Source organism: Electrona antarctica (genome assembly GCF_951216825.1).
Source record: "Electrona antarctica genome assembly, chromosome: 6".
NCBI lineage: Eukaryota > Metazoa > Chordata > Actinopteri > Myctophiformes > Myctophidae > Electrona > Electrona antarctica.
In genome coordinates, this window is record NC_136811.1 from 3242849 (window position 1) to 3314937 (window position 72089).

The 72089-nt window shown below is 43.2% G+C and overlaps 2 protein-coding genes across 6 annotated transcripts; both read right to left on the reverse strand.

The window, feature by feature from the left end:
* Positions 1-6949: 6949 nt before the first annotated feature.
* LOC306925520 (uncharacterized protein) lies at positions 6950-14698 on the reverse strand. 2 transcript variants are annotated; one of them, XM_079504390.1, is made up of 4 exons: positions 14289-14698; positions 12525-12620; positions 11327-11425; positions 6950-9275 (listed from the first exon to the last, which is right to left on the reverse strand). In XM_079504390.1, exons 1-4 carry the CDS (start codon positions 14587-14589, stop codon positions 8251-8253), a joined length of 1521 nt encoding a protein of 506 aa, XP_079360516.1. In that variant the 5' UTR covers positions 14590-14698; the 3' UTR covers positions 6950-8250. The 2 variants fall into 2 exon arrangements, with proteins under 2 accessions (XP_079360516.1, XP_079360517.1); XM_079504391.1 differs by lacking the exon at positions 11327-11425.
* Positions 14699-17491: 2793 nt separating this feature from the next.
* On the reverse strand, positions 17492-43407 carry cmtm6 (CKLF-like MARVEL transmembrane domain containing 6). 4 transcript variants are annotated; one of them, XM_079504377.1, is made up of 7 exons: positions 43274-43315; positions 41741-41787; positions 39576-39644; positions 37802-37980; positions 22785-22967; positions 21392-21490; positions 17492-20497 (listed from the first exon to the last, which is right to left on the reverse strand). In XM_079504377.1, the coding sequence occupies exons 4-7, from the start codon at positions 37847-37849 to the stop codon at positions 20309-20311; spliced, it is 519 nt and encodes a 172-aa protein (XP_079360503.1). In that variant the 5' UTR covers positions 37850-37980; positions 39576-39644; positions 41741-41787; positions 43274-43315; the 3' UTR covers positions 17492-20308. The 4 variants fall into 4 exon arrangements, with proteins under 4 accessions (XP_079360503.1, XP_079360502.1, XP_079360504.1 ...); XM_079504376.1 differs by lacking the exon at positions 41741-41787 and having other exon boundaries at positions 43230-43407; XM_079504378.1 differs by lacking the exon at positions 39576-39644 and having other exon boundaries at positions 43274-43349.
* Positions 43408-72089: the final 28682 nt, after the last annotated feature.

Genomic DNA, 72089 nt, shown 5'->3' on the forward strand with positions numbered 1-72089 from the left:
GTGGCCGAATTTCAAAGATCGATTTGTCACACACACGTTACCGAACACACACACACACACACACACACACACACGGCGGGACACACATGGACATATGTCATCATCAACTATCCCGTAACCCCGGAGGGTCGTTGGGGCACCACAGACGATCTGCTGACCAGCTCTCTCCATCCCTCTCTGTCCTCGGCAGCTCTCTCTCCATCTCTCTCTGTCCTCGGCAGCTCTCTCTCCATCCCTCTCTGTCCTCGGCAGCTCTCATTGCCTCGCTGAGTTTCAAGTGTGTCCATTCTCCGATGTTATCTTCCCATCTTTTCTTTTGTCTCCCTCTTCTCCTGCCACCTCGTACAGTGCCTTGCAGGATGGCCTTTGCAAGGCCTGATGATCTGGTGATGTGTCCATAGTAACCACCTCAGTTTACGCTTTATGACAGTGGTCAGAAGGTCATCATGTGGGCCGATGGCTTGGCTGATCTTTTGCCGTACTTCCTCGTTTGTGACATGTTGGGTGTAGGAGATACCCATGAGTCTTCTGTAGCATCTCATTTCCATACTCTGTATTCTCTTCTGTAGCTCAGCTGTAAGAGTCCAAGTTTCACAAGCATAGAGAAGGATTGACATGACAAGTGAACGCAGTAGTCTCACCTTTGATGCCAGACTGATGTTTTTGTCTTTCCATATGGGCTTGAGTTTTGCCAGGGCAGCAGTTGTTTGTGCAATTCTGGCAAGGACTTCCCGTTTGGATCCTTCATCGGACACGATTGCTCCAAGGTATTTGAAGCTGGACACCGTGTCCAGTGCCTGTCCGTTGACTTGGATGTCTGAGCGGATGCCACATCAACTTGCAACAAGAGTGAAAAATGCTCTATTTATTTAAGGTGTTTTTATTTTAGTTGTAGAGGGCAAGTATAATGTTTTAAGGCAGGTTTCCTTTTGAGACCCTTTTAATACCAATTTAAAATCAAATGTATTATAAAAATGTTGCCCTTTAATACCTTTTTATACACACTGAAGTCTAAACACTGAAATGGTGTGTAAGAAAGGCCAGCAGCGCCTTTTCTGTCTAAGAAAGTTGGCCAAATTTCAGGTCGATAAATCACTGATGATTTTATTTTATAGATCTTTCATTGAGTCTGTCCTCACCTTTGCTGCCATTTGCTGGTATGGTAACATCGGTGTCAGACAGAAAAATGCCCTTAATGGGGTTGTTAAGGGGGCCAGCAAAATTGTGGAGGCAAAATGCAGCTGCCTGAGTTATTTATATGATGTGCAGGTGCTAAAAAAAAGCATCATGTATTAGAGCAGACAGCTCTCACCCCCTATACCGGGAATATGAATTCCTGCCATCCAGCCAATGGTTAAAGACCCCTGTTATAAAAACAAACAGGTACAAATTTTCATTCATACCTACCTCCATCCGAGCCATCAACAAGGGAAGCAGGAGGAGGTAGATGTAGTTACACTGGGTGCACTTTAGCCCTAGTTGCACTTTATATTTAATGTAACATCTGTATCTTGTGATAATGTATACGTATGTCTGTTGTTATGTATGTTGTACTGTTTGTAATGTCTTTGAGAGCTTTTATTATCTGCTGTAAAACGAAGTGCCCAGTTTGGGACATATGAATAAACTTGACCTAAACGACCACTCAGATATTCATCTTTATGTTCTGTCAGTGTCGCGTGATTTGAGATTGCGCACGCAACATAATGAATTTATAATTTATAAACTTGCATAAAAAATATGATTACTATTACTATTTATGAACTCTTATATAAAGCAGTTATAACATATGCACGTGACATTAATATTATACATTCTAACATAATTCCTGCTACTAGGCTATATATCATCCGTGAGCATTAACACATTGGCTGCTATAGAATCCACTCAGGCCTGTTCTTCTGGTGCTATGGGCTTAACATTGAAGGAAGGAAATATTTCGGGGCCCACAGCAAAATGTTCTCTTATAGCGAGAATCACACGCATACATCAAAAGAAAACTGAACTTGTCCACTACAATTTGGTTTTACCATCTTCCATTTGGAGATATTGACCTTTTTGCAGAGTTATGAAGGTTTAAAGTGACAGACATTGACAGGCAGATATAAAAATGAACACAATAAATATGCTATACATCCTATACACCGAATGAAAGCCCTGAATGTGTACTTTTACGAGAAAAACAGTACACATTGATCCCATGTACAGTTTGTCAGAAATTGGTTATTGATTGCAGCTTGCGCCCACCAGAGATAACTTCAGAGAAGACATGGACCTGAACTCCTCAAGATTCGCAAAATAAGGCCTATAGCGACCTATAAATACTATATACCGTATGAAACAGAAGACTCTCTGGTCTGTGGTGCCCACATTATCAGTGGCTTTTGTAAAAGCCACTGATAATGTGGGCACAGACCAAACTGTAATAAAAAGGTTTACATGACTTTCTGCCTCAGTCCGTATATAGCGAGCTGTATTGAATAAAGAGAACAGAATATGGGACAGAGTTGCACCACTCACTTCACAGGGGTGTGATTTTTATTATTATTACAGTAGAAGTTTTTTTCTTATGAAAGCAGAGAGTCTTCTGTTTCATACGGTATAGTATTTATATGTCGCTATAGGCCTTATTTTGCGAATCTTGAGGAGTTCAGGTCCATGTCTTCTCTGAAGTTATCTCTGGTGGGCGCAAGCTGCAATCAATAACCAATTTCTGACAAACTGTACATGGGATCAATGTGTACTGTTTTCCTCGTAAAACTACACATTCAGGGCTTTCATTCGGTGTATACTATACTATAGGATGTATAGCATATTTATTGTGTTCATTTTTATATCTGCCTGTCAATGTCTGACTTTAAACCTTCATAACTCTGCTTTCTTAGATGAGGATGATGATGATGATGAGCGCCTCGCCTAATCTATCTCACAGATCTGCTTTCATTTTCTTGATCTCAGTAACAGGGGGGGTCATGGGCAGCAAAAGTCTTGATCCGTAGGCTATAAAAAGTCCCATTCCACCGTTCGGTTCAGAACTATAGTATAACGGTGAGACGCGTTGTCATTAGCTGATGTTGGTTTGCAAGCTATAGGGAAACATGTCTGGGCATGCAGCTAGCCCCTCCCTGGACACCCCCGGTGAACTTTTCATCGCTCCCCTGTAGGAGCGATGGAAAAAAGCTTCACCGGGGTGTCCAGAGAGGGGCTAAGCCCGGCTGTGATGTCGACATGTCGACAAGATGACAACTCGACAAGAAAAAAAAGGGCTTCCATAGAACACAACACCACGGTTTAGGATGCGGAAAAGTTCGTTATACATTACAACCGGGTCGATGACGTCCCCGACGCGTTCATTGCGGTCTTATCACTGCAATTATAATGAATAAAAAAGCGTTACAATCACACGTCCGAGCGATCGCCGATTATGACGGCTCTGCATGGTGATCCGTGATCCCCCAACGGAAGACCTGTAACCCGGCCACTGTCTGTTGTCATGGCGGTCCCTCGATACTGTGGTTCGTTTGTTAGTTCGTACGTGTTGCAGACGTTATGCAATGCCGATCCGGTGCAGATTATTCTTATTCTTCGTGGGGTTTATGGCGGTTGGCATCCATATGGTGCAGATTGGTGTTTAGGCAGCGTTCATCATGTTTTTTCCGAGAGACAGACCCCCCCATCTCGCAAGGTCCTCCTCCTCGGGAGAAACAGGAGGGGAGGGGGGAATCGAGTGTTATGGTGTTGGGTGAAATGTGATTCTTCTATTCACAGTACTGACTAGATCATGGGCGCGTCCATTTTAGATACCCTGGCTTCTACACGTAAAGCGGCTCGCCGTCCTGTTTTCAGGAGGGGGGAGGCTTTTTTAAAAAAAAATGTATCACGTGAGCGGGACTAAGTAGCAATGACAGGGGGATGGTTCTTCATTTTCCGGGTGGGTAAAAAGATGAATGAAAGTATTCAATAAAAAAGCACTAGAAACGTATGGATACATGGTCCACACCGGACGCATGGCTAATTAAAGACGTATTGATACGTGGTTCGCAAATGATGTGTTAAAATGAGCTCATATGTCTCTGCAAAGGGCTTGTATGTTACTTGGTGGATCTTGGTGAAAAGACATGCAGCTCAATCGGGACATGGCAATTTATTTATTGTTATTATCTTCACCTTACATCTGCTGTGCAGTGTATACTGTATAGCCTACATATCTCTGGTCGACTAGTCGACTAGTTGTTTAACTAGGCCTCCTACCTATTATGTGTAAAAACAAAGGGTGCAGGGGTTAAATAGTTGTACATTTAAAAACGGTGTACATTGGTAGTAGGCTACCAACAAGGTCGACTAGTGGATTTACTAGTCGACTAGTTGCTTGAAGCCCTAGTACAGGTAAATACAAAAATTGCTACGAGGATAAAACTAGAAAAAGCACTAATAGCTGGGAGGAAATTCGGCGAAAATCATCAAGATTGTGCACTTGGTGACAAGTTTTAAATTTTTAGCATGATGTTAGGTTTTTCACCCCCCCGTCCCCGGGCCCGGACAGTGAGGACAGAAGGTGTTAAGGTGTGTTCAGACTTGGATAGTTAGAGCAGCGCGATTACATACAATTAATTCTTGTATGAATTAATTGATAACCAATTTTATTATTGAAGCACCAAGGACTCATACCAGTGAAACCTTTTTTTAAACATGTATCAGAAGTCTTTGCCTAGAAAAAGTAAGTATACACACAAAACACTTCGTACTGAGACCTACCATATAAGTGCTGATAATCAACAATCCAAATAACACATAACACACAGCGGACAAGTACAAAAAGTGTGCACCTTGTCAGCACTTTATTGCATGCAAAATGAATATAAAAGTGGACAAAACTATATAAATCCTAACAACTGTGGACCTACACTGATTCCCATAATGTTTTAACTGTAACCTATCAGCTGCAAGTACCGAAAAAAACTGAAAAGCAATAAAAGTGAAACATAGCCTAAAACAACAGTCCACTAAAACTTTCCCTCCCATTGACAAGTTACACGAGTTAATTGATAAAGAACAGCTTCCCTCCCATTCACAAGTTATGTTTTCATTGTTTAATTTGCCGTTTGTAATATGTTTTAAGACTTAGAGTTTTCCTCCATGCATTTTAATACAGCCTTTGCCACAAACCATACAAGTAAAGGGCCTTTCCCGTGTATGAGTCATTGTATGTTCATTTAGGTAACGCTTGCGACTAAAGCCTTTGCCACAAACTGCACATGTAAAGGGCTTTTCTCCTGTATGAATCATCATGTGATTTTTTTAGTTCAGCCCTTTGAATAAAGCCTTTGCCACAACTTTCACAATTAAAGGGTTTTTCTCCTGTATGAGTCGTGTTTTTTTTAGATCACACAAGTGAACACAGCCTTTGCCAAAAACTCGGATGGGCACTCCACGTCGCTATTTTGAAAGAATACAAGGGCAGACAATGTTAAGATAGAAATGTAGAAAAAGTAGGCTACTGTTGTAGTCGTGACAACCATGAGAAGCAGATTGTATTATCTGTCAGCCCAAGCTGGAACTTGTGTCACAAATAAAAGTTCTGACCTGCCCTAGTCAACACTACAAAGCCGACAGCTATGTGAGGTGAGCTCTTCTGCAAATTACATTGACCAAATTATTATTTTGTACAATTTAAATTTAGGAGAATAGATTATTTTGACATTTGAATTTTCAATTCAAACAGAACCTTGACCCGCACATGCACGGCACACACATCTGTCCTCTTTTTTGGGAGGCCCTATAGGCCTATAAAGAAAGCAAAAAAGGGGGAAAACATGTACTGTTTACTGTATGAGGGAAAAACATGACAGTTCAATTGTATTGTAGCTACCGTATATGCCTCAAAAACGTGTGTAGAATGGTGTACAAACGTGTTTGAAATGCTTTAAACAACAAACCTGCTCTGTGTAGTTTGATGCGTGGCTGTAAAATCACGTCCAGCAGTTTGCCTCGTCTCTCCAGCAGAGTTTCTAGTGTCTCCATCTCTCTCTGGAAGAGGCTGAACATGAACTTTGCCGCTCTACTGAGAGGCACCAACACAAACATTATGACATTAAGCTTCACATCGTCTTGCTGCTGTTCCTCCAAAACGCACAATATCTCCTCTCCCACCGACGTCAGGTGTTCATTTATCGACAGCTGTAGATAGTCTATTTGAAACATTTCACCAAATTCACCTCCTTTATGACTATGAGACATCTTTCCAGCGCTCTTTGTTGCTCACCGCCATGAAAAAACAATCCTTTCCGGGTGAACGAACGTGGTTCCAAGCATGCACAATATAAGGATCCAGACGCCGTTGTACCTTAATGCCTTAGGCTCCCTAGTGGAGGAGACGTGTAACTGTCACTAGATAGATATAGAAATATAACATTCAGACATCTAAAACAAATCTGGGTTCCTTAACTCATTCATTGCCAGCTAAATATATAAATAATTCTGCCCCTGCAATTTTACATTTATCCTTACCTTTCAGGTAGTCACAGAATATTTATGTCCAGTACGATCCAGGCTTTCTCTGTGCCATCATTTGACAGTCCAAACAACACAAGTCAACACACAGTGAACACACAGTGGACAGCTACAAAGATTGTGCTGCTTGTCAGAACTTTATTGCATACAATATAAATAACAATGTTGGACACACCTTCTTGTACCAAAACTGGTCCTGGTTCTGACATTAAGGGGAATATAGCCTGCTATTGCCGGATTTGTACTGTGGCTTTAACATTTTAGATGAAAATAAAATCTGCTGAGTTATATATTAATTTGGATATTTCCCGATACTTTCCCGACGTCCGATATTTTACATACCAAAAAAATAAAATGTTTAAATTGTAGATAGGCTTAAAATAATAGAGCAGTTTGATGTGTGTATTACAGCCGTGTGTAATGTTACACACGGCTGTAATACACACATCAAATCTTAATAAATAGCAAATGCCTTACATTTAAATTCAAAGAAGGGATGTTTGTGGTTAAGTGTTTAACCTGTAAACCTTAAGGAAATGGTAACATGTTAATTGATACTATGGTTAATTAGTTAAATTCAATTAAAATGATAAGTTATTGCGACCACAGGTCGCATTTACAATTAAATTGTACATTTTTGTCCGTCAGACAGTAACTCAAAATCCCCATACATGGTAAAGCCCCCATATATGGTGCCAAGGTCTCGTAACCTCAGAGATAGAGATCCCTGATGCCATAGTAAATGCGATCTGCTGTCGCAATTAAGCCCATATGGAGATCCCCGATGTCATCAATATTGGTCAGCAACTCTACATCTGACCACAAACTCTTAGATCTCCATATATGGATATACATTCCATATGTTGATCCTTCCCCATCCATCCTTCCTCTTCGATGTCTTCCTTTTGACTGATACCTGTCCATTCAAACTCTAGACGGGCCTGCACCAAACGTATTAGTGCAGCCGCAGCCGGCAAAGTTTCCAACAGGCCCGGAAATTAAGGCCCGGCCCTCATCAAACCCTGCACACTCAAGAGAATATCCCCGCTACCACCCTTAGATCTCCATATATGGAGTTGACCTGTTCTGAAATTCCATATGTTGATCTAACCTCATCAAACCCTGTACACTCAAGACATGCTCCTTAATGCTCCATGCGCCAGCGCTTTGGCATGGCAGATGCACGCAACCTCAGCCTTTAGGGCGAGGTTGCTTCTCGCCATTAGGCGTCTTACTGGTCATAAATTGTTATTATATTATTATTAGTAGTAGTAGTAGTATGTACAAAAGGTACTTTTTTACCACTAAAGTGATGCCTGGAATCAGCCGCGCCATGTGACAAAGTTACAGCCTTACCAACAGAAACTCAGGGGGAAATAAATACCTTAGGATGTCTGTTATGATACTTTCCAAACACTGTCATTTTAAGAATTACACTGGGTTTTGAACTACACTTGACTTAACTGAGCAAATTATATAAAAGACGGATTTACAGCGACCGTGACGACGCGCCTTTTCATTCTTCATCAACATCGTCATCAGCAGCATTTTTTTAAACAGTAATAAAGTTCCAAAGATTTAAACACATAGCGCTAAACAGCACATAGCTACATGCAGTTATCGGTAATAAAGGGCAGAAGAGTGGATTACAAGGCAATCTCATCAATAATGTCAGAACGCACAGCGTCTAGATCACAATCTGTGCATGTGTTCTTGCATGACTCCTGTGAGGCACTTTGACTAGTTGACACAATCTGTATAGGGCCTTTCCCCTGTATGAGTCCTCATGTGTGGTTTTAGGTGACCTCTGTGAACAAAGCCTTTGCCGCAAACTGTACAAGTAAAGGGCTTTTCCCCCGTATGAGTCATCATGTGTTCTTTTATTTCACCCTGTCGCCTACAGCCTTTACCACAAACTGGACATGTAAAGGGCTTTTCCCCTGTATGAGTCATCATGTGTTCTTTTAGGTGAACCTTTTGACTGAAGCCCTTGCCACAAACTGCACAAGTAAAGGGCTTTTCCCCTGTATGAGTCATCATGTGGGTTTTTAGGTGACCTCTGTGAACAAAGCCTTTGCCACAAATTGTACAAGTAAATGGCTTTTCCCCCGTATGGGTCATCATGTGTTCATTTATATGACCCTGTCGCCAATAGCCTTTACCACACACTGTACATGTAAAGGGTTTTTCCCCTCTATGAGTCATTGTGTGCGCCTCTATTGTGTGCGCCTTCAGATTTCCCTTTGTAGTGAACATTTTGCCACACTCCGTACAAATTAAGCTTTTCTTCCCTGTGTGCGTCCTCATGGAGTGACTTTGTTTAAATGATATCACATCTTGGGACAGCTCGTCTCCTTTCACACGCTGTGTTACGTGTGATTTCAATGTTTTTAAAGCTGACTGATTGACCACCCTGGTATCCTCCTCCCACTCATCACTGTCTTCAGTGATGTCAGATTCAGAACGGTGAGAAGAGAGGAGCTGGTCATCACTAGTGGGCTGTGATGTTCCACGGTCCTCTACATCAGCCTGTGTCTTCATGTGTTGAGTTGAGGTGCCGGCTACAGGTTCTGTGTCTCGGCTTACATCATCACCTTCACTTTTCACTGCTAGTAATGAACCATCAGCCTCCTCTGGTCTTTGAAGTAGCTGTTCCTGTTCTTCTTTAATGTGTGAAGGTTCTGGTTCCTCCTGGACCAGACTGGGGCTTCTCTCCTGCTGTTCAGGTGAAACCTCCTCTATATACACAGGGAGGTGCAGGAAGTCTAGGCAAAAGATACAATGAGATAAAACATTTACAATGTTTAAACTTAAAATTCCCATTGACCAGACAGCTGTACACACATACAAGCACACATGCACACACACACAAACAATTGTGTGCCAACAGCAGATCTGCAAGCTCACAACAATGCATTGTGAGCTGGTCAATGGGCTATTTTCACTATGTATGATTTGTTTGGAAGCCTTTTACCATTAATGACATGCACAAAATAGGGATTGTTAATTAATATATGATTTCAAGAAAGTATTACTTATTATTCTGGGGTGGCAGTGGCTCAGGAGGTAGGCGTCTGTCTGTCTGTGAGTGAGTGAGTGAGTGAGTGAGAGATCGTGCATGGGCAATGATATAGGAAAGCACTTTTGATTAAGGCACATACCTTAATCCAATAAGCCTATCTCACAGAATTTCCCCGCCCCCTTTTTACGCCCCCTTTCGGGACTAGTGGTGATAGCGTGACGTCACTCCATAGACACTACATGTTAACAGACGTTATTTAAGAAGTCTACAACTTTTGTTTTCTCAAGCTAAGGTTTGTTCTATCTGTTCGAGCTGATTTTCCATCTTGTTTGCTTCATAATAATATTGGTCTGTCACATTTTTACATTAGGAAATGTATTTAGATTCTCCAGAGAAAAAAACGTGTAAATGCTAATGTTAAATGACACCACTATCTACCGGAAGTGGGCGTGGAAAGCGGGCTGTGAGATAGGCCTATTCCAGTATAGCCTGCCTTTCATAATTTTCAATAAAGAACTAACAAACTTATTTTCATTATTGTTACAGTACCTTGTTCTAGGGGGAACACAGTATGCCACTTTCCTAATAACGGCCCGAGAGCGTAAGCCACGACAATTACCTGGCCGGCTGAGAAAAGCCCTTAAATGTGCACGGACCCTTCCTTGTTTTCTTTTGGTTTAAACAAAATCCAGAGGTGGAGTTTTCATTTACAACAGTGGTTATTGTGAAAACCAGAAGTGGAGTTTAAATGTGGGGTGGACATAAATGTGAATTAACTGAACTGCATTTCATTTTCAATACAAAACCTTAAACTGACTTTCTGTGTGTGGAGTATTGACTTCATTGACATTGAGTGACTTTGTGTTGGGTTGAAATCATTTACAGTGTTTTGAAGTATTTATATATTTTGTACAGGTAGGTTGCTGTTATTTACACAGTGAGCTTTGTAGGGGTTTTTATGATTCAAACCTTTAATGGTGGAAACCGCTACATCAATAAATGGCGCCCGATGTGGGGGCATGATAAGGTCATGTATTAATACCACGCTATACAAAGACAAATATGGTGCTACCTAATTTGTGGTGGCGCTACCAACTGAAAAGCTTGGTGGCACTAGTGATACCTGTGAAAAGGTTAGTCTGGAGCCCTGTTAGCATTATTGCCATCACCTAGGTGGTCAGTCGTACAACTGTCCTGACGTTAAGCTGCCTATGTGTTCAACAACACAGCCATGCAAAATGACACTGACAGCTATGAGGTGACGAAAGCTTGCCCTGCATAGCAACAGTTGCTAAACTACCGTATATGGATTGGCATTGGACAATCGCTTTTTGGGATGGGGTTTAGCGAAGGGCTAATTCTTCTCTTTCAGTCTTTCTGGCCCAATTCCAATGTCCCCCTTACAGACTCACTGACTTAGGATGTTCACTTGAAGTCTGTGAGTGATGAGAAATGATAAATAGTGATGAGAAAGCATAAAAAGTCAGTACAAAAGTAGCCAAACATAGATGTTGTAATTGGCAGCCAGAGCTTGACGCTACTGGTATGGTGACACTGTTTACACTCTTGTGCCATGATAACAATGCAGGCATTTGACTAGGTATAGAGGGATGTGATATTGATGGTGCAAAATATACCAGCATTCAAAATCTGCACTTTCCCACAGGATGCCCAAATTAAATGCAAAATCAAGCGAGTGGAAACAGGGTTTTTATATTATTGAAACATTGATGAGGAGATAGTCCTACAACAGAAGAGAATTAAAGAAAGAAACTGACAGAGCACGAAACTTACTGGTGTAAAGAAGGACTTCAGGTTGCAGTTTAACAGAAACGGTCCTGGATGGTTGTGGAGAACTCCTCTTCACCTGTATGCTGGTCTCCACACACTGGCCTGGAATGAAGGAATAGAATAAGGACGTTGATGTAACATGGCTTGTAGATGAAGGTTGAGAGTTGGACTATATGTACATTGTGCATGATGTAGCATTTAAATATGATACTGTATAATTAATAATTATACAACGTTCATCTACAAGCCATGTTACATCAACGTCCTTATTCTATTCCTTCATTCCAGGCCAGTGTGTGGAGACCAGCCTGCAGGTGAAGAGGAGTTCTCCACAACCATCCAGGAATTATTAGTCCCTACAGGAACCCACGATTGCGCGATCACGGAAATTACTGGGGATTTCTCGACCATCCGCGGAATACTAGAACGGCCGTGGAATGGCCGGACGCGTCCCCGTTTTTTCCTCCCGGAATTTTCAATGGGGAAATGTCCGAGAGGAAAAACGGGGTCACGTCGCGGATTGTCCGAAAAACATGACAAAGTTACTTATTACTACCAGTAGGTACCAGTAGGCTAGGTGGTAATAAGTAGGTACTATTATAAGCATTTATGGTGAGGAGTGAGGACACTTTCTTCACAGGGCTGGAAGACTATAATTAGTGTGGCACATAAGGTCCGTCCTAATAATATCTGGTCCGACTTGAAACTGTGTAAATGGTTCCTACTGAAACTGAATCTGTGACAATGCTAAAGCAGAAGAATAAATATCACACCCACATTAGGGTTTGAATGACAATAACCTTTGCAACCAAAACAAATAAATAAAACATGAATAATAATAATTATAATTATATATTAATAATAATAATAGCCTAGATTTTTATCCCCAAAACATATTGGAATATTTTATCATGACCCATCCATAATTACAATTAATTGTATCTATTTAATTAAAGATTTGACTTGATTATTAAAACAAAATAAAAAAATAGCTTGATAACTGGTCATTTTAGGTTAAATAAATTAATCTCTGCAGAATATTAACTAAGCCATGGAATCAAGGATTGTTCTCCTCGGAATTAGTAATGTTCTCCGCGGAATCAAGAATTTTTCTCAGCAGATTCTTGTGGGGACTATTTTAAATGGTCAATATATGGAACAGAACAGAGAGAGAGAGAGAGAGAGAGAGCATTAAACTCACTTTCCGGTTGGTCTTCAGGTTCCTGTTTAACAGAAACGGACCTGGATGGTTGTGGAGAGTTCATCTTCACCTGCAGGCGGGACACCCCCCACTGGTCTGGAATGAAGGTGCAGAATGAGAGGCCAACCCCCCAAAAAAAGAAAAACAAATCTGAATATTTTTCTTTCGTTTGATATCAATGGAAATGTGCTAGGACATGTGTACACGTCCTCGCAATCCATCGGTTGGATTAGCTAGGACGGCTCCACACGTCCTATGGGTTAAAGGGGACATGACACGGCCCGACATGTTGTGATGATGTCATGCAGCAGTCTGTACTCTAATCTACTGTATTGACATACGGCTCCTTCCACTTCTCCCTGTCCGTGTCTCCCCTCGCTCACAGCCTCGCACCACGAAACCTAGGCTCTAGTCTAAACCAAGCCGGTAGAAGTGCGGGGGCTGCATCAGCGACAAACATAATTTATCCCCCACCAAATCTTTTAGTTGCACTTTCATATGAAGTACTTTGTTTTGTTTTTTCATCGAAATGATCAAAATTGACGTAGTTGCATGGGTCTCCGACCGCCTGCCTCCGAGGGGGCTGTGAGAGCAGCCTGACTACCCACTCACTGCAGGGACAGAGGCTCACTGTATCCCTGTTGAGAGAGGCATTCTGATTGCTAGACTTCATGCTTCAACCCCGGGGGACGGGATTCGGGTGTGAAATTGCAATTATGCAACATAAGTTACCCTAAAAAAACAAAAAAAACACCTCAACTCAATTTCATTGTAACTAAGATATTCCATAGAAATGCATATTTGTGAGGGGCACTAGCCCCTCCTATGTCCAGCTTTTAGTGTGCGTGGTCATGTAAACACAAACTTTGTCCTAACACAAACATGCCATTGATAATGAATGGCCAGTTTTGAGTGTTTGTCTAAACACAAACATTAAAAGCTGGACATAGGATGTGATTGGCCAGAATGGGATTGGCCTGGATGATGTATGATGATATGCCTGGATATGGATATTCAAATAAAATGTTATCTATTTTATACCCAATGTATTTGTATTTAGTTCACGAAGTTAACATAACTAGAATTAAAGGCATTTGAAATTAAATCAAAATGTGAATTTTCAGGTCCAATAAAAAAATAACAAAAACATTATTCAGGATTTCAATTCAAATAGGTTATAGCAAAAAAAGAAGGCTGATCTACAAGCTCAAAATGTGCCGCAATGCATTTTGAGCTTGTGGATCAGTTATTTTTGCTACAACAGTAATATGCAAAATGTGGCCCTCTGGAGTGAACTCGTGTGGAAATATAGTGGCGCTCTACAGTAACATTGTCAGTTGCCCACCCCTGATATAGGCCTAATATTTCATATGATTTTGTTATTAAACCCCTCTGGCATCTCACATTTTGTTTTAAAATGCTGATTTAGGTGGCCTTGGTACTGTAGCCTATAGGGGATATTTATCATGTTATTTTAACAGGCTTAAAAACACATATGGCAGGAAAAGACAGCAGAAAGTCAACTATCATTAGGGCCTTTGGACACTGATGTCACAATGTGGGACAGCCATGGTCTCAATTTGTGGGACGCCTGAAGTCTTGGAAGAGTCGACGCACTGTTCCCCACAAAGAGGGACTTCTGGTCACCCTATGTTCTGGCAAAGGTCCATGAAACTGTCATTAAGCTTATTGTAGTTAGTATCTATACCTTAGCCATCAAACGTGTGTAGCCTACATGTTTGAAATGCAACTTAAACAACAAACCTGCTCTGTGTAGTTTGACGCGTGGCTGTAAAATCACGTCCAGCAGTTTGCCTCGTCTCTCCAGCAGAGTTTCTAGTGTCTCCATCTCTCTCTGGAAGAGGCTGAACATGAACTTTGCCGCTGTACTGAGACGCTCCAACACAAACACTCTGACATTAAGCTTCACGTTGCAAACATCATCGTCTCGCTGCTGTTCCTCCAAAACGCACAGTATCTCCTCTCCCACCGACGTCATGTGTTCATTTATCGACAGCCGTACAGACTCTATTTGAAACATTTCACCTCCTTTATTATGAGACATTTGTCCACAGAGCTCTTTGTTGTTGCTCACCGAGATGAAAAAACAAGTTAAGCCCCCAAAGGCACTGTTTTTTTGGCAACCAAAAACAACCCGCTCTTACTTCCGGGTGAACGTCAAGGAAGATTGGTGAACGTTGAAGTGATTCAAGCCAGAGTAATCTAGTAAGAGAGTGGCGACACTATAGCGTTGACTCCCATTGTAACAGTGGAATGCGGAAGTGCTCATTCTATCTCAATGGGATAGTTCCCGTGGTGGCGCCCCGCTTTGCGGTGAGATCAAAGCGTGTCGCCACTCTCTTACTAGATTACTCTGGTTCAAGCATGCGCAATAAAGGATCCAGACGCCCCCTAGTGGGGCGTAAAATAAACGCAACACTCGAAGATTGATCCACAAAGCAAGGTTTTAGAAACAGGATTATTTTTTTTACATATTATAACCAAGGTTATGAATTTTGTGAATAAACGTTAAAATATGTCTGGATCAAACGTGTGGGGGGGGGGGGGGGGGGGGGGGCGACTATTCCAAAATACTTATCTTATACTTTTAAAGCTTTTCTACCATAGAACAAAATATATTTGTACCTCAGAGTAAAATCAATATAAAAGAATCCATTTGATTTTCAGTAGAGGTATGCTAAAATGCCATGTCCCCCGCCATGTTTATTCAGCTTCAGTTACAAATTATTATATAATCAAACTATTATATTATATATAATTATATAGTATAGTTATAATGCTTCAGTTCTCACCAAATGTGTGATAAACGTATTTTAATGCTTAGGCTAAAATCTTTAAATCCATTTTGTCCCCGACTTTACTGTACATGTGCCCCGTTACGCTGATGCAAATCCTCCCAGAAGGGACATTCTTCTCAAGTCACATGACTTCAGAATCTTACACTGCACTTACACTGCACTGCTGGTCTCGGACAAACTGCAGGTTGAAAATGCCCTCAGCTCTGAACTCGGTAGAATCTGCACCTGGGTCGCTGATAACAAACTATCTTTACACCTGGGAAAAACTGAATCCATTCTCTTTGGATCTAATAGTAATCTCAGCAAGGCAAATGGCTTCTTGGTTAGAGTGGGTGACAATGTTATCACACGTAAAGATGAAATTACCTACCTAGGTTCCATCCTGGAGGCTAATCTTTCCGGTGATGAAATGGCAACCAACGTAATCAAAAAAGTCAACCAAAGAACAAGATTCCTTTACAGGATCTCCTCACTGGTCAACAAAAACACCTTGAAGACCTTAACAGGAGCCCTCGTACAAGGCTTCTTTGACTATGCATGCACCTCCTGGTACCACAGCACCTCAAAGGCCCTTAAAACTAGGCTCCAGACTTCCCAAAACAAACTGGTCAGGCTCCTACTTGGCCTCACCCCCCGAACCCACCTCACCCCTGCCCACTTTGACAGACTGGAATGGCTTAGGGTCGACGACAGAGTACAGCATCTTGCAATGGGTCTGGTCCACAATATTCGATACTCCACCAAGATACCCATGTACCTGTCTAGATACTTCCTTAATGTTAACGAAGTCCACACCCACAACACCAGAGGGAGTGCAACAAACCATGTACAACCCAGATTCGGCACAAACAAGGGACTAAATTATTTTCGCTCCTATGCCACCAAAATGTGGAACGCCCTACCAACAGTCATTAAGACATGCAAAGACCTTGACTCCTTCAAAACCGCTCTCAAAGGGCACATGCGGACGGCTGCAATTCGAAACTGGCCCCTGTAAAAATCTGAATCGCCCCCCCCCCCCTTTTTTTCCCCTCACTGTATATGTCTCTTTTCCCTTTTTACCTCTATGATGAATTCCTGTTCTGTTCTTTGACTATATAGAAGTGTCAATTTGTACGTCTCTAAATGTTTTGATGAATTGAACATGGTGGACCCTCTTGTAAACAAGAGTAATGCTTAATTGGGTCGTCCACTCACAGTTAAGTCTTTGTATTGACTTTGTGCTTGAAATGTACTGTAATTCTGCAAACTGTTAATAAATATTTAAATCAATCAATTACAATGTGCTACCGCATATGCTTCATTACATGAGGAATGGCCATCTTTAGTATAAATGTTATATCCATTTCATTGACAGGCCTACCCATCTGTCAGTGAATGCTCCCGAGCCAGGCTGTTGATTACTATTGATAAATAAGGTTGGAACGATTAAACATATTGAATGGCTAAGTTTAGAACAGTATTCTCGAATTTATCGTGTTTATTTAGTTAGAATGTGTCCATCTGGCAGTGGGAGAGGCGGTAACATGATAAGACCACCAGATGTCACTAGCAGAACACTGATTGACTTGTCTACATGTATTTCAAGGTTCTTCAGTGAGTTAAAGAATATCTCTTAAAATGCAAACTGACTAATTTGTGCTAGCCTGAGGGTTTAAACATAGACCGTTAAGAGTACTGCTCTTCAAATACAAGGAACATTTTAAATTAAAAAATATTTTAATAAACAGTGTCTCATGAAAACCTCCCTGACATAGGCTACTATTATAACAACTATTATATCTCAAATTGATTTTTCTTTCTACAATAAAAAAAATCTGTGCTTTTGATCAATTCATTGCACAGACATCAAATGCAAACTCGCCAGGTTAACATAAGTAATGTTTCTAGAACATACGAGATAATGTACTTTTATAGATGTACGTGTAACATGATACAATGTTATAAAATTGTTACAAAATAGGGAAGATCTACAAGCTGTGAACTTGTAGATCGGCTATTTCCCACTAGCCATGTATGGGGCTTCAAGTGGTTAACTTAAATAGTCTGGAATAAGATCAATCAATGTTCACAGACAGCCAAAATGACACGACATCACACAAAGTAAATGTTTTCTTCATTAAAAAAAAAATGAAATGAGACTCGCGATTCAACACGGCCTGGTTTTTTACTGAATGTTTCATTCATACAACATGGCAGACATTTCGCAAAAAATAAAAACAAGCAAGCTAAAAAACAAAACAAAACATAAAACACGTACAGAACAAAACAATGCGGAAAACAGAGGACGTTTGTTATTCACCTGTTGTCCCCGTATACGCAATGCAATCATTTGTTTTATGTTATATGTATGCTTTGGCAATGTAAGACATATTTTATCATGCCAATAAAGCATTTCTTAAATTGAGAGAGAGAGAGAGAGACAGCGTTTCCAGACCTGAGCAGACAGCCGCGGACGTTTTCTGCTGTCGGCCAGCGTCTTTTCCGGGTTTTTAGACAGCTGGTGGATGGAAAAGAAGCTCCACCCACGCGGCTGAATGCCACGACGGCCAGATTCCCAGAAACGCCTGCCACCGCGGCAGACAGCCGCGTGGTGGGTGGAGCTTAATTTCCATCCACCAGCTGTCTAAAGACCCGGAAAAGACGCCGGCCGACAGCAGGAAATGTCAGCGCCTGTCTGGTAGATTTAGCAACAGCTAGAGAGGGAGACAAAGTGGGAGGGAGGGAGGGAGGGAGGGAGAGGTCGACGTTGAGCCTATTTCTCTCACGCGACCACCCGGCCAATGATGGGTACCGAAATCTGAAGAAAAAAAACGCGACAAAATTCAGCGCAATAACACAGAAATGCCGGACAAGCTGATAGATAAAGCAGAGCTTGTACGAAAAAATTTCATTACATGGACAGCAGGACGTTATAAAAGGCAAACTTCATGTTCCGTTCCGAGCAATTTATGATGTCAACACTATATGACGTCACTCATCTCCCTATTTGGGCATAGAACCGGGACAGACAGACAGACAGGATGCACAGCCAGATTCCTAGAATGTATGCATCTATAGAGGCATGGAATTGTTTAGGTTTAAAGGAGAAGTCCGGACTAGCCCTCTTTTTTTACCTTAAGTATTAACCAGTGGCAAAATAAAAATAAAAAAATCCATCCCGAGCGACGAGCGTACCTCAGCTCCGAGTGCGCACGGCGGGCTTATCGCTAAATTCTCCAACAATTATTTTTTTTATATACACACACACACACATCTGTCTTTTATAATGTCAGATATGTCACCACATAGTTGTCGTAAAAGGCAAACTGCCGAAAAACGCCACCTTCATGCTCAGAGCTACGGAGCACTAGAAATGGTTTTTTTATATAGTTTTGTTTTTCCCCGCCTTACCACTGGTTAATGGATATAATAAAGATTACGGTGAGACAAGTGCCAGTCCAGAATTCTCCTTAAGCCTTTACAAAGCATCATTGATTAGCCGATATACAGTATTGGCTGTTGATTAAAAAAAAAAAAAAAAAACAGGATTACACATGTGACAATATGAAAGTACATGTCATTACACGTGGCTGGAGTATCAAAGCAAACTATAGGTTCCACGACAGAAATATGCTTTGATGTGACAGGACAGGACAGGACAGGACAGGACAGGACAGGACAGGACAGGACAGGACAGGACAAAACCGTTTCAAATGAACAGGGTGTTCTGATAGAAGACAGTGAATAGAACGGTTATCTCGTCATAGCAGCACGCGCGCAGGCACACACGCAAAGGCACTGACACACAGGCACAAATAATAAAAAGCTGATTAACACAAAAAGAAGAGATCCGAGAAGGCTCTTTGTTTACGTGTGAGAGGAGGGAGTGGCTTGAACAACAACAACAACAACACAGAACGAACCCGTCATTCACATCATAACAGTCTCCCAGTTCACTACATTTGACTATGAACTGGGATATGTACTGGAGACTGTTATGGTATTATAATTATGAACTGAGATATGTACTGGAGACTGTTGTGGTATTATAATTATGAACTGAGATATGTACTGGCGACTGTTGTGGTATTATAATTGAGTACCACAGACGAAAAACAGTCTAAGTCCAAATTTCAGACTGACCCCTCCACGAAAAGGCCTCGTTGTCCTGACCCCTTATCTATCATTTATACATTAGGGATCAATAGTGTGGACTTAAGAATGTTATTCGTCTGTGGTACTCAATTATGAACTGAGATATGTACTGGAGACTGTTGTGGTATTATAATTATGAACTGGGATATGTACTGGAGACTGTTATGATGTGAATACACTACACTACTAGAGGGCATTAGAGTTCCAAAACCTCAGCATAGTAAAAAATATTGATTGTTTAAAAAGTAGAATATGCAGTGGGTCTACACATTTCGTTTAAAAACGTGTTAAAAAAGTGATTGTCATGACCACTATAATAGTTAGTGGACTTAAAAACCACTCGAACCCCATTGTGCTCAGTCGACACGGGGTCCCCCAGAGCTCTGTACATGGCCTGTTAGCATTCCTCTCTACACCAAAATGTCTTTGACAGAAATAGCCGATCTACAAGTCCCCAACGCGACGCAAAAAAACGTGACCCTTTGCAATTAAGTTTGTAGATCGGCTATTTAAGGCGAATGTTTGTTTGCCCCCCCCCCCCGGTATTCAAACATGGCCAAGAAATGTTTCTTATAGGTTCTGTAACAGGGTTGAACCTTCTATCGGGATTCTGTTCTTCTACTGTATGTGTGTGTGTGTGTGGGTGTGCGTGTGTCTGTGCGTGTGCGTGCGTGCTTGCGTGTGTACGTGTATGTTTAGCGTGAACGTTTGTGTGTGTACGTGGTGTTGTTGTATGCGGTCCGGGCGCGCGCGCAGACGCGTGTGTGTGTGTTGTGTGCGTGAGCTTTGTGCCGTGCGTGTGTTTTGTGCCGTGCGCGCGCGTGTATGTCATTCGCCACCGGTGCCGTTGGGCAGGGGGTTCAGCCGCTGCGATTCGGGCTCGGCCTCGGGCTCGCCCCCGTCTTCGCCGTCGTCCTGCGGCATCTTCGGATCCCATTTCCTCCAGGGATGGTCTGCCGTTCGGACCAACACAACGAAGTCCAGGAAAAACACCATGCTGGACATGATGCCAAACGCCTGGGAGACGCACAGAGAACACACGGGGTTATAAAACAGACACCACACACGTCTATAGCCCACTTAGACCTGAGGTCAGAGGGCGATTCTACAAAAGTTTTCAGAAAAAAAAACCTATGTTTCTATATGTCAGTGGTTCTCAAAGTTTTTCATGTCAAGGACCCCCAAAAACTATATGTAATTGGCCGCCGACCCCCATTGTTTCGTTGTTCCAGTGGACACGGGGAGAACAGGTGAGGGTACCTACCCTAGGGGACACGTGGAGAACATGTGAGGGTACCTACCATGGGGGACACGGGGAGAACATGTGAGGGTACCTACCCTGGGGGACACGGGGAGAACATGTGAGGGTACCTACCCTGGGGGACACGGGGAGAACGTGTGAGGGTACCTACCCCGGGGGACACGGGGATAACATGTGAGGGTACCTACCCTGGGGGACACGGGGAGAACATGTGAGGGTACCTACCCTGGGGGACACGGGGAGAACATGTGAGGGTACCTACCCTGGGGGACACGGGGAGAACATGTGAGGGTACATACACTAGGGGACACGGGGAGAACATGTGAGGGTACCTACCCTAGGGGACACGGGGAGAACATGTGAGGGTACCTACCCTAGGGGACACGGGGAGAACATGCAAACTCCACACAGAAAGGCCCTTTCGCCAACCCCGTCTCGGGTATGGGCAATGATGACGCAGAGGAGGGAACACGCCCCCCAGCGCCCACAGCGTCCCCAGCGGGAATCGAACCCAGGACCTTCTAGCTGCGAGGCGACAGCACTACCGACTGTGCCACCGTCCATCACTATTTATTGAGCATTTGAGACCCGATAGTGATAAAAAACAAAATCTTGAATGCGACAGTTAATCAGAATGTATATATATTCACCGCTGCAGCATGCTCGATGAGAGTGCCTTCGTTCTTTATAGCGAACGCCATCGAGGAGCACAGGAACATAACAGCCATCCCCAGCGTGTACCCAAAGTCCTGGAAAGAAAAAACACACACACACACGTTAATTACTTACAGTAAACCCTTTTCAAACGTGTCCGACCGTAAACTATGAATATTAACCATATTTTAGTCTACGATTAGAGGATTTATAACCGCAAACAAACACGCATAGACTAGAGATGCTCAAAACAAAAACACAAACAAATTAATCATTAATTGATACGAGAATGAACCATTTACAACAGACGGAGGTCTGCTGTGTTACCCATCTGTCCTTATCATAAAACATTTGATTCTGTGGAAAAAATTAATAATCAAAACATAATTTAAAAAAAATGCACTAGTGAGTATAGTCCTGCGCGCACGCACGGACGCACGGACGCACGCAACCATCAATCTGGAACTTCCTTTCCGTCAAACCGGAAGAATAACAATACAAGCGTGACTCGTTCTCTCGTAGCCTGCTGCTTTTATTGGGAAAAATCCGTTTGATGGTTTCGGCCTGATGACTACAAAACAATGACTACAACAACATCACGTAACGATATCATCCTGATGACTACAAAACAATGACTACAATATGACGTAGCGATATCATCCTAATGACTACAAAACAATGACTACAACATGACGTAACGATATCATCCTGATGACTACAAAACAATGACTACAACATGACGTAGCGATATCATCCTAATGACTACAAAACAATGACTACAACATGACGTAACGATATCATCCTGATGACTACAAAACAATGACTACAACATGACGTAGCGATATCCTAATGACTACAAAACAATGACTACAACATGACATAACGATATCATCCTGATGACTACAAAACAATGACTACAACATGACGTAGCGATATCATCCTAATGACTACAAAACAATGACTACAACATGACGTAATGATATCGTCCGCTCCCGACCGGACCCGAAAAAAGGAATGCTTCCCAGGCTACACCAAGGTTAATTAAATAAGGTTAGGAAGCGAAGACCGTACGGTGGACTCCATGTTGCTCCCTGGAAGGAAAGAAACATGCGCAATGGGCTATATGCAGCCAACACTTCCGCATTCAGCTTCCTTGGTCTCAATTGCGCATGTTTCTTTCCTTCCAGGGAGCAACATGGAGTCCACCGTACACACACACACACACACACACACACACACACACACACACACACACACACACACACACACACACACACACACACACACACACACACACACACACACACACACACACACACACACACACACACACACACACACACACACACACACACAGAGAGAGAGAGAGAGAGAGGTCGGAGGTCGTACCACTTTGGCCCAGACGTTTATTGTCATTTTCACTCTGGTGTGCAGGTTGGTGGCGAGGAGGACGAGGAGCAGCAGCGTGAACATGAAGGCCGAACAGCTGAAAAACTCGAAGAAGTAGAGCGGCATGCAGCTCTCGCAGGTGGTCACTATCTCCTCCAGCACGAAGGACAGGAAGGACAGGAACTGGGGAGAGCACCGGACAGACCTCAACGTTATTGTCATATATATACACAGTTCATACAGCTGGAAGGACAGGAGCTGGGGAGAGCACCGGACAGACCTCAACGTTATTGTCATATATATACACAGTTCATATAAAATAAACTTCATCGACACGATCTACAAGCTCAGATCTACAAGCTCAGATCTACAAGCTCAGATCTACAAGCTCAGATCTACGAGCTTGTAGATCTGCTATTTTTTTTTTTAATCGTGAAAATGTGGCGTGAATCTTTGAAAATAATCTTTCAGAGCGAACGTTTTTACGTCAAATCTTTGCTTCTGGGGGGGGTGGGGGGGTTGTCACTGGAACAACATATTTTCAGATGGGGGTTGGCGGCCAAATACATATACATATATGTCTGGGGGTCCTTGACATGAAATAGTTTGAGAACCACTGACACAGAAACATGGGTTTTCCAGAAAACTGTTTATTTAGAAGACATTTTGTAGAATATCGTGTCCAAATGGATTAATTAAGCATAAATAAAGAGCATCAATGAATACATTGTCAGGTTGGGATATCCAATAAGGAGACAAACAATGCACACCGTTCAGGTGGTTAAGAAAACCGCTTAGAATATAATAATGAAAATGATGTGTATGTTTTATATTCTATTAACAACCTAGTGCGTTATGTGACTCAGACCACAGCTGTGTGTGAGCGTGTGTGTGTGTGTGTGTGTGTGTGTGTGTGTGTGTGCGAGAGAGAGAGGGGGGTTGTGTCTGCAAATGGGTGTTAGCAACAGGAAGGAACCTGCATGGCTGCTTCCCCATGGAGAACGCACACACGCGCACGCACACACACACACACACACACACACACACACACACACACACACACACTGTAAACAGCATGCCGTGCATGTTGTGTTAATGGCTGTGTGTGAAACAACACAAGGTTTGTAGGTGTTAGTGTGCTTGTTCATGCGTGTATGCGCGCACACACACACACACACACACACACACACACAGGTAGGATAAATATCAGTTCTTATCTGAACCTCCAGTTCCACTGGCTCCACAGCAAGCCAAGAACAGAGAGAATGACAGGAAATGTGTGTTAACCCATTTTGTATGGGAACCCCATTTGGTGTTTTAACTAAGCATTATGTTATACTTTAGCTATTGAAAAATAGCAGATCTACAAGCCACCGAGTGGCACGCTACGAGCTTGTAGGTCTGGTATTTTTTTTAAATTGTAAAAATGCGGCACAAATCTTTGAATATATATTCTTTCAGAAGACTTTTTTTATTTTATTTCGACGTCAGGCCTAAATGGGTTAAAAAATTAACGACCCCCTCCAAGCCCCCCCCCCACCCAAATGTCAGCCTAAATCATAAGCTCAGTTTATTAAAAGAGAGACTATGGTATAGTGTCTATCTGCAGAGCTCCCCCCCCACACACACACACACACACACACACACATGTATTACTAGCAGGAGAAGTAGACACAGGTGATCAATCCTTACATGGATCTCTCTCTCACACACACACACACACACACACACAGACACAGACAGACACACACACACACACACACTAGGTCTGCAGCTCTGCAATGTGTCGGCTGCCTGTGAGGACTTTGTCATGGACTTTAGCTATTGAAAAATACCAGATCTACAAGCTCATAGCGCGCCACAAGCTTGTAGGTCTGCTTTTTTTTTTTTAAATCGTGAAAATGCGGCACAAATCTTTTTTTGTTTCGACGTCAGGCCTAAATGGGTTAGACTAATCAATAATCAATGCCACAATGATTGGTATATGAATGTTATCTATAACCACAGGAGCACGAGTTTGTGATTGATGTCTTTTGGCTTGTGTTTATTTGACTCATATATGCTTTGTGTGTGTATTCATTTGGGGGAAAGAGAAAAATCTGGTGTTTGTTTGTGCGAACGACACTTAAATACAACACAGCAAGTTGCCAGTGTGTGTGTGTGTGTGTGTGTGTGTGTGTCAGGATGTACCGTTATAAAATGTAAAAATGGACAGACATAAGACGCTTTCAACATAAAAAAGCATGCAGTAAAAAAACTAAAGCTGTATTTTGTGGTTTTTAACTCTGATGTCATGATTTATATTCAAATAGTGACAGAGCCCTTTTCCCAGAATGCATCTCTCTCTCTATCTCATTTAATCGGTCACACACACACACACACACACACACACACACACACACACACACACACACACACACACACACACACACACACACACACACACACACACACACACACACACACACACACACACACACACACACACACACACACACACACACACACACACACACACACACACACACACACACACACACACACACACACACACACACACACCGTATGTTGGGTTACAGCTAGACAGCTGAGCAGAGACAGACAGTGTAGGACAGCTGAGAGGGAGACAGTGTAGGAGAGACAGACAGTAGGACAGCTGAGAGGGAGACAGTGTATAGGAGAGACAGACAGACAGGACAGCTGAGAGGGAGACAGTGTATAGGAGAGCCAGACAGTAGGACAGCTGAGAGGGAGACAGTGTAGAGAGACAGACAGTAGGACAGCTGAGAGGGAGACAGTGTAGGAGAGACAGACAGTAGGACAACTGAGAGACAGACAGTAGGACAGCTGAGAGGGAGACAGTGTATAGGAGAGACAGACAGGACAGCTGAGAGGGAGATAGTGTAGGAGAGACAGACAGCAGGACAGCTGAGAGGGAGACAGTGTAGGAGAGACAGACAGCAGGACAGCTGAGAGACAGACAGTGTAGGAGAGACAGACAGGACAGCTGAGAGGGAGACAGTGTAGGAGAGACAGACAGTAGGACAGCTGAGAGGGAGACAGTGTAGGACAGCTGAGAGGGAGACAGTGTAGGACAGCTGAGAGGGAGACAGTGTATAGGCGAGACAGACAGTAGGACAGCTGAGAGGGAGACAGTGTAGGAGAGACAGACAGGACAGCTGAGAGACAGACAGTGTAGGAGAGACAGACAGGACAGCTGAGAGGGAGACAGTGTAGGAGAGACAGAAGGACAGCTGAGAGGGAGACAGTGTATGAAAGAGACAGTAGGACAGCTGAGAGGGAGACGGCGTAGGAGAGACAGACAGTAGGACAGCTGAGAGGGAGACGGTGTAGGAGAGACAGACAGTAGGACAGCTGAGAGGGAGACAGTGTAGGAGAGACAGACAGTAGGACAGCTGAGAGGGAGACAGTGTAGGAGAGACAGACAGTAGGACAGCTGAGAGGGAGACAGTGTAGAGAGACAGACAGTAGGACAGCTGAGAGGGAGACAGTGTATAGGCGAGACAGACAGTAGGACAGCTGAGAGGGAGACAGTGTAGGAGAGACAGACAGGACAGCTGAGAGGGAGACAGTGTAGGAGAGACAGAAGGACAGCTGAGAGGGAGACGGTGTATGAAAGAGACAGTAGGACAGCTGAGAGGGAGACAGTGTAGGAGAGACAGTAGGACAGCTGAGAGGGAGACAGTGTAGGAGAGACAGAAGGACAGCTGAGAGGGAGACAGTGTATGAAAGAGACAGTAGGACAGCTGAGAGGGAGACAGCGTAGGAGAGACAGACAGTATGTGATTGGAGAGTTTGATGCAAGGGGAAGGTGACGAAACACTTCCACTTAACCTCAAACAAATGTTGCAACAGAAGGTAAGAGAGAAAGCGACACCACTCGCCATAGCCTTCCTGCTCTTCTGTGAATCACACACACACTACCCCTTTCTTCTCAAGAAATCATAGCCACGGGACTCTATTGTTATGCATTATCGTGCGTGCGTGCGTGCGTCCGTGTGTGCGTGTGTGCGTGCGTGTGTCAGCCAGGGTAGTGGACCAGCAACCGGTGTTGATTTTGACAGCAGTACTTTGATTTAGTTTGAGTCATATTAGTCTTTTGAATAAGATTCCGTTACATCATATTTTAGAATATCTGAAATGTTTTACTTTTAGTCTAGTCTAGGTTTTTAGTTTGACTAAATATCAGAAGATTTCAGTCGACTAAATCTAAAGTCGATTTAGTGGACTAAAATGTGTTTCGGCTTGATGGCGTCGTAATAATGCCTGATTTTAGACTTGATTGCATGCTGAAAATAGAGGGCATAGCATGCATAAATCGAGTGGCAGATCAAGTGGCAAAGTGAGTTTAACGTTGTTTAATGCAATCACATCGGACACATACTGTAGGACTTTCCACTTTTGTGTTTGGCCAAAAAACGACTTTCTGGCTACTACTCTCCCGCATAACTTCCAAGTGTGATATCGATGTCACGCGAATACCCCATAGAGCACCGAAATCTGATATCGGTAGAGGGCGCAAATCCACAGGTTTGTGTACTTTTTATTTGCATTGTAATCCCCATAGGGGGATTTTAGATGGCCTCATATAAGAACTGTGTTTGAAAAATAAACATGTCATCCCGGCCGTTTCACTCATATAGATATGATGAATCAACTGACAGAGAGAACAGAAAACACTATTGTTACTGCTACTGAATTAGTTAAATTTTCACTAGAAACAGACTGTATCATATATGAGCGACGGTCGCAAACGATACAGAGACACCTCCCTGACAATATAACGATACAGAGACACCTCCCTGACAATAGAACGATACAGAGACACCTCCCTGACAATAGAACGATACAGAGACACCTCCCTGACAATAACGCCGAGACAACTTGTTTATTTTTGGACCACAACGCTTATATGAAACGATTTTAAGATGAGCCCAGTTTATTCTCCATAGAGAAATGACTTCCGTGAACCGGGCAGAACCAGGGGATGAGCGAGTAGATGTCAGGACTTAGGCGCTCTATAGCCTGATCTACAAGCTCACCCGAGCGCAACCAAACGTAAAACGATTTGTCCTTTTAGTTCTAATGGATCTCCTTTTATTCACTGTAGTTTTCCTCTGTGAAAAAAAATGTATTCGACGGACATTCATATCCTACCAAGACCTCTTAAGTACTGCTGCTGGTATTCCATTCAACTCTTCCATCTACCATCCTCCTAACATCCCACGGCCCATGATTACACCATCTACCCATCCTCCTAACATCCCACGCCCCGTGATTACACAGTCAAGAATGACAGGGTAGAGTTTAGGTAAATTATAGTTTTAGTCGACTAAGCCCTGTGCTCAGATATACACACACACACACACACACACACACACACACACACACACACACACACACACACACACACACACACACACACACACACACACACACACACACACACACACACACACACACACACACACACACACACACACACACACACACACACCCCCAACTGACCAGAACCCAACCTCACTTTCACTCCCCCCCCCCCCCCTCCCCCCCCCCCGGTTCTCCATTTCTCACCAGATGTGTCTCTGGGTGGAGAAGCTAAGACATCACGCTCTGCTCATCACCAACTTAATCTGCACCTTGGTTCACCCCCTGTCTGTCTGTCTGTCTGTCTGTCTGTCTGTCTGTCTGTCTGTCTGTCTGTCTGTCTGTCTGTCTGTCTGTCTGTCTGTCTGTCTGTCTGTCTGTCTGTCTGTCTGTCTGTCTGTCTGCCTGTCTGTCTGTCTGTCTGTCTGTCTGTCTGTCTGTCTGAGAGATAAGTCTGAGAGATAAGATCTGACTCTAGGCCAGTTGTGACGTCCTGACATTAGGATAAAACAGATGAGGTGAGAGATAAGATCTGACTCTAGGCCAGTTGTGACGTCCTGACATTAGGATAAACCAGATGAGGTGAGAGATAAGATCTGACTCTAGACCAGTTGTGACGTCCTGACATTAGGATAAAACAGATGAGAGGTGAGAGATAAGATCTGACTCTAGACCAGTTGTGACGTCCTAACGTTGGATAAAACAGATGAGAGGTGAGAGATAAGATCTGACTCTAGACCAGTTGTGACGTCCTAACGTTGGATAAAACAGATGAGAGGTGAGAGATAAGATCTGACTCTAGACCAGTTGTGACGTCCTGACATTAGGATAAAACAGATGAGCGGTGAGAGATAAGATCCGACTCTAGACCAGTTGTGACGTCCTGACATTAGGATAAAACAGATGAGAGGTGAGAGATAAGATCTGACTCTAGGCCAGTTGTGACGTCCTGACATTAGGATAAAACAGATGAGAGGTGAGAGATAAGATCTGACTCTAGACCAGTTGTGACGTCCTGACATTAGGATAAAACAGATGAGAGATAAGATCTGACTCTAGACCAGTTGTGACGTCCTGACATTAGGATAAAACAGATGAGAGGTGAGAGATAAGATCTGACTCTAGGCCAGTTGTGACGTCCTGACATTAGGATAAAAGAGATGAGAGGTGAGAGATAAGATCTGACTCTAGGTCAGTTGTGACGTCCTAACGTTGGATAAAACAGATGAGAGGTGAGAGATAAGATCTGACTCTAGGCCAGTTGTGACGTCCTGACATTAGGATAAAACAGATGAGAGGTGAGAGATAAGATCTGACTCTAGACCAGTTGTGACGTCCTGACATTAGGATAAAACAGATGAGAGGTGAGAGATAAGATCTGACTCTAGGCCAGTTGTGACGTCCTGACATTAGGATAAAACAGATGAGAGGTGAGAGATAAGACCTGACTCTAGACCAGTTGTGACGTCCTGACATTAGGATAAAACAGATGAGAGGTGAGAGATAAGATCCGACTCTAGACCAGTTGTGACGTCCTGACATTAGGATAAAACAGATGAGAGGTGAGAGATAAGATCCGACTCTAGACCAGTTGTGACGTCCTGACATTAGGATAAAACAGATGAGAGGTGAGAGATAAGATCCGACTCTAGACCAGTTGTGACGTCCTGACATTAGGATAAAACAGATGAGAGGTGAGAGATAAGATCTGACTCTAGGCCAGTTGTGACGTCCTGACATTAGGATAAAACAGATGAGGTGAGAGATAAGATCTGACTCTAGGCCAGTTGTGACGTCCTGACATTAGGATAAAACAGATGAGAGGTGAGAGATAAGATCTGACTCTAGACCAGTTGTGACGTCCTGACATTAGGATAAAACAGATGAGAGGTGAGAGATAAGATCTGACTCTAGGCCAGTTCCTCCTAAACAATGTGGCAGAGCTGAACATCGGCGGGTCACGGTGAGGTTTGAAAACATCACAAGGGGGCGTCCAGTCAGTCAGTCGACTCCCCCAAACAGGATTTTAACCCATTTTGGGGGCGGGAACCCCTTTTGGTATTTTTTTTAAGCATTATGTTATGCTTTAGCTGTTGAAAAATAGCAGATCTACAAGCTCATAGCGCGGCACCGAGTGCCACGCTACGAGCTTGTAGGTCTGCTATTTTTGAAAAATCATGAAAATGTGGCGCAAAATATATTCTTTCAGAGCGAACGTTTTTAACTCAAATCTTTGAATATATATTCTTTCAGAGCGAACGTTTTTAACTCAAATCTTTGCTTCTGGGGGGGGGTTCCTGGAACAACATATTTTCAGATGGGAGTCCACGGCCATATACAGATAATTCTGGGGCGTCCTTTGACATGGAAAACTTTGAGAACCACTGACATAGAAACATGTTTTTTTTCCAGAAAACTTTCAAGATTCAGAAGACAAATTTTGTAGAATCTGATCTCAGGTCTAAATGGGTTAAACAGTATAAACCAGGGGGCGGCAAACAGTGGCTCAGCGGGTAGAGTGGCCGGCAGAACGACCCGGATGGGAAAACCTGTGAGGTTCCCAGTTCGATCCCTGTGGGCTCCCCCCCCCCCCAGGCACTTTGAATAAAAAAAGTGCTATATACTGTAAATGCACCATTTACCCACTAACTAATGAGTTAAAGACCCGGGTCCATTTGGTTATCAACTCTCCATAATTTAGCTGCATGGGGACCACCTTGGAACCCCCTCAATAGGACCACTGGTTGAGAACCACAGGTCTAAAACAGCTCTTTGTAACATTGTTTCGAAAGGTGCTCTATAAATAACATTTACTTACTTACTTACTAAAACAATGTTATGTATGATGACTACTGGTCAGTGTGTGTGTGCGTGTGCGTGCGCGTGCACAACCAGGCTTGTTTTGGGTGTAGTTGTAGTGTAGCGGTTTTTCCAGAACCTTCCAGAGTCCAACATGTTCTCCACATTGCCATGGTTAACCCATTTAGACCCGAGGCTAAATCCTAAATTCTAAAAGTTTTCTGAAAAACCTATGTTTCTATATGTCAGTGGTGCTCAACCTTTTTCATGTCAAGGACCTCCAGAATTATCTGTAATTGGCCACCGACCCCCCCCATCTGAAAATATGTAGTTCCAGGGAACCCCCATGAAGCAAAGATTTGAGTTAAAAAACGTTCGCTCTGAAAGAATATATATTCTTGCACTATATTTTCAAGATTTTTCAAAAATAACAGACCTACAAGCTCATAGCGCGGAACTCGGTGCCGCGCTACGAGCTTGTAGATCTTCTATTTTTCAATAGCTAAAGTATAACATAGTGCTTAAAACACCAAAAGGGCTTCCCGCCCGAAATGGGTTAAAAACTAAACTACACACCCCCACACTGAGGTCTGCTGGAAGCATTCACCCACCGCAACTTTACAAGCTAATGCACTTTCCACGGCAACAAACCCAAGTAAACCCAAGCAAATGGTTGATTCTGTTCTATATTAATAGAAACTACCAGGCTTTCAATTCCTGAAAAGTTTGCAATGCGATAATGGAAGCCCATCGTTCTCACGATAATACAAATCTAAATACCGGTAGATTTTCTTTTACATTTTTTAAGATAACAATTTGTTATCTCAAGATAACAAATGATTAATTTGTGGCCACAAAATACTAATTTGTTATCTTGAGATAACGAATAAATAAAAAGATTCTAAAAATCCTGACCTAAGCTTTCTGAAAAACTTCAAAAATGTATATAGCAGCATCAAAGTTTTTAAATTTTTGAATGCTGTACATACTGTACAGAACCCCAAGAAGGGTTCCCGTCCAGAAGGGTTAGAACACCAAAAGGGGTTCCCGCCCAGAATGGGTTAAGCTGGCCATTCGGGGGCTCCGTACATTCAAGTATCAGAAGATGATGTTACCCAGGTAAAGTAATGAGTCACTCTGCATGTTTAAAGTTTTCCACGTGTCCAAAGTCATTTCTGAAAAAGACGTAAGCCTAATGTGTTAATATATATAGCATGCAAATCAGTGTCACTGCTTTAACCCTAAACATCGGCTATTTTGAAAACAGGCGACCTACAAGCAAAAAAAAACAATACATGTACCTTCCCTACGCATGTTTTGCAGTGCAACAACACGCATGCTGGTGGATATATGGATGAGGGTGGGGGGGGGGGGGGGGGTGAAGGAACCGGTTGCAGTGAAGTGAACGTTCGTGAAGTCGACGGGAGGATGGCGTGGGAGTGATAAACACACCATTCTAATTTCTGACTGATTATCGCGCCTTAAGCACAGTGGTTGAATGTGCCTTGCTTTGCTTTGCGTCTGGCCACAAACCGCTTCAACAACAATAAACTCCAGTTCCTCCATAACAAACTGACAGAAAGATCCTTTCTAGGGCGGGAACCCCTCTTGGTGTTTTTTAAGCATTCGGTGCCGCGCTATGAGCTTGTATGTCTGCTGTTTTTGGAAAACTTTGGCACAAATCTTTGAATATGTATTCTTTCAGAGCGAACGTTTTTTTTAACTCAAATCTTTGCTTCCGTTGGGGTCCCTGGAACAACATATCTACAAATATTTTTTTGTGGGGTCCTTGACATGAAATAGTTTGAGAAACACTGATTTAGAAAACACAGGATTTTTTTTCTGTAACTGTAAAACTGCATTTTGTTTTAAAGAATCGGCCTACAGGTCTAAATGGGTTAAGAAGAGGACAAGACAGACTGAGGCGAAGAAACGGTGAAACCACACACACACAGTCACACACACACACACACACACACACACACACACACACACACACACACACACACACACACACACACACACACACACACACACACACACACACACACACACACACACACACACACACACACACACACACACACACACACACACACACACACACACACACACACACACACACACACACACACACACACACGTGTCCTCGCAAACACTTCTACAACCCTGCTTCCCAACCTGAACAGCACATTATTTACAAAATCACAAAAAGCCAAAAGGGTTTTCTTTCACCGCTATCTGACTTAAGTCCCTCCAAAAGAAGATTTCTCTTTCTTTTCTTTTTTTTTTGTACATAAAACCTTATTTCTCATTAACCCATTTTGGGTGGGAACCACTTTTGGTGTTTTAAAACATTATGTTATAATTTAGCTATTGAAAAATAGCAGATCTACAAGCTCATAGCGCGCCACCGAGTGGCGCGCTACGAGCTTGTAGGTCTGCTATTTTTTGCAAAATCGTGAAAATGTGGCGCAAATTTGGAATATATTTTTTCCAAACGTTTTTAACTCAAATCTTTGCTTCTGGGGGGGGGGGGGGGGGGGGGTCCCTGGAACAACATATTTTCAGATGGGGGTCGGAGGCCAATTAAATAACATTTTTGGGGTCCTTCACATGAAATATTGAGCACCACTGATACAGCAACATGAGGTATTTCAGTCAAAACTGTCAGGATTTAGAAGACTTTTTTTTTAAATTTCGACGCAGGGCCTAAATGGGTTAAACGGGAACCTCTGGCATGCAACGTATTATCCAATTAAACTTCATTGAATTGGAACCGCCGCTTTATTCTGATCTGCGAGAGAGACTCGTGTCGCCGATTAGCTCCTGAAAAGAGACTGTGTCTCAGAGTCAGCGAGCGACAAACCACAACAGGACTACTTCCCCCCCCCCCCCCCCCCACACACACACATAAAACCCTAGCATTCCTAACGGTCTGGACCTGTGTGAGCTTGCAGATCGGCTATTTTCGGCGAAGATATTTGGCGTGGAGGAGGGGACAAAGGGATGATGCCTGCGGCCGGGGCCCAGTGTGGGGGTGGGGCAGGTATAGAGGGTTTAAGTTGTTAAAACCTTGGTTCTATTCATGTGCATAGGACTCTAAATGTCTGTCTGTCTGTCTGTCTGTCTGTCTGTCTGTCTGTAAATGGCAAATGGTGCATTTATATATAGCGCTTTTGTCCAAAGCGCTTTACATATATTGTGCATTACATTCACACACACATGAATGACAGAGGAAACCATGCACGGCTGGTACCAACCTGCTCGTCGGGAGCAATTAGGGGTTCAGACAGTGTCAAGGACACTTCAACACTATCTCTGGGGAAGCTCTGATGGGATTGAACTGGGAAACGTGTGGTTTCCATCCAGCTGCTCTGTATACTGGCCAACTCCACTGTCTGTCTGTCTGTCTGTCTGTCTGTCTGTCTGTCTTACAGAGTCAAACAACTCTCTGTCTGTCTGTCTTACAGAGTCAAACAACTATGTCTGTCTGTCTGTCTGTCTTACAGAGTCAAACAACTCTCTGTCTGTCTGTCTTACAGAGTCAAACAACTCTGTCTGTCTGTCTGTCTTACAGAGTCAAACAACTCTCTGTCTGTCTGTCTTACAGAGTCAAACAACTCTGTCTGTCTGTCTTACAGAGTCAAACAACTCTGTCTGTCTGTCTGTCTGTCTTACAGAGTCAAACAACTCTCTGTCTGTCTGTCTTACAGAGTCAAACAACTCTGTCTGTCTGTCTGTCTGTCTGTCTTACAGAGTCAAACAACTCTGTCTGTCTTACAGAGTCAAACAACTCTGTCTGTCTGTCTTACAGAGTCAAACAACTCTGTCTGTCTGTCTGTCTGTCTGACAGACAGAGTCAAACAACTATGTATGTATGTCTGTCTGTCTGTCTGTCTGTATGTCTGTCTTACAGAGTCAAACAACTATGTCTGTCTGTCTGTCTGTCTGTCTGTCTTACAGAGTCAAACAAGTCTGTCTGTCTGTCTGTCTGTCTGTCTGTCTGTCTGACAGAGTCAAACAACTCTGTCTGTATGTCTGTCCTACAGAGTCAAACAACAACAACACTAGAACTACCACCAAGACAAATTAAACATTTATAACGTAGCTAGGCTACTGTTGTCCCAAGAGACACCGTACTGCAGGGGTGCCCAAAAGGTAGATCGCGATCTACCAGTAGATCACAAAGGCTTTGCTAGGTAGATCACATGACATGCCTCCTAAAGAATATTTAATTTAAATATATAAAAAAGTATTTTTTGGCATCTGTGCCACTTCAATTAACTTGACTTGATTGATTGACATAAAAAGGGACCGTCAGCTCAGTCAAACCCACAATGCAGCAATATTTTGTTTTCAAGAGTGTTTCTGTGCAAACGTCGGTAGCATTAAAAATAAAAAAAACCTACCTATTCCACCCCCCCCCCCCCCCCCCCCCCCATTACAAGTGCATTTGTCTTATATGCAACGACAGTGTCGCTATTCCAAAGCCTCCTCAGGTGCATATTTAACCCATTCTGGGCGGGAAACCCCTTTGTGTTTTAACCATTATGTTATACTTTAGCTATTGAAAAATAGCAGATCTACAAGCTATATGTACGAGCTTGTAGATCTGCTATTTTTGAAAAATCATGAAATGTGACACAAATCTTTGAATGTATATTCTTTCAGGGCGAATGTTTTTAACTCAAATCTTTGCTTCTGGGGGGGTCACTGGAACAACATATTTTGAGATTGGGGATTGGGCACCACTTCAGTGATGCCCAATCCTACGTCTCGTTCCGGACCACATCACTGTCGTGATGCAATAATCACGTTAAACCACACCCTCTCGTGTAATATTGCTTAATTACTCGTATGTTCAAACGTAGGTGATCGGGGTGATTTTAGAGGGTGACAGTTTGATACTGCTTTCGACACCTCTGTGAACACAGTATGCATAAGTAAGTAAGTAAGTAAGTAAATGTTATTTATAAAGCACCTTTCGAAGCAAAGCTACAAGGTGCTGAACAATTTACACAGTAAAAACAAATAGAAACACAGTTGTGACAATATAAATGAGCAAAACAAAAACAAACAAGGCAGAACAAAGACATAGGGCTATAAAATGAATCAGGTCAAAGGTACATGGGAGAAATATTTACGGAATAAATTAGTCTTTAGGAGTCTCTTAAAACAGTCAACTGATTCAGCATTTTTCAATGCCAGGGGCAAGGCATTCCATAGGGTAGGAGCTACCACAGCAAAAGCCCGGTCACCCTTCGTTTTCAACTTGGACGCGGGTATTTCTAGCAGACCTTTGTTGGAGGATCTGAGGGGGCTGACATTGGTTTTAGGAGGTAGTAGGTCGATGATATACAGCGGGGCCAGCCCATGTAGAGCTTTAAAAGTAATTAAAAGTATTTTAAAATCGTGTGTATCAGATTGGAGCGTATGCCGTTTTCCTTCCAGATTTAGTCACGATGAATAAACGGGAAGCTTGCAAGATTTCCTTTTCTAGGAACAAGTACAATTATCTTAGTAGCCTACCATGTGATTGACTGACTCAATTTGCCGTAGCTAGCTACAGTACAATGCACCATTTGCAGGGGGACTATTGCATAATGTGTACTATGCGATGCCAAATCGCTGAAATTGATACATCGCGCAGCCCTGGACTATTAGACGATACTGTAATAGCCGTACAATGTAGGCTATTACTGTTGATCATGGGGAAATTTCCGAAATTCTCATTCTACTAACTCTGCCACCAAAATGTGGAATGCCACCATCCATTAACCCATTTTGGGCGGGAACCCCTTTTGGTGTATTAAGCATTATGTTATGCTTTAGCTGTTGAAAAATAGCAGATCTACAAGCTTATAGCGCACCACTTGGTGGCGCGCTATAAGCTTGTAGATCTGCCATTTGTTTACGAGCGTGTAGGTCTTGCTATTTTTTTTGGAAAAAAATCGTGACATTTTGTGGCGTACATCATATATTCTTTCGGAGCGAACGTTTTTTAACTCAAATCTTTGCTTCCGGGGGGGGGGGGGGCGGGGTCCCTGGAACTACATATTTTCAGATGGGGGTCGGCGGTCAAATACATATAATCTTGGGGGTTCCTTGACATGAAAATGTTTGAGAACCACTGATATAGATTTTTTTTTTTTCAGAAAACTGTCAGGATTTAGAAGACATTTCTAGGTCTAAATGGGTTAATAAACCAGTCTTAACCAGTCTAAACCAACCGGCGCTGGTGCATACCATGGTCTAGCACAGGGGTTCCCAAACTTTTTCATGTCAAGGACCCCGAAAATGACACTAAAATCAGCCTGCGGATCGTTTCTGCTCGAGAGAGAGACCCAGATGCCGGTAGGAGGAGGAGGGAACTTGTGAACTCAATACTGTCCGCAATGTGGCGGAGTCAGGTTACAAATAAGCAACTGCACTTTAGAAACGAGACCCCCCCCCCCCCCTCAAAATCCCAAACACAAATATTTACAAGCAACTACACAGAAAAACAAGCCTAAAGTCGACTCGCTTATAATAAGGGGACATGGCAACACTGAAAAAAAAGGAGGTGCACTTTTTAATGTCCTGACGTCGCCACTAAGGTAAATGCAAATTCCCGTAGAAGGGAGGAGCTCGTAGCGCGCCACTCGGTGGCGCGCTACGAGCTCCTCCCTTCTATGGGAATTTGCATGTCTGCTATTTTTTTTAAATCGAAGAACCACTGAAATAGAAACATAGCTTTTTCACAAAACTGTCATTTTTCAAAATCAAAAATTCTAAATTTTTAGAATCTGATCTCAGGTCAAATGGGTTAATTTCTACTCAGTACGTACCACTTCAACCACTTTGATCAGACATCTCCGCCTGGACAGTAATGTCATTAGGGACCTCGAACGAGATCAACGGGACCTTGGGCTCGGGTGGTTCTTCTGTGGCCTCGGAAGGTTCCGTGGTCGTGGTCGTGTTGTACACATGGGGTGGTCCGCCGTTACTCTCCTGCATGATGATGGACCTGGACGGGACAGAATGGACCACCAGAATGGAATATACTTATTTATTTATTTATTTCATTTCAGTTATGGTTTTACATGATCATATTCATTTTTCATTCATTTTTTTTTTTTTTACATATTCCATACCAGAAAGAAAAGGAGCAGGAATAAGATAAATCTTATTTATACCTGCCCCTATCATTAAAAAAACATCTAATTGATGCTACATGATTACATCAAATAAAAAAGAAAGAAAAGAAAGAAAAAAACAACAAAGACAACGCTGAGGAAACAAAATAACACTTATATCTAACCTTCTAATTCATATTTTATCATTTTTTCTAAACACTTTCTTAAACTGAAACACTGTTGTACAACTCTTCTACTTAAACCCCTATGTAAAGAAGGAAAACGATATGCACATCCCAGTTTCAGAATACGGTGCTGGACCCCAAAATAAATGACTGAATGAAGGAAAAAAAGTGGAATGTCCGCACGTTTCGCCCCTCCGGGCTTTCTCAAAGTTGAGAAACGTTGTTGTGTTTAGGTTGAAATTAAAAAAAGACGGGGAGCAGAACTATATCGTGTGCGGACATTCCACTTTTTTTCTTCATATACTTCATATATAATGCTAACACCAAAAGGTGGTGTTAGCATTATGTTATGCCACCGAGTGGCGCGCTACGAGCTTGTGGGTCTGCTATTTTTGAAAAATCGAAGAACGACTGACATAGAAACATAGCTTTTTCTGAAAACGGTCAGGATTTTTAGAATCTGATCTCAGATCAAAATGGGTTAAACCCTGTCATAGACCTGGGGTTTTCAACCTTGTTTCATATCGATATATATATATATATATATATATATATATATATATACACACACAGTATGTGTTGACATAATATATATGTCCATTATTTATTCTGCATTTGAGCCACGGGCCACCGTTTGATGATATCATGAACCTCTCAGACCCGAGACGTAGAATCATTTATTTCCGTTGGATACGATTTTTGTCCACAATTCCATGCTGTATCGATTAGTGGTGGATATGGCTTGCAATCTGACGATAGATATGTATCACGATACGACACGACAGAGCCCACGATACGATATGTATATCGATATGTATTGATTATACGTTTATTCAAAATAATGACCATGTTGCACAATTTACAATTTACAATTTAGGCATTTAGCAGACGCTCTTAATCCAGAGCGACTTACATTAAGCAAGAACAAAAAGCATGGGAATACATCACATATGTAAAATGCATTTATCGCGAAACATGCGTAAGCTAAGAACGTGACTAGAATATATCTATATAATGACACTATACATATAAACTATAACTAGAACATATCTATATAATGACACTATACATATAAACTATACATATATGCTATACTATGCTGTACATATATACTATGAAGTGCTATGACTACATACAATGCACTTATTGTGCTGTCTACATGACATGCTATAAGTCTGTTTCAAATGCTATATAAGTCTAAGAAGTGCTGTCTAAGGGGGGTAGGGTAAGTGCTATGGGCCATGATGGAAACAAATACAATAAAACACTTTGAAAGTGTTTTATTGAGATCTTTCATATACCTTAGAGCTGTTGATGACAACTTCAAGATGTGTCTCACCATGTTATTGATCTTTTTCAGATCTCCAGTTCTAGGGAACACAGAATGGGGGGACTTTTTCATTATTTCCATGCACAGTTGTACACAACAGCTCTAAGGTATATTAATGTGACAGTACAATGTTGGAAATGAGTGGAATTCCCCTTTAAATCTACTTTCCCCTTCCGGGATTTGAACCCGGTTTCCTGTGAAAGTGCTGACATTTTTTTTTACCATTGAGCCAATAGAGCGTCGCAGTCCCGCCCCCTCGAGAGACCCGGAAAATAAATCCCTGTTCATTTTCCTCATAAGACTTTTCAGAAAGTATTTATTTAAAGACGTTAACGCCGCGGACAAAGCATGACAACAAACAAAATTTTTCGGGCTGAACAAATAATTAGAAAGAAGAAGAACACGGCAGGTTACAACACTTTGTTTTGTTGTTTTTCTTCTTTGTAATTATTTGTTTGGTCCAAAATATTGTGTTTGTTGTCATGATTTGTCACGACAAGAGTTGGCTTTGTATGACGCTTATAAAGGTCTTTAAATAAATACGTTTTGAAATGTCTATGGGAGAAATGTGTTGGGAACTATTTCCTGGGCCTGGTGTCGTCATGAAAGGGGGCGGGACTGCAACGCTCTATTCAGTATTTTAGCTGTGACGTGAGCGCCCCCTCCTGAGATACTTCCGGGTCCTACTTTTGTGTCGCTTTTGTGTCCCCATAGAGTTATACTGTGACGCTCCGTCGGACTAAACCTGAGACGAAAACAACCACGAAAGTCTAATTTTACCGCTTTCCTCGCAAAAACAAAGCTGCGCTGCTCTCCCAAATCTGGCTGTGACAGGCCGTCTGCCCCACACGGAATACTATCGCCATTTTATTTCATTGTGTCAACTAAATCCTCAGTAATGCAAACTAGATTCAACATACTCAAGCCTGCAAACATTCTAAATATGCCCCCGAAATATTTTACTGAGCAAATGGACTGTTACCACCTTCAATAATAATGATAATAATAGTCTTTGTCTCCACATCATATATTTTTTTTGTCATGGACAAATTGTACAAAACATTAATAATTCTACTCGAGTTGGAAGCATTAAGACCCATTTTAACCCTCAATGGCTTCCTTTATGAAAAATAACGTCATTGTAAAAAGATTCACACGTTTAGATATTCTATTTACAATGAGATGCGGACGGGAGCTGGTGCCACTTGGACCCGGACGTAACGTAGCACTACAAAATGACGTCGGACTTAAATACTGAATAGAGCTTCAAGTCAAAATGCGTGTCAGAGCCTGTGTCTAGGTGAGTGAGATATGACCTTTGACATGGCCTAAAATGTAGAAGTTATATTGTACTAACATACTCTACCGTACAGATTGGACAAAATGACATTGTATTCATTAAAAGTTACATAGCCGTATAGCTCAGATAAGTAGGCCTAGTGGCCTATACATTGTTTCGGTACTTTGGCGTTTAAACTTTTAGCATTCCTACTTCCCCCCTCCCCCCCTCTCTCCCCCCTCCCTCCCTCTCTCTCCCCTCTCTCACGACACTTAAATAAAGAAATCAATCAATCAAATTCTTTAACGTCATGGGCCAAGGCTATATGAATCAATCGTATAGCCTTGGCCCATGACGTTAAAGAATGTCCTTATAACGCTATGGTCCAGAGCTACCCTATAGCGCCAATAACTATGTAATAACAACGTCAACAAACCGAAATGGAAACGGGTGTCGCTCACCCAAAAAACTAGCCGATCTGCAAGCTCACAATGGCGGCGATTCATTGTCTATTTGTGAGCTTGCAGATTGGCTAGTTTTTAGGCCCAGCATATGGACAACGCCTTGCCTTTACGATGTATACGTTAGATCGTAAAGGCAACAGAAACAATAATAGATGTTCCATCTCAGTTGCGCCGTGTAGTTAAATAGAAGATCGGTTGAATAAAGGTTATATATTATAATCGATTTTCTGTAGACAGATCCAGCTACAAAACAAACAAAAAAACAACCGTCCTCACCCTCCGCTGTTTGTTAGCTCCGAGAAGAGCAAACAAAGAGACGGTTTAGTTTTTTGCAAAAGAAGAAACGTCTCAAAACAAACTCACGGGCGTTCAGATGGTGTAGCATAGACTCACCGTTCTGTGTTGTATTCTTTCTTTCAACCGATGTTCCTGTTATTGATCTTTTACTTTGATCAGATCGGAATGTACGTTACTTTGCCTCTCCAGTGCTGCTGCGGTGTGTGTGTGTGGTTCGTTTATTTTGAACTTCCGCTTGTCGCCTGTGTTGGCGAGTTTCTTTCTCCACAGTCCACAAGTGTTGCCAGATCGTGTGAGAGAAATAAGCCAGCCAGGTGGTACAGTGTGGTATTCCCAAACCTTTTCGTTTATACCAACTGAACCATTATTTGTGGCGTCGCAACGTGTTGTGAGCTTGTAGATCTGCTATTTCCCCCTCCTATATTCAGCCTATACATTGTTTCGGTACTTTGGTGTTTAAACTTTTAGCATTCCTACTCCCCCCCAGCCTCCCCCTCTCTCTCCCTTCCTCCCCCCCCTATCTCTCTCTCCCCCCTCCCTCTCTCTCTCCCTCCCCCCTTCTCTCTCTCCCCCCCTCTCTCTCTCTCCTCCCCCCCTCTCTCTCTCTCCCTTCCTCCCCCCTCTCTCTCTCCCCCCTCCCTCCCTCTCTCTCTCCCTCCCCCCTCTCTCTCCCCCTGCCCCCTCTCTCCTCCCCCCCCCTCTCTCTCTCTCCTCCCCCCCTCTCTCCCTTCCTCCCTCCCCCCCTCTCTCTCTCTCTCCCCCCTCCCTCCCTCCCCCCTCTCTCTCCGAATACCGAGCAGCTCATAGCCAAAGTTGCAGGCTGATTAAACACGAAACCGAAAATGAAACTTGTCTGCTATACAAGCAACATTTAGGCAATAAGTCACAACAAGCACATGTTCAACAGTAGCCTATCATTAACATTGTAGTAGTATTATTGTAGTAGTATTGTAGTAGGCTAGTCATTGTTTATGTAAACTGTAAAAAGTGTCCTGTATTAAAGCCCATATATGGGCTGGGCTTCTTCGAAAGCACGAGTCACGAGACACTTAAATAAAGAAATCAATCAAATTATTTAACGTCATGGGCCAAGGCTATACGTATAACGCCAATAACTATGTAATAACAACGTCAACAAACCGAAATGGAAACGGGTGTCGCTCGCCCAAAAAAACTAGCCGATCTGCAAGCTCACAATGGCGGCGACTCATTGTATATTTGTGAGCTTGCAGATTGGCTAGTTTTTAGGCCCAGCATAGGGTCAACGCCTTGCCTTTACGATGTATAGCCTACGTTAGAATAGATCGTAAAGGCAACAGAAACAATAATAGATGTTCCATCTCAGTTGCGCCGTGTAGTTAAATAGAAGATCGGTTGAATAAAGGTTATATATTATAATCGCTTTTCTGTAGACAGACCCAGCTACAAAACAAACAAACAAACAAACAAAAAGAACAACCGTCCTCACCCTCCGCTGTTTGTTAGCTCCGAGAAGAGCAAAAAAAGAGACGGTTTCGTTTTTTGCAAAAGAAGAAACGTCTCAAAACAAACTCACGGGCGTTCAGACGGTGTAGCCTAGACTCACCGTTCTGTGTTGTATTCTTTCTTTCAACCGATGTTCCTGTTAACCTAGTGTTTGTAGTATTGATCTTTACTTTGGTCAGATCGGAATGTGCGTTACTTTGTCTCTCCAGTGCTGCTGCGGTGTGTGTGTGACTGTGTGGTTCGTTTATTTTGAATTTCCGCGTGTCGCCTGTGTTGGCAGTTTCTTTCTCCACAGAGTCCACAAGTGTTGCCAGATCGTGTGAGAGAAATAAGCCAGCCAGGTGGTACAGTGTGGTATTCCCAAACGTTTTTGTTTATACCAACTGAACCATTATTTGTGGCGTCGCGACGTGTTGTGAGCTTGTAGATCTGCTATTTCCCCCTCCTATATTCAGCTATTAGTGTACATTTTCATCTTACACAAACACTAAATTCCCATTGACAAAGAATGGAGAATTTACGTCATATGTGTCTGATGATGTACGATGATAAGAGCGCCCCTCACTTCACACGGGTGTGATTTCTATCCTCAAATCTATAGTACGCAGACACAGAAAGCTGGCTATAGGAAGGTCTAGCACCCCTCAAAAAGGGAAAAACATTAGCACACGAAAAGATGAAATTACCTACCTATAGGTTCCATCCTGGAGGCCAATCTTTCCGGTGATAAAATGGCAACCAACGTAATCAAAAAAGTCAACCAAAGAACAAGATTCCTATACACAGTCAACAAAAAACACCTTGAAGACTAACAGCTTGGAGCCCTCGTACAAGGTTTCTTTGACTATGCATGCACCTCCTGGTACCACAGCACCTCTAAGGCCCTCAAAACAAGGCTCCAGACTTCCCAAAACAGGCTACTACTTGGCCTCACTCCCCGAACCCACCTCACCCCTGCCCACTTTGACAGGCTGGAATAGCTTAGGGTTGACGACAGAGTACAGCATCTTGCAATGGGTCTGTCTGGTCCACAAGATTCGCTACACCACCGAGATACTCATGTACCTGTCTAAATACTTCCTTAATGTCAACGAAGTCCACACCCAAAACACCAGAGGGAGTTCAACAAACCATGTGCAACCCAGATTCGGCACAAACAAGGGACTAAATTAATTTCACCAAAATGTGGAACGCCCTACCAACAGTCATTTTCAATTTAATCCCTTGTTTGAGCCGAATCTGGGTTGCACGTGGTTTGTTGAACTCCCTCTGGTGTTGTGATCATGGACTTTGTTGACTTTGTATCTTGGTGGTGTAGCGAATCTTATAGACCAGGCCCATATTGCAAGTTGCTGTAGCCTGTAGGCTATACTTTGTCGTCGACCCTAAGCCATCCCAACCTATCACAGTGGGCAGGGGTGAGGTAGGTTCTGGGAGTAAAGGGCCTTGCAAACGGGGAGCTATAAAACGCGCCTATAGTTCATTTTCAATGAGACCTGCGTTTTTGCTCGGAGAAGTCGCGGTGGATTCTGTTTAGCTTTTTTTTACGCTTGCGTTGATGCGCCCCTCTTCAACAGACCTGGAGGAGACCTGTGTTGATCCAGGCAACAACGCCTGCGTTCCTAGCTTCACGTTTGCAAGGCCCTTAAGGCTAGTTGGCCTTACTCCCAGAACCGACCTGCAGTTTGTTTTGGGAGGTCTGGAGCCTTGTTTTAAGGGCCTTTGATGTGCTGTGGTATCAAGAGGTGCATGCATAGTTAAAGAAACCTTGTACGAGGGGTCCTGTTATAGGGTCTTCAAGGTGTTTTTGGTGACCAGTGAGGAGTAGGCCTACCAGATGAACATAATATAGCCTACATGACATGAAAAGGTGTGAGAATCACTGGTTTCTATTGGATTTCGCCCTTGCTTGCAACTAGGCCTACACTTTAGAAACAAGCCCCCCCAAAAACGTAACCTGCAACAACTACCAATAGCCTATTTACAAGCAACTTTACAAAAAAATGAAATAAGCCCATAGTCGCTTATAATAAGCAGACATGGCAACACTGGTCTCCACCCCTACAATGTGGAAAGCCTGGTGACGCGAGGTTACCTACATGGAAGGGGTCTGTTTAATACGCGTCTCATCTTTGTCTCCACCAGGCCGAAGGCATGGGGAGAGAGTATGTTATGCACTCCGTCCGTCCGTCCGTGTGTGTGTCCGTCCGTCCGTCCGTCCGTCCGTCCGTCCGTCCTTCCGTCTGTGAACAGCTAATCTCCGGCACCGTTAACCCGGTCGATGCCAAATTCTGCATGCACACTCCCTGGATGCCAACGATGAACCTCTGCCCCAATTTCCAGAACGGCCTGTTATAGCGCCACCAGGAGGCCGCTTTGTGCAAAACAAGTTTTTGGACAGTACACCTACAGATTTTGTCCAAACATCACGCAAATTGGTACACAGTCTCTCTAGAGCCATTCAACGAAACGGGTCTTTCAGATTTCTCAGACTCCATCCTGATTGGCTAAGATTGGCTTCCAAAGTTCGCAGGAGTGCTCAGTTTCAAACAAAATGCTGCAAATCATGAACACATCGTGTGATTTCCGTAATATTGTGCATGCACATTCCCACTAGGCCGAGGAAGAAATGCCACATGAACATTTTCAACTCAGCCTCATGGTGGCGCTATAACTGGCCGAAAAGTGTTTTATCTCTAACTGCATGGATCTGTGGATAACTTTGTATGCCAACTCCCTAGAGCCCTGGAATTTTTCACGCTCTTTATAGCGCCACCAGGAGGCCGACATATGTAAAACACATTTTCTAATACTCCTTCAGATTTTATCCAAATTTCACGCACATCGGTACACATGCTCTCCATAGTCATGTGATCAAGACGGGTTTGTTTGATTTCTCATAATCCACCCTCATTGGCTACAATTGGCTTCTAAACTTTTCAGAAGTAGCCCGCTTTGTACCAGTTTTGTACAAATCGCCACAACTACTCAACGCAGCGTCCGATTGTGGTGAAACTGTGCATGCATATTCCCACTAGGCTGAGGAAGAAATGCCACTTGACAGTTTTCAAATCAGCCTCATGGTGGCGCTACAACAGGCCAAGCCGTGTCACACACACACACACACACACACACACACACACACACACACACACACACATTTATATTGCTCCTAAACATTTTGCCAAACATCACACACACACACTCCTATCGTCCTGGTGGAGACCTGTGCCCAGAAGGGCACTTTTTCTAGTTTACTCATGTAAAAGTAGGCTTAACAATAGGTATCTATCACAGTAGCACTTCTCTGTTACAGGGAAACGCCCTATTGTAAACAAGTGTAATGCTTTATGGTGTCGTCCCACAGTTAACAGATTTTGTATTGAGTTGTGCTTGAAATGTAAATTGTAATTCTACAAACTGTTAATAAATATACTTCAATCAATCAATCAATCAATCAATCAATCAATCAATCAATCAATCAATCAATCAATCAAACAAACAAACAATCAAACAATCAATCAGCCCTGCATTCAAAATTAGTCTGATAAATGGCAAGTGTAAAAGTATAGGCTATCACAATGTTGATTATTGATATCTAGCTCTTGGTGTGTGTCCACAAACTTCCCATTGACAATGAATGGAGCAAATACACATAGTGCCTATTTCATGTCATGATGATGTTGATGTACGATGATAAGAGGCGCCCCTCACTTCACACGGGTGTGATTATTATTATTATTATTACTTGCGCAAGCAGAGCGTGCAAGTAATGTTATCAGTCAGGTGCTACGATGCGTATGTCCCTTAGCACTGCAGCATATGATATGACGTCATATGCTGGCACGATGCAGACCGTGCAGGTATGTTTTCCGTCACGCTACGAAGCGCATGTCCCATGACGTGATGAAGATATGTACAATGTCCCTTAGCAGCAAAAGATATGACGTCATATGCTGGCACGGAACATACGGAAGCAGACCGTGCAGGTATGTTTTCCGCGTATGTCCCATGACGTGATGAAGATATGTACCAATGCCAGGGTATAATTGGTTATCGATGGTGACGTAACGATGACATGTTTCAGTGTCGGGTGGACTAAAGGTAATGCCCCTATGTATGTATGTAATCTGACACCACTGCCATAACAGGCATAAGTAATCATTACCATACTTCAAAATACTACTTTTTTTCCTCCAAAAGCAAGGTACGTAGCAAATAGCTAAACCTAATAATTCAATATTGCAAACGTTCTTTCACAGAGAGGCTGAGATTTGAAGGTTTGTAGCGGTCTACAGTACTTGCACACTCTGCTTGCGCACTAGTAGGCCATTTATGGCCTACTTGTGTGCAACAAGCAAGTAGGCACTCGACAGAGTGCAGTTCTAGTTATTATTATTATTATTATTATTTGGTCATCATTCCTGCGACATTCTGTCTCTCGTTCTCCCCAGAAAATAGCTCTTAGTTTTGTTTACTTTATTTAATTCTCAGAGATTATGAACCATAATTTGTTCTTCACACTTCAAATGATAGGAACCATAATGCAGTCTTTGTTATCTCTGCATAAAACATCCACACTGTATTCACATTAGAATCAGATGAACTCTATCCGTGCGTTGTGATAATAAAACATATTCACATTAGAATCAGATGAACTATCCGTGCGTTGTGATTATAAAACATATTCACATTATAATCAGATTAACTATCCGTGCGTTGTGATTATAAAACATATTCACATTAGAATCAGATTAACTATCCGTGCGTTGTGATAATAGAACATATTCACATTAGAATCAGATTAACTCTATCCGTGCGTTGTGATAATAAAACATATTCACATTAGAATCAGATTAACTCTATCCGTGCGTTGTGATAATAAAACATATTCAGATTAGAATCAGATTAACTCTATCCGTGCGTTGTGATAATAGAACATATTCACATTAGAATCAGATTAACTCTATCCGTGCGTGTGATAATAAAACATATTCACATTAGAATCAGATTAACTCTATCCGTGCGTTGTGATAATAAAACATATTCACATTAGAATCAGATTAACTCTATCCGTGCGTTGTGATAATAGAACATATTCACATTAGAATCAGATTAACTCTATCCGTGCATTGTGATAATAGAACATATTCACATTAGAATCAGATTAACTCTATCCGTGCGTTGTGATAATAGAACATATTCACATTAGAATCAGATTAACTCTATCCGTGCGTTGTGATAATAGAACATATTCACATTAGAATCAGATTAACTCTATCCGTGCGTTGTGATAATAGAACATATTCACATTAGAATCAGATTAACTCTATCCGTGCGTTGTGATAATAAAACATATTCAGATTAGAATCAGATTAACTCTATCCGTGCGTTGTGATAATAGAACATATTCACATTAGAATCAGATTAACTCTATCCGTGCGTTGTGATAATAGAACATATTCACATTAGAATCAGATTAACTCTATCCGTGCGTTGTGATAATAGAACATATTCACATTAGAATCAGATTAACTCTATCCGTGCGTTGTGATAATAGAACATATTCACATTAGAATCAGATTAACTCTATCCGTGCGTTGTGATAATAGAACATATTCACATTAGAATCAGATTAACTCTATCCGTGCGTTGTGATAATAGAACATATTCACATTAGAATCAGATTAACTCTATCCGTGCGTTGTGATATTAGAACATATTCACATTAGAATCAGATTAACTCTATCCGTGCGTTGTGATAATAGAACATATTCACATTAGAATCAGATTAACTCTATCCGTGCGTTGTGATAATAGAACATATTCACATTAGAATCAGATTAACTCTATCCGTGCGTTGTGATAATAGAACATATTCACATTAGAATCAGATTAACTCTATCCGTGCGTTGTGATAATAAAACATATTCACATTAGAATCAGATTAACTCTATCCGTGCGTTGTGATAATAAAACATATTCACATTAGAATCAGATTAACTATCCGTGCGTTGTGATAATAGAACATATTCACATTAGAATCAGATTAACTCTATCCGTGCGTTGTGATAATAAAACATATTCACATTAGAATCAGATTAACTCTATCCGTGCGTTGTGATAATAAAACATATTCACATTAGAATCAGATTAACTCTATCTGTGCGTTGTGATAATAGAACATATTCACATTAGAATCAGATTAACTCTATCCGTGCGTTGTGATAATAAAACATATTCACATTAGAATCAGATTAACTCTATCCGTGCGTTGTGATAATAGAACATATTCACATTAGAATCAGATTAACTCTATCCGTGCGTTGTGATAATAAAACATATTCAGATTAGAATCAGATTAACTCTATCCGTGCGTTGTGATAATAGAACATATTCACATTAGAATCAGATTAACTCTATCCGTGCGTTGTGATAATAGAACATATTCACATTCGAATCAGATTAACTCTATCCGTGCGTTGTGATAATAGAACATATTCACATTAGAATCAGATTAACTCTATCCGTGCGTTGTGATATTAGAACATATTCACATTAGAATCAGATTAACTCTATCCGTGCGTTGTGATAATAGAACATATTCACATTAGAATCAGATTAACTCTATCCGTGCGTTGTGATAATAGAACATATTCACATTAGAATCAGATTAACTCTATCCGTGCGTTGTGATAATAGAACATATTCACATTAGAATCAGATTAACTCTATCCGTGCGTTGTGATAATAAAACATATTCACATTAGAATCAGATTAACTCTATCCGTGCGTTGTGATAATAGAACATATTCACATTAGAATCAGATTAACTCTATCCGTGCGTTGTGATAATAGAACATATTCACATTAGAATCAGATTAACTCTATCCGTGCGTTGTGATAATAGAACATATTCACATTAGAATCAGATTAACTCTATCCGTGCGTTGTGATAATAGAACATATTCACATTAGAATCAGATTAACTCTATCCGTGCGTTGTGATAATAGAACATATTCACATTAGAATCAGATTAACTCTATCTGTGCGTTGTGATAATAGAACATATTCACATTAGAATCAGATTAACTCTATCCGTGCGTTCTGATAATAGAACATATTCACATTAGAATCAGATTAACTCTATCCGTGCGTTGTGTGACTGAGCTGACATTAGTTCCACATTCCAGGTCAGAGATTTTTTTCCTGGAGCGCTGAATGAATGACTGACTGACCACAGATCAGTTCCCAATTACCAAATAGTTTTTTTGGGGAAAAAAATAGGATGATTATTATTATTGGGAGAAGCCAAGCAAATACCTGTATAATATAATATGCAGCTTCGGGTTATAATATACATGTCTTATCTCACATTAAGCACCACCACAGCCCAAATGGAACGATTCTCTATTGCATAAATGTTTTTATGTTATGCAGTCGCCATGAGTATACACTATAGAGTGCTATTGTCTACATGTCTAAAATGCTATCTAAGTTACATAAGTTGAGTCTTTGCATACGCCTGTAAGGTCGTCGAGGCTAGGGGAGGAGCTACGGGCTAGGGGAGGAGCTACAGTTTTCAGCGGTGGTGGAAAGTAACTAACTTTACTTAAGTACTGTACTTAAGTACAATTTTGAGGTAGGCTATGGCTATTTGTACTTTACTTGAGTATTTCCAATTTCCAGTACTTTTACTTCTACATCTCAGAGCCAAAATGTGTACTTTTACTTCACTACAATTATTTGAAAACTTTAGTTACTAGTTACTTTGGAGATTTTAATTTTGATTAGAAAACATACATTAACCACTTCAACCCTATACATTTCGGCCATTTGAAAATAGCCGATCTACAAGCTCACAATGCGTCGCAACGCGACACACTGTGAGCTTGTAGATCTGCTATTTTCAACACATTTTGTACACATTTTGAACTTGTGAAATGGGACATTTTGCAATATGAGTACTTTTACTTTTAGTACTTTAAGTCATCATCATCATCGCCTTTATTGGCATGAATGTAATGGCTACAGTATTGCCAAAGCATGAAATTCAACAAAGAACAAAACAAAATAAAATAAAAACATAACAGAAAACAAGCAAATAGAACATTAACTTTCACAATACAATATGAAAATACTGTCAAAATGTACAGTATTAAATGTGTCCATGGTGTGTGTGTGTGTGTCGAGATGGTTCGTGTCAAGATAATAGTCACATTGTGTATATTTTTGTGTCCATTTTTGTGTCCCTCATTTTGTGACATGCAGTCACATACTGTGCAGCCAGATGTGCTGCAGGTCCTTCTCCTAATACAATGAGTTTTGTCATTGTCATGTAACTCTTTAAAATTTGGGATCAACAACTCAAATCAACTCAACTCTCTCTCTCTCTCTCTGTGTCGCTCTCTCTCTCTCTCTCTCTCGGCCACGCGAATACGTTCTGTAACGTTAAGTTAGTTAGTGTTGGTTAGTTAGCGCTCTGTTCAACTGATCTCTACTAAACTACCTGACCAGTCTACTAAAAATACACAATAAATAAAGCTGTATAATTAACAAAGCAACCTCGTTCTGTCGTCACTTCATTCTCTAGTCTCTACTCACTCTCTCGGTTCACAATGAACATCATCACTGCATTATCACTGCCTGCTGCTGTGCGTGCGTGCGTGCGTGCGTGCGTGCGTGCGTGCGTGCGTGCGTGCGTGCGTGCGTGCGTGCGTGTCTGTGTGTGTGTGTGTGTGAAGGGTCACTGAGCTAGACTTAAATGTTTCAAACCAACAGACCAAATCATGAACTCTTCTCTCAGTTGACTGACTTAGGGTCGCAGATAACTTCCCTACAGTGATCCTGTATCGTACGTCGGGAGTCTGCAACCTTTTTGAAACAAAGTGCCATGTTTGTGGATGGAAGGAGAGCGGCCATGGATGGGGGCCCATGTCGGGGCACCGAGGACAGGGACACTCCAGCCGTGGAACTGGTTGCTTGGCACCAGGCGGGGTGTGCCCTGCCCGCCTGTGGCAGGACCCATCTGTGGAGGTGCTGGGAGAGGATGCCAGAGGAGAGAAGGCCCAAGGGAGAGGACCTTATGGGAGAGGCATGCAGGCTGGGAAAGAGGGGAAGCCAAACCAACTCAGCAGAGGGGCAAAGTTGCGACTTGCCCCTCTTTCGAGCTAAGTACCCCCTCTATGACCTTGAAGTGAATCTGACAGCGTGTGTAATGTGCAACCGGATTATTGTTTTAAACGGACGATTTTAGTTAAAGTTTTATCTTTTGTTTGTCAGCCACTGAGACAATTACTCACTGTTTGGAATCTTTTATTGGCCTGGTCGTTTGTGCATGTTTTTATATTTTAACTTTTATTTAGTTCTTATTGTTTTGTGTGCTGTGTTTTGCAACTGAGACAAAGTAGGCAATAATAGACCAAACCCACTGATGTAAGTTGTTTGTTGTTTGACCCTTAAGGACCCCCCCAGAAGAACAAAAGACTGAAGGCTGATATATGGACTGATTGGACTGTTCCCTACCCCAGGAGAAAGAAAGAGATGAACATTGTCTTACTCCCATAACCGGATACTACTAGTAGTATTTTTTATGTTTAATTATTTTTGCAATAAAGCTGTTTATTGCGTCCTTGACCTTGCTCTTTTTCACTCTGCTCAACCCTGGTAAAATAACCTGTGTCTTAATGTAATGTCTTAACGTGATTTTAAGTGGAGTCCTGGGCTCCACAGCCTCCAGGTGGCGTAGTCGGACACTCTATATTTTACCATTTCCACCTCGCCACATTAACTATGTTCTCTCATTGTTATAATGATGATTAGACCTCTGAACAGTCCTTATAAGGGCGAGTCACGGCCCTCGTAGAGCAGACCTCTGAACAGGCCTTATGAGGGCGAAAAGCTTCCATGATGTGACCAAATGACCTTCCCTGGCGATGAAGCCCCTCTGATGTTTCCATTACTGTGTCGACTCTTTGATTCTCTCTCTTGTCCTTGAATATCTTCTGTTCTGTAGCGTTAAGTTAGTTAGTGTTGGTTAGTTAGCGCTCTGTTCAACTGATCTCTACTAGACTACCTGACCAGTCTACTAAAAATACACAATAAATAAAGCTGTATAATTAACAAAGCAACCTCGTTCTGTCGTCGCTTCATTCTCTAGTCTCTACTCACTCTCTCTGTTCACAATGAAAATAAAACATGTGACATCATCACTGGATTATCACTGCCTGCTGTGCGTGCGTGCGTGTCTGTGTGTGTCTGTGTGTGTGTGTCTGTGTGTGTGTGTGTGTGTGTGTGTGTGAAGGGTCACTGAGCTAGACTTAAATGTTTCAAACCAACAGACCAAATCATGCACTCTTCTCTCAGTTGACTGATTTAGGGTCGCAGATCATTTCCCTACAGTGATCCTGTATCGTACGTCGGGAGTCTGCAACCTTGTGCCATGTTTGCATTTTCTACATAGTCAGTGTGCCATCATGTCGATTGCTTTGTTGGCCCTGCCTGCACCCCCTGTCGAGGTGCGTGTAAATACTAGGTATGCTCTCCACACAAACAATTCCAACATATTTTGATCGTCCACAAATATAATCTTTTCCCTTCTTGTTAACTATGTTCTCTCATTGTTATAATGATGAGACTCAATAAACCTCACCTATCTCTCAGTCAGAGTATCAATAACCATCTATCTCTCAGTCAGTGTCTCAATAACCACCTATCTCTCAGTCAGAGTCTCAATAACCCTATCTCTCAGTCAGAGTATCAACTAGAAAAAGTGCCCTTCTGGGCACAGGTCTCCACCAGGAGGATAGGACTGTGTGAGATGTTTGGGAAAATGTTTAGGAGTAATATAAACATGTTTGCCTTTGATGGCAATTGGATGATTTGAGGCATTTTGTTCCAAAAATGTGTTTTGCAAAAATCAACCAGGCCAATGTGAAAAGGGTGGGATATATTCCTCAGCCTAGTAAGAAAATGTGTGAAAGATTTCACGTAAATTGCATGCTGCGTTCATGATTTGAGGCTTTTGTTCAAAACGGGGCAATCTTGCAAACTGTGAAAGCCAATTATAGCCAATTAGGATGGAATATGAAATATCGGACAGATCCGACTTGAGCACATGACCATAGAGATACTGTGTAACGATTTGTGAGATTTTTGGACAGAATCTGGAGGAGTAATATCAAAAAATGTGTTTTCCAAAAGTCGGCCTCCTGGTGGCGCTATAAAAGGCAGATGCGGAAAATGCAGGTCAAAGGTTTGTCCTTGGCCTCAAGGGAGTGTGCATGCAACGTTTCACGCAGATCGGTGCAGTTTTAGGTAAAAAATGTGAAAAGCTACCTCATGGTGGCGCTATAACAGGCTGTTCTGGAAAATGCAGGGCAGAGGTTCATCGTTGGCATCCAGGGAGTGTGTGTGCAAAGTTTGGCATCGACCGGGTTAACGGTGCCGGAGATTAGCTGGTAACGGACGGACGGAAGGACGGACGGACGGACGGACACACACACACACACACACACACACACACACGGACGGAGTGCAAAACATACTCTCTCCCCATGCCTTCGGCCTGGTGGAGACAATAACCACCTATCTCTCAGTCAGTGTCTCAATAACCACCTATCTCTCAGTCAGAGTCTCAATAACCATCTATCTCTCAGTCAGTGTCTCAATAACCACCTATCTCTCAGTCAGTGTCTCAATAACCACCTATCTCTCAGTCAGAGTCTCAATAACCTCATCTATCTCTCAGTCAGTCTTAATAACCACCTATCTCTCAGTCAGAGTATCAATAACCATCTATCTCTCCAATCAGTATCAATAACCACCTATCTCTCAGTCAGAGTCTCAATAACCATCTATCTCTCAGTCAGAGTCTCAATAACCTCACCTATCTCCCAGACTAATTTTCGTTTTTGAATTGATTGAAACACGCAAGGTGTGGATTGTATAATTAAGAAACTGTGAAACATTTTAATAAGAACGTAGCTAAATGTAAACACACCGAGTGAGATACGGAACAATCTCTTTGTACTTCATGACACGTGTGCGCGCACGCACACGCGCACACACACACACACACACACACACACACACACACACACACACACACACACACACACACACACACACACACACACACACACACACACACACACACACACACACACACACAGAGAGAGTACCCATTTAAATAACAGGACTCACACCATAATCAAGATTAGACATAAATGTATTTATTCCTGAGAGGGGATTGGTTGTTAGAGTCAGCTCTATTAAATAGAAGAAGCTTCTATGTGGTGCTCCCAGCTTTTAAAAGTAAAGTGGGCAAAGGCTCATTCATTTATATAGGAGCCACACAGTGGAACGGCCTGGAAACCAGTGTTAAACTGACCTCCAATTTGAGGACATTTAAACAGAAGACTAAACAATGGCTACTGGAAAAGGTTCCCCTATAAAGGGTCATCTTAGAGGGATGGATAGGGCCGTACTTGTTGTGTTGTGTATGTAATGTATATGTACTGTTATGTATTTGTGATGTATTTTAAAGTATTGTTCCGTTCAGTGTGAGAGGACCTCAGTGGAAATGGACTTTTCTGTGTAATCCTTGAATCGCTGATTATAATGTTGTATTATGATTGCTTTAATAAATAAATCAAATCAAAATCAAATCAAATCAAAATTCTAATCTAGACAGTTAAAAAAACAACATTTTATCCTCAACACTAAGTAGCCTAGAACCTGGAACTATATTTGATTGATTGATTGTTTATTTATTTCCGTGTCATGCACACCTTGTGCCCAACCCTCATGGGTTTATAAGACACCATTTCACAGTTGCAATTACAGCATGTTTTACATTACATAATGTATGCATTTACAGCATGTTTACATTACATAATTACAATACAATTATACAATTATATTGCAATTCAATTGGAAATACTTCTGGCATTACATATGATTACATATTACATTACATATGATTACATATTACATATGATGTGATTACATATGATGTGATTACATATGATGTGATTACATTACATATGATGTGATTCATTACATATGATGTGATTCATTACATATGATGTGATTCATTACATATGATGTGATATTACATATGATGTGATTCATTACATATGATGTGATTCATTACATATGATGTGATTACATTACATATGATGTGATTCATTACATATGATGTGATTATATTACATATGATGTGATTACATTACATATGATGTGATTATATTACATACGATGTGATTCATTACATATGATGTGATTACATTACATATGATGTGATTCATTACATATGATGTGATTCATTACATATGATGTGATTCATTACATATGATGTGATTACATTACATATGATGTGATTCATTACATATGATGTGATTCTGTATCCTTGAAGGATTCATGCTCGCCCTTCCTTCTAATACATTCAACATCAGAGAACCTTCCTTCTAATTTACATTCAACATCAGAGAACCTTCCTTCTAATTTACATTCAACATCAGAGAACCTTCCTTCTAATACATTCAACATCAGAGAACCTTCCTTCTAATACATTCAACATCAGAGAACCTTCCTTCTAATTTACATTCAACATCAGAGAACCTTCTTTCCAAAACATTCAACATCAGAGAATTTTATACTCAAACGTCATATAAAACTACACATTAATTTGTCTTGCAATTTGCGATCAAGCAAAGGCACGTGTCTGAATACGAAGTGGAAAGATAAGCGTGTTTTTAGGGAAACAGCGGGAAGACAATTAGTGTAATGTGATAAATGTAAATCACAGCCCCCTTTATTAATTATGAAGGTGTCATGAAAATGTTCATTTCACAATAACTCACTGTATAGAATGATCTCAAACAAAAATAGGAAATCCAAAATGCCAAGAATTCAATACCAAATCCCTGCTGGTAAAGTTGGTACAGTACTTTTAACTACATTTTAATCAAAAATGTTCTTTGTCTGTCAGGAACCGTAGCTAACGTAAAACTAAATGTACGTTTCTCTAGCTGTCAAACGAGTACAACCTTTCAACGCAGCGATCGAGGCATTAACAGGGAACGGACACACCGGCAGTTAGCTCTGAGTACCCATGCAGGGAACGGACACACCGGCAGTTAGCTCTGAGTACCCAGGTATATATTGAGAGCATAAAGATCTTCCTGCCACACGGCTGTAGAGCTGGGGTGTAGAGGAGATGGCTGCCCGTCGGGCCTGGGCTGTCCGTCGGGCCTGGGGTGTAGATGACCTGGCTGGGCTTTGAGGAGAGCCTGAGATGAGGCTGTGGAGCTGGGGTGAAGAGGGTGTAGATGACCTGGCTGGGCCTTGAGGAGAGCCTGGGCTGTGGAGCTGGGGTGTAGAGGGTGAAGAGGAGATGGCTGTCCGTCGGACCGAGACGAACAGTTTTGAGGGGAAACGTTTCGGACATTAGCCTGGCTGAGGTCCTCGGCCTGGAGAGGGAGGGACGGCTGTTGCCAATCAGAAGTTTTATTTGCATTTGCATGTGTAAAGCAGCGGGTGAAAATCTCACCCCTGACAAATAATCCCATCCAATAAAAACACTCACACTAATAAAAAACGAAACTACAACTAAGACTTTTCACAAAGTACAAACTAACGCTTTAAAAACAAAGTCAAAACTGAACTCAAGTTGAAAACGTGTCAAAAGTCAAAACGAAACAACAAAGGAAAACTTTGAGACGACACTGACCTCGATGTGGAGGTGACGGTCCAACAACCGCATGGCCGAGTCCACCGAGGAGGAGGAGGAGGAGGAGGAGGTGGAGGCACCCCGGGAGGAGGAGAGGTCCAGGGGCTGATCCGTGCAGGCCGGCTGGAGGGTCTGCGTGGAGTGGAGTTCTGGACGGGGGTGGAGAGGAGGAGGTGGAGGTGGAGGAGGAAGAGAGGAGCAGTGAGGTGGAGGTGTGGTAGGAGCAGAGATGGGTGGAGGTGGAGGAACCAGGAGGAGTGGCATCATCATCATCGTCCTGGTCTGACATGGAGATGATGGAGACAGCAGCAGGTGGTGGCGGCGAGGAGACTGTGAGAGTCTGAGGAGACGATGAAAACATCAGGATCTCATCTAGCACTAGTGATGCACGATACAACCATGGCATATCCAAATCGGCCGTATCGGTATCGGATCGGTCTCAGAATAATTTCATTAGAATCCTATAGACTCTATAGGATTCTAATGAAACCAACGTCCGATGCAGACGCTATTTTGACCGATCCAGACACACGTGCATCGATGTAGTCGCATCGTTAAATATATTTTTTGACACCACTAGTGATTAACATTCCTATGGCCGATGGTCGTTAGAGTCTATTGTTCCGTCGCAACAATAGGAATCCTGCAGCTCAGTAGCTAGTGCTTTCGGGGGAGGGTTAGTGTTATTTTCGGTCAAATCAGGCGGCACACCTGGACACATCAAACGGCACAGTAAAGTGCCGCGGCACACAGGTTGGGAAACACTGCTATAGAGCCTAGGCTTGTTACTTGCGCAAGTACTTTTCTAATAAGTCTTAAAGCAGTGAGCGTTATAACTTATACCGTTGATTTGGAATATTCCTTTGGAGCATCAGGTGGTGGACTGGAATGGGCCGGTGTGGGCTGCTGCTGCTCTGAGGGCCAATATCTGGCAACCACTGGGGGTCCACGGGGCCAGGCTCTGGGGACCACTGGGGGTCCACGGGGCCAGGATCTGGGGACCACTCCCGTCGGGGGTCCACGGGACCATCCGTTCCAATCTTGTTGAGTCCTGTCAGGCCCTTCGAGCGAGCCTCTCTCCCCAGCTGCTGCTGGAACACCCTCATATCTGCATGAAAATACATACTGACAGTATAAAATACATACTGACAGTATAAAATACATACTGACAGTATAACATACATACTGACAGTATAAAATGTGCAGCTTCTGTATCAGTGTCAGCTAAATGTATACACTGTGAATATACTAAATGCAAATGAACATAGTAGCAGCTAGTATGCCCCCCGGGACCGCAGCGCGGCGGAGACATCTGGCCCCTGTGGAGGTCAATGGTAAATGGTGCATTTATATAGCGCCTTTATCCAAGGCGCTTTACATAGATTGTGCATTACATTCACCCATTCATACACCGATGGCAGCGGAAACCATGCAAGGCACCAACTAGCACATCGGGAGCAATTAGGGGTTCAGTGTCTTGCTCAAGGACACTTCGACAGTAACTCTGGGGGAGCCCGGGTTCGAGCTGGCAACCTTGCGGTTCCCATCCAGGCACTCTACCCCTGAGCCACCGCCGCCCCAGGTCTTTGTGTTGTTCACAGTGATCACAGAATTGGAAATTAAACCCAAACATCTTCGCCTGGAAGGAGTTTGAAGGACCTATGGTGTGCTGTTGCATGCTGGGAGATCAACCATGATCAGCCAACAGCAACAAAGTCCAAAAAACCAAACAAACCAAACAAAAAACCTGGACATTGGATAAACTAGTCACTAGTCTAAACATTGCATAAACTAGTCACTAGTCACTAGTCTAAACATTGGATAAACTAGTCACTAGTCACTAGTCTAAACATTGGTAAACTAGTCACTAGTCTAAACATTGGATAAACTAGTCACTAGTCTAAACATTGGTAAACTAGTCACTAGTCTAAACATTGGTAAACTAGTCTAAACATTGGTAAACTAGTCTAAACATTGGTAAACTAGTCACTAGTTACTAGTCACGAGTCTAAACATTGGTAAACGGTGTGTGGCTACAACTCCCCAAAATCAGATCTGCACTGGACTCAAAGATCTGCCGTCGTAATCCTACCAGATCTGAAGGACCTGCCATGTTTCCATGTCTCCATGTTTCCGTACCTAGTAAGCTGGATGTGTCCGAGGCTCTGCGGGGCTCTCCGGGGGGCCCCGCTGTGGCTGGGGGCCCTGGCGACGGGACACACTGCGCCAGGGCTCTGGTTGTTCCTCTGAGGGACCCTATCCGCGGGCCGCACTGCGCCGGGGCTCTGGGGGGCCCAGCTGTGGCGGGGGACCCGCCAGGGGCTCTCGAGGCTGGCGTGGAAAGCGCAGGCGACTGAGGAGGGGTGTGGTGAGGAGGGGTGTGGTGAGGAGGGGTGTGGTGAGGAGGGGTGTGGTCAAGAGGGGTGTGGTCACGTGCAGTCTGGCGACTCATTTCCCGTGGCGCCGCAGCGGCAAAGGTGTGTCGACGGAATGTATTCCCTCCTTCCTCTTCCCCTGAGTCGTCCTCCTCCCCTTCCTCCTCTTCCTCCTCCCCCTCCTCTTCATCAGCGTAGCGTAGCTCCTCCTCTTCCTCCTCCTCCTCTTCCTCCTCTTCATCATCGTAGCGTAGCTCCTCCTCCTGCTCGGAGGTCGTGCGGTCATGCTGCAGCTCGTTGACTCGCTCCAGCAGCAGCCAGTAGATTCCAGAGAGGTGGTTGTAGCATCTGTTGTCTAGAGACTGGAGAGGAGAGGAGAGGAGAGGAGAGGAGAGGAGAGGAGAGGAGAGGAGAGGAGAGGAGAGGAGAGGAGAGGAGAGGAGAGGAGAGGAGAGGAGAGGAGATCAGATTTCAATGACTTAGCCTCGGTCAGAAACGGTCACATATGTCATTGAGTGTCATTTCACCTCGATGGTCTTTTGGCGGTCGACGCCCAGGGTCTGCATGACCGCCAGCACGGCCTCGCTGTACGTCCCACCCTCCAGGCACCGAGGGGCAGCCTGAGGGGCCTCACCCTCCAGGCACCGAGGGCCCAGACGGGCCTCACCCTCCAGGCACCGAGGGCCCAGACGGGCCTCACCCTCCAGGCACCGAGGGCCCAGACGGGCCTCACCCTCCAGGCACCGAGGGCCAGGCTGAGGGACCGTGGACGCAGCAGGGTGGTCAGAATGGAGCCAGCTGTGGTCGTTGATCTGGGCCATGGTGATGCGTCTGGTCGGGTCCAATGACAACATCCTCCGTATGAGGTTCTCACAGTCTGGAACCAGATGAACCAACCAGAGTCAAAGGTTTTAAGAAACGCTTGATTTAATTGGACTTGAAAGATGCACGTTTAATGTTTGTGAGATGAAGTGCCGTCAGTCAGTCAGTAAACCAGTCAGTCAGTCAGTCAGCCAGCCAGCCAGCCAGCCAGCCAGCCAGCCAGCCAGCCAGCCAGCCAGCCAGTCAGCCAGCCAGCCAGCCAGCCAGCCAGCCAGTCAGTCAGTCAGTCAGTCAGTCAGTCAGCCACTGCCAGTGAAGTGTGAACAAGTCAGTCTGCCAGCCAGCCAGCCAGCCAACCAGCCAGTCAGTCAGTCAGTCAGTCAGTCAGTCAGTCAGTCAGTCAGACAGACAGTCAGTAATCGTACCGTGTGACATGAAGAAAGGGATCCGGAAGCGTCCGTCCAGAACTCTCTGTCTTAGTGTCGGCAGCGACGGAGCATCGAAGGGCAGCGAACCACAAACCATCACGTATAAAACCACTCCTAGGCTCTGTCAGAGACAACAAACCATCAGGTATAAAACCACTCCTAGGCTCTGTCAGACACAACAAACCATCAGGTATAAAACCACTCCTAGGCTCTGTCAGAGACCACAAACCATCACGTATAAAACCACTCCTAGGCTCTGTCAGAGATAACAAACCATCAGGTATAAAACCACTCCTAGGCTCTGTCAGAGACAACAAACCATCAGGTATAAAACCACTCCTATAGGCTCTGTCAGAGAGAACAAACCATCAGGTATAAAACCACTCCTATAGGCTCTGTCAGAGACAACAAACCATCAGGTATAAAACCACTCCTATAGGCTCTGTCAGAGAGAACAAACCATCAGGTATAAAACCACTCCTAGGCTCTGTCAGAGAGAACAAACCATCAGGTATAAAACCACTCCTAGACTCTGTCAGAGAGAACAAACCATCAGGTATAAAACCACTCCTATAGGCTCTGTCAGAGAGAACAAACCATCAGGTCTAAAACCACTCCTATAGGCTCTGTCAGAGACCACAAACCATCAGGTATAAAACCACTCCTAGGCTCTGTCAGAGAGAACAAACCATCAGGTATAAACCACTCCTAGGCTCTGTCAGAGAGAACAAACCATCAGGTATAAAACCACTCCTAGGCTCTGTCAGAGACCACAAACCATCAGGTATAAAACCACTCCTAGGCTCTGTCAGAGACCACAAACCATCAGGTATAAAACCACTCCTATAGGCTCTGTCAGAGAGAACAAACCATCAGGTCTAAAACCACTCCTATAGGCTCTGTCAGAGACCACAAACCATCAGGTATAAAACCACTCCTAGGCTCTGTCAGAGAGAACAAACCATCAGGTATAAACCACTCCTAGGCTCTGTCAGAGAGAACAAACCATCAGGTATAAAACCACTCCTAGGCTCTGTCAGAGACCACAAACCATCAGGTATAAAACCACTCCTAGGCTCTGTCAGAGACCACAAACCATCAGGTATAAATCCACTCCTAGACTCTGTCAGAGAAAACAAACCATCAGGTATAAAACCACTCCTAGGCTCTGTCAGAGACAACAAACCATCAGGTATAAAACCACTCCTAGGCTCTGTCAGAGACAACATGAACACTTTAGACTGGAAACAAGGAAGGAAAAAATATTTTAAAATATCTTTACATTTTATATTTTTTAATTTCCATTTCTGCCAAGCAGCAAGCTATATTAGGATAAATTTGCCGCGACTGTAAAGACGAAACGGAAGTGGGGAGGAGGCTTCACTTCCACTTTATATTTTACTCATGATCAGAGCTTCCGTTGCTCCAGACTGTATGACGGAAGCATTTATATTTTACTCATGATCAGAGCTTCCGTTGCTCCAGACTGTACGACAGAAGCATTTATATTTTACTCATGATCAGAGCTTCCGTTGCTCCAGACTGTATGACGGAAGCATTTATATTTTACTCGTGATCAGAACTTCCGTCGCTCCAGACTGTATGACGGAAGCATTTATATTTTACTCGTGATCAGAACTTCCGTCGCTCCAGACTGTATGACGGAAGCATTTATATTTTACTCGTGATCAGAGCTTCCGTTGATATGGCTCAAATAACAAATAAATAATGGACCTTGATATGAAAGGGGTTGAAAACCCCTGATCTAAAACTAAAAGCCTGGTTCGGTAATGTTCGGTAAATATTTACAGAACCTACAGTTGGTTCTGATCCAGTGGGTTGGACTGAGCATGCTCCCTACAATGCAGTCAGGCACTATAAAAGGCCTGATGCTACAATCGGGTCCTTTGCCACTGGCCAGAACCAAGGACTGTCTAAAGAGGACGAGACGCGAAGACCGTACGGGCGACGCCATGTTGCTCACATGGTGCTCCATGGAAGGAAAGAAACATGCGCAGTTGAGACCAAGGAAGCTGAACGCGGAAGTGTTGGCTGCATATAGCCCATTGCGCATGTTTCTTTCCTTCCATGGAGCACCATGGAGCAACATGGCGTCGCCCGTACGACGCCATGTTGTCTTCGCGTCTCGTCCTCTTTAGACAGTCCTTGGCCAGAACCAGGAAGCACTGCATGTGGCAACAAGAGTTTGTCAAACAACATGATTTACAACTTAAATAATAAAGGTGAGACTTTAACCCATTGTCGTGACCTTATTTATACATTCTATACATTGTATTATTTTAGGAGAGAACACAGGAAAACGTTCAACAAGTGTTAAATGTGTCGGTGGCAGGCAGGGTAATCTGCCAGGTGAAGTGTTGGAGTTTGGAAGCACTTGATTTTGGCCTCATCGTGATGTCATCAATGTCACCCTACTTTGTATAATTCCTCCTCTTCTTCAGTCTTCAGTTCCAAATTTGCATTTCCACTTTGTTTACAATGTCCACCATTGTTGATTTTCCAAGCTGGCATGGAATGGAAACAAGCCTGGTTTTATCTAGCATCAGTATTATAATGACTCAAATATTAAATAATCTGCATATCAGCACCCCCACCACCTCAGGACATTGTGGTACTGCAGCTAAAACTGTTTTCAAAGTCCAGTAAGAAATTACAAGGCCTGGTTATATCAGAGTGGTGATTGAGGCTCAAACCATTAGAAATAACTTTGAGGGACATAGACAATATGATATTAAATATAAAAAGCAATTTTAAAATGTATGTTATTTGCGCTTTAAGGTGTCGTGTTGCTGCCTCCTGCATTATGTGGTAAATGGTAATGGTAAATGGTGCATTTATATAGCACCTTTATCCAAGGCGCTTTACATAGATTGTGCATTACATTCACCCATTCACACACACATTCATACACCGATGGCAGCGGAAACCGTGCAAGGCACCAACCAGCACATCGGGAGCAATTAGGGGTTCAGTGTCTTGCTCAAGGACACTTCGACAGTAACTCTGGGGGAGCCCGTGTTCGAACTGGCAACCTTGCGGTTCCCATCCAGGCACTCTACCCCTGAGCCACCGCCGCCCCATTGCAATGCAAATGCATGCAAATGCGAAACAGGTGGTACGCAGGGCCGTTCAGTGACGTCGACGAGTGCTTCCAAACTCCAACATTTAGAAAAGGAATCACCTGCAGGGAATGTCTTGACAGAAAGTATCTCATAACAACATGTCTACGGTGGATTTTTATGACACAAAAACTCAGATTGAAAGAGGATAATTCAAGCTTTCCCTACAGCTGCAATGTTGGTGAGTTTAACGTTGTTTAATCCAAGCAGATCGCAAACGCAAATTGGATGAGTACGTAGTCAATGGAGGATATTGCATCTAAAATAAAACATGCTGTTAAATGTGTTAATGTGGTAATCTGTAGCTAGGCTATGGCCCAGAGCAGGGCAATCTGTAGCTAGGGCATTAGGGCTATGGCCCAGAGCAGGGTAGGGCATTAGGGCTATGGCCCAGAGCAGGGTAGGGCATTAGGGCTATGGCCCAGAGCAGGGTAGGGCATTAGGGCTATGGCTCAGAGCAGATAGGGAATTAGGGCTATGGCCCAGAGCAGATAGGGCATTAGGGCTATGGCCCAGAGCAGATAGGGCATTAGGGCTATGGCCCAGAGCAGATAGGGCATTAGGGCTATGGCCCAGAGCATACCCAGATGTCCACCGCTGGTCCCTGGTAGCTCCTCCCCTGGAAGACTTCGGGTGCAGCGTACGGTGGGCTTCCACACCACGTGGACATCGCTCCGCGCCCGCTGTAGAAGTTCCCGAAACCAAAGTCTGCACATGCATGTACGCACGCACGCACGCACGCACGCACGCACGCACGCACGCACGCACGCACGCACGCACGCACGCACGCACGCACGCACACACACACACACACACACACACACACACACACACACACACACACACACACACACACACACACACACACACACACACACACACACGTTAACCCTACAAGTTGGAGTCATAATGATATCTCTGCTGTCGGGAAGAAACCACCTAACTCCAAAATGTTCATTTTTCAGGAAATGGAGAAAACCTTAGACTTTGAAAACAAAGCAATAACGGCCTCATCAGAGTTGGTCTTATATGTTGTCAATTACTTCCATGAGAGGGGGAGAGGTGGTGGAGTTAGCTGCTTTATAGCAGACAGTTTGAGAGGGGGAGAGGTGGTGGAGTTAGCTTCTTTATAGCAGACCGTTTGAGAGGGGGAGAGGTGGTGGAGTTAGCTGCTTTATAGCAGACAGTTTGAGAGGGGGAGAGGTGGTGGAGTTAGCTGCTTTATAGCAGACAGTTTGAGAGGGGGAGAGGTGGTGGAGTTAGCTTCTTTATAGCAGACCGTTTGAGAGGGGGAGAGGTAGTGGAGTTAGCTGCTTTATAGCAGACAGTTTGAGAGGGGGAGAGGTGGTGGAGTTAGCTGCTTTATAGCAGACAGTTTGAGAGGGGGAGAGGTGGTGGAGTTAGCTGCTTTATAGCAGACAGTTTGAGAGGGGGAGAGGTGGTGGAGTTAGCTGCTTTATAGCAGACAGTTTGAGAGGGAGAGAGGTGGTGGAGTTAGCTGCTTTATAGCAGACAGTTTGAGAGGGAGAGAGGTGGTTGAGTTAGCTGCTTTATAGCAGACAGTTTGAGAGGCGGAGAGGTGGTGGACTTAGCTGCTTTATAGCAGACAGTTTGAGAGGTGGTGGAGTTACCTGCTTTATAGCAGACAGTTTGAGAGGGGGAGAGGTGGTGGAGTTAGCTGCTTTATAGCAGACAGTTTGAGAGGGAGAGAGGTGGTGGAGTTAGCTGCTTTATAGCAGACAGTTTGAGAGGGGGAGAGGTGGTGGAGTTAGCTGCTTTATAGCAGACAGTTTGAGAGGGGGAGAGGTGGTGGAGTTAGCTGCTTTATAGCAGACAGTTTGTGAGGGGGAGAGGTGGTGGAGTTAGCTGCTTTATATCAGACATTTTTAGAGGGGGAGAGGTGGTGGAGTTAGCTGCTTTATAGCAGACAGTTTGAGAGGGGGAGAGGTGGTGGAGTTAGCTGCTTTATAGCAGACAGTTTGAGAGGGGGAGAGGTGGTGGAGTTAGCTGCTTTATAGCAGACAGTTTGAGAGGGGGAGTGGTGGTGGAGTTAGCTGCTTTATAGCAGACAGTTTGAGAGGGAGAGAGGTGGTGGAGTTAGCTGCTTTATAGCAGACAGTTTGAGAGGGGGAGAGGTGGTGGAGTTAGCTGCTTTATAGCAGACAGTTTGAGAGGGGGAGAGGTGGTGGAGTTAGCTGCTTTATAGCAGACAGTTTGAGAGGGGGAGAGGTGGTGGAGTTAGCTGCTTTATAGCAGACAGTTTGAGAGGGAGAGAGGTGGTGGAGTTAGCTGCTTTAGCAGACAGTTTGAGAGGGGGAGAGGTGGTGGAGTTAGCTGCTTTATAGCAGACAGTTTGAGAGGGGAGAGGTGGTGGAGTTAGCTGCTTTATAGCAGACAGTTTGAGAAGGGGAGAGGTGGTGGAGTTAGCGGCTTTATAGCAGACAGTTTGAGAGGGGGAGAGGTGGTGGAGTTAGCTGCTTTATAGCAGACAGTTTGAGAGGGGGAGAGGTGGTGGAGTTAGCTGCTTTATAGCAGACAGTTTGAGAGGGGGAGAGGTGGTGGATTTAGCTGCTTTATAGCAGACAGTTTGAGGGTCCAATGGAGTTAAAAGGTTTTGTCCGAAGCACTTTTTATTAAAAAAAATACATGGCATGGATGCACCTGGGACGTATCCTCAGTGATGTATCCTAAGGTCACCTGGGACGTATCCTCAGTGATGTATCCTAAGGTCACCTGGAAGTATCCTCAGTGATGTATCCTAAGGTCACCTGGAAGTATCATCAGTGATGTATCCTAAGGTCACCTGGGACGTATCCTCAGTGATGTATCCTAAGGTCACCTGGGACGTATCCTCAGTGATGTATCCTAAGGTCACCTGGGACGTATCCTCAGTGATGTATCCTAAGGTCACCTGGAAGTATCCTCAGTGATGTATCCTAAGGTCACCTGGGACGTATCCTCAGTGATGTATCCTATGGTCACCTGGGATGTATCCTCAGTGATGTATCCTAAGGTCACCTGGGACGTATCCTCAGTGATGTATCCTAAGGTTATCACCTGGGACGTATCCTCAGTGATGTATCCTAAGGTCACCTGGGACGTATCCTCAGTGATGTATCCTAAGGTCACCTGGGACGTATCCTCAGTGATGTATCCTAAGGTCACCTGGGACGTATCCTCAGTGATGTATCCTATGGTCACCTGGGATGTATCCTCAGTGATGTATCCTAAGGTCACCTGGGACGTATCGTCAGTGATGTATCCTAAGGTCATCACCTGGGACGTATCCTCAGTGATGTATCCTATGGTCACCTGGGACGTATCCTCAGTGATGTATCCTAAGGTCACCTGGGACGTATCCTCAGTGATGTATCCTAAGGTCACCTGGGACGTATCCTCAGTGATGTATCCTAAGGTCACCTGGGATGTATCCGCAGTGATGTATCCTAAGGTCACCTGGGACGTATCCTCAGTGATGTATCCTAAGGCCTAATACATCACTGAGGAATGTTAGCGTTAGCATTAGCATTACGTACCAGCCAGTTTCAGGTCCATGTTAGCGTTAGCATTAGCATTACGTACCAGGCAGTTTCAGGTCCATGTTAGCGTTAGCATTAGCATTACGTATCAGCCAGTTTCAGGTCCATGTTAGCGTTAGCATTAGCATTACGTACCAGCCAGTTTCAGGTCCATGTTAGCGTTAGCATTAGCATTACATACCAGCCAGTTTCAGGTCCATGTTAGCGTTAGCATTACGTACCAGCCAGTTTCAGGTCCATGTTAGCGTCCAGCAGGAGGTTCTCGGCCTTCAGGTCTCGGTGGACGATGTGGTTCTCGTGGCAGTATTCCACCGCCTGCAGAATCTGAGCGAACTTCTGACGCGCTTCCCCTTCGCTCAGCCGCCCGGAGACAGACAGGTAGTCTAGAGAGACAGACAGGTAGTCTAGGTAGGTACCGAGAGCAAGACAGGTAGTCTAGAGAGACAGACAGGTGGTCTAGGTACCGAGAGCAAGACAAGTAGTCTAGAGAGACAGACAGGTAGTCTAGGTACAGAGAGCAAGACAGGTAGTCTAGATACAGACAGCAAGACAGGTAGTCTAGATACAGAGAGCAAGACAGGTAGTCTAGATACAGACAGCAAGACAGGTAGTCTAGATACAGAGAGCAAGACAGGTATTCTAGATACAGACAGCAAGACAGGTAGTCTAGATACAGACAGCAAGACAGGTAGTCTAGAGAGACAGACAGGTAGTCTAGATACAGACAGCAAGACATGTAGTCTAGAGAGACAGACAGGTAGTCTAGGTACAGAGACTAAGACAGGTAGTCTAGAGAGACATACAGGTAGTCTAGATACAGACAGCAAGACAGGCAGTCTAGATACAGAGATCAAGACAGGTAGTCTAGAGAGACAGACAGGTAGTCTAGATACAGACAGCAAGACAGATAGTCTAGAGAGACAGACAGGTAGTCTAGATACAGAGAGCAATACAGGTAGTCTAGATACAGACAGCAAGACAGGTAGTCTATACAGACAGCAAGACAGGTAGTCTAGATACAGACAGCAAGATCTAGTATCTAGACCGCCTGTCTTGCTCTCTAGTATACTATCTAGTATAGGATTAGTTTTGGGGGGTCCCCAGTTCACATAGGATTAGTTTTGGGGGGTCCCCAGTTCACATAGGATTAGTTTTGGGGGGTCCCCAGTTCACATAGGATTAGTTTTGGGGGGTCCCCAGTTCATATAGGATTAGTTTTGGGGGGTCCCCAGTTCACATATGATTAGTTTTGGGGGGTCCCCAGTTCACATATGATTAGTTTTGGGGGGTCCACAGTTCACATAGGATTAGTTTTGGGGGGTCCCCAGTTCATATAGGATTAGTTTTGGGGGGTCCCCAGTTCATATAGGATTAGTTTTGGGGGGTCCCCGGTTCACATAGGATTAGTTTTGGGGGGTCCCCAGTTCATATAGGATTAGTTTTGGGGGGTCCCCAATGACAGAAATAGAATAGGCACAGAAATAGTTAAAAAAAATAAAACCCTTACCAAACAACTCTCCATTTTTGGCGTATTCTAGAACCATGTACAACATGTCCTTAGTTTCCATAACCTGTCAATATAATAATATTAATTATTATTATTATTATTATACAATTTACAATTTAGTCATTAATCAGACGCTCTTAATCCAGAGCGATTTACATTAAGCAAGAACAAAAAGCATGGCAATACATCACATACATTATGTAGTTGTCAATTCATACGTAAGGCTAAGAACGTAATAGCAGAATATCTAATGGAAGTTATGGAACTATGCATGTATACTTTGTAGTGCTATGTCTAAATAAAAATGCTATAAGTCTACATAAAAATGTCATGCCTAGAGCAAGTGCTATGGGCCATGATGGAGTCTGAAGAGGTGGGTTTTCAGACTACGGCGGAAAATTGGGAGTGAGTCTGTAGTTCTGACTGCAATGGGAAGTTCATTCCATAGTTTAGATTGGGAGTGAGTCTGTAGTTCTGACTGTAATGGGAAGTTCATTCCATAGTTTAGAATGGGAGTGAGTCTGTAGTTCTGACTGCAATGGGAAGTTCATTCCATAGTTTAGATTGGGAGTGAGTCTGTAGTTCTGACTGCAATGGGAAGTTCATTCCATAGTTTAGATTGGGAGTGAGTCTGTAGTTCTGACTGCAATGGGAAGTTCATTCCATAGTTTAGATTGGGAGTGAGTCTGTAGTTCTGACTGTAATGGGAAGTTCATTCCATAGTTTAGATTGGGAGTGAGTCTGTAGTTCTGATTGTAATGGGAAGTGCATTCCATAGTTTAGATTGGGAGTGAGTCTGTAGTTCTGATTGTAATGGGAAGTGCATTCCATAGTTTTGGAGCCAGAAGGGAGAAGAGTTTGGGACGTGTGGAGCGTTGTCCCTGCGTTTTTAGTGAAGGTACTGAGTTGTCCTGTGAAAAAACAGATTAATGTGGAAATGTACTGGTTCTACCTGATAGACTGATAGAGTGATAAGGACAGGCTGTTTTGATAGAGTGATAAGGACATGCTGTTCTACCTGATAGAGTGATAGAGTGATACGGACATGCTGTTCTACCTGATAGAGTGATACGGACAGGCTGTTCTACCTGATAGAGTGATAGAGTGATAAGGACAGGCTGTTCTACCTGATAGAGTGATAGAGTGATACGGACAGGCTGTTCTACCTGATAGAGTGATAGAGTGATACGGACAGGCTGTTCTACCTGATAGAGTGATAGAGTGATAAAGACATGCTGTTCTACCTGATAGAGTGATAGAGTGATAAGGACAGGCTGTTCTACCTGATAGAGTGATAGAGTGATAAGGACAGGCTGTTCTACCTGATAGAGTGATAGAGTGATACGGACAGGCTGTTCTACCTGATAGAGTGATAGAGTGATAAGGACAGGCTGTTCTACCTGATAGAGTGATAGAGTGATACGGACATGCTGTTCTACCTGATAGAGTGATAGAGTGATAAAGACAGGCTGTTCTACCTGATAGAGTGATAGAGTGATACGGACAGGCTGTTCTACCTGATAGAGTGATAGAGTGATACGGACAGGCTGTTCTACCTGATAGAGTGATAGAGTGATACGGACAGGCTGTTCTACCTGATAGAGTGATAGAGTGATACGGACAGGCTGTTCTACCTGATAGAGTTTGATGATGTTTGGATGGGTAGAGTGATATAGTTATAGAGATAGTTTAGATAGATTAGATAGATCTGTACCTGATAGAGTTTGATGATGTTTGGATGGTTGAGTCGTTTCATGATCTCCACCTCTCTGTAGACTTTCTGCAGATCAGCTTCCCTCAACTTCCTCTTATCGATTATCTTGATGGCAACCTGACGGATTGAACTGGCTTTTATTCTGAAGGATAACATCCTCACGTTGAACTGGCTTTTATTCTGAAGGATAACATCCTCACGTTGAACGGGCTTTTATTCTGAAGGATAACATCCCCACATTGAACTGGCTTTTATTCTGAAGGATAACATCCCCACATTAAACTGGCTTTAGTCTTATTCTGAAAGATATAACGTCCGTCTAACAGTAGAATCTCTGCGCAATGAAACTAGTATACACTAGACTAGAGTGTCTACATAAAATGCTATCTAAAAGTTCTAACCTTTGCATATGCCTGTAAGGCAACACAGACTGGCACAGAAAATCAGCCCTGGCATTTGTCGTCTCACCGGCCCAAAGACTCTACTGTCTTACTGTTGTCTCACCGGCCCAAAGACTCTACTGTCTTACTGTCGTCTCACCGGCCCAAAGACTATACTGTCTTACTGTCGTCTCACCGGCCGAAAGACGCTACTGTCTCACTGTCGTCTCACCGGCCCAAAGACTCTACTGTCTTACTGTCGTCTCACCGGCCGAAAGACGCTACTGTCTCACTGTCGTCTCACCGGCCCAAAGACTCTA

Bases quoted from the DNA above. Each gene is read 5' to 3' on its own strand.
- LOC306925520 (XM_079504390.1), bottom strand. From the start codon at position 14,589: ATGTCTCATAATAAAGGAGGTGAAATGTTTCAAATAGAGTCTGTACGG. The intron at 12,621-14,288 runs GTTTGTTGTTTA...CCTTCATTCCAG, and splicing joins CGTCAAACTACACAGAGCAG to ACCAGTGGGGGGTGTCCCGC. The intron at 11,426-12,524 runs GTGAGTTTAATG...CCTTCATTCCAG, and splicing joins ACCTGAAGACCAACCGGAAA to GCCAGTGTGTGGAGACCAGC.
- cmtm6 (XM_079504375.1), bottom strand. From the start codon at position 37,849: ATGACATTACTGTCCAGGCGGAGATGTCTGATCAAAGTGGTTGAAGTG. The intron at 22,968-37,801 runs GTACGTACTGAG...TGCTCTCCCCAG, and splicing joins TGATCAAAGTGGTTGAAGTG to TTCCTGTCCTTCCTGTCCTT. The intron at 21,491-22,784 runs GTACGACCTCCG...TTTTCTTTCCAG, and splicing joins TAAACGTCTGGGCCAAAGTG to GACTTTGGGTACACGCTGGG.